Source organism: Aegilops tauschii, chromosome 2 (assembly GCF_002575655.3).
Source record: "Aegilops tauschii subsp. strangulata cultivar AL8/78 chromosome 2, Aet v6.0, whole genome shotgun sequence".
NCBI lineage: Eukaryota > Viridiplantae > Streptophyta > Magnoliopsida > Poales > Poaceae > Aegilops > Aegilops tauschii.
The window spans coordinates 61,618,753-61,673,715 of record NC_053036.3 but is presented as its reverse complement, the minus strand read 5'-3'; the positions used below and the strand labels follow the sequence as shown (position 1 = coordinate 61,673,715).

The window sequence follows — 54,963 nt, the reverse complement described above, 5'->3', positions numbered from 1 at the left end:
ACCTACCGGCAAGTTTTACCACTCTGGACTCCTAGATTAGTTGCATCATTCGATTCACATGCCTTTCACCCGCGGCGCTGGCCGCCAATTTTGACAGCGGCACGCCTCGCACGTGTACGAGACCATCACGTGCCTTTGTTGCCATCCGGTGAAGTGGTTAACTGCGTGAGGTCAACGTGCCCGGCCAGGGTTTCAAAAAAAAAAACGTGTCTGGCCAGTGCTAGATGACAAGTGTGGCTGCGACGACTCCAGCCTCTGAAAGTGAAATTCCCACAAGAAATTAAAGCTCTGAGAGTGAAATTGCTTAAAGGCCCGATCCTTCCACCGTTTGTCGCTGTCGCTTTTGGTTTGGCTTCCCTACGTGGGAAGATAACAAGTTGACGAAATTAAGCCGCGTCCATTCGGCGTGTCTGACGGGAGACGTCGGTTTTTGAATTTCATGTCGCCGTCATTGACTCATCATTGTGAATCGATGAAAACAAAATGTGGTGTCATGCATGCATCCCCCCTGAATCGACTTTTCACCGCGTGTTACCGTCTGCTTCTTCACCGAGAAGTTGAGCATTTTTTGTTAAGTTTAGCGCAGGAGAACTGTAAGAATCTGTAGCGCATCTTGGCAGCGGTGAGTGATTAAGAGCAGTTAATTGCTGCAAGTCGGGAACTGGAAGTTGGAACCAGCGATTCAACGCAGCAGTTGATACGCCGCTTGAGACGGAGATGTGATACGTTGGATGAGGAAATTCAGAGTTGCACATGCACCGGGGGCACCCGGCGTCGGCGTCGCTTGCACAGCGGAATCTTCTGCAGCCAGGCGTCCAATCAAGAGGGCCAATCGTATAATACTCAGATCGTTAGCTTTGTGTCTACGGTTGCCTTTCTAGGTTTTTTTTAATCCTTTCCTGGACCAGTCCGTGTGTGGGGTAGTATCAGCTACTGTATCAGGTCCGGATGACAAGATCATCTTGGACCTCTCTTCATTTTTACTTGTCCCAAGAATGAAACAGTGAAACAACACAATGCGACACACGATCATACACACAGTCCTCATCGATTAACAAATCCCTGTATCGTATCCGGATGGCCGTAACGCAGTCAACAGTAACACGACACAGGATCATGCCATGTAGTCCCCATTGATTAGCAGAGACTTGAGACGTGACCTCCGTCTTGACAGCCACTACTCGTCTCTAGAAAACGGAATATAATCTGCAATGTGTACGTACGCATGCTGCTTGTCATCTTGTACAGTCTGATACCACAGGTTAGTTATACAGTATTAATCGTCGTTTGGTTGGCCTGGGCTCGCCGGGAGGCTGTCCTTTGCGTCTGGAAGAAGAAACAGATTGGCTTGGGTGCCGGGCCTTGTGAGCCCTGCTGGAAAGGGTTATCAGTTTGCGGGGATCGAGCTGATTACAGACTACTCCTACAGTATAGGCGGTTGCGTAGGCTCTGCGTCCTGCACTGCATTTGTTGGGCAGTGGACACACTGTAGGCTGTACTACTACTGGAGTACGCTACGGTGGCAGCAGCGGCAGCGGGTGGACCTTCTTGGGCCGGCGACACCGTTTTAATGCCGCCGCCCTCCGCTAGTTGCTGCCTTGTCGCTGGAGTGTGCAGACAGACTTCAGCACAGTAGCAGCACTCGTACTATACGTTAATGCATTCGAGTTGGGTTTCCATCCTGAGATGATGCATGCACGATTCAAATCTGTGAGGTTCGTCATTTTTCTTCTAGGGGTAATTTTTTTTTCTGGACACTCTTCTAGGGTACGTAAATCTGAAGCTCGACGTTGGCCACGAGTGTAGTATGGGAGAGGTTTCAGGCCGACAGCACATACGTGGACAAATTCTGATGCCCCGAGCTTCACCCAAGAAGCAAGGGGCCGAAGGAGCTTTGACCTTCCGATCCACGCGCACCGACAATCCGGAGCGCCGGTGCGTGCGCGCAGGCGCGTGCAGACCGCCGCACCGCGCGCGGGTCGTGTGCTGTCTAGTGACGGAGCCAAAAATATTTGATTATGGGGGGCCAAATGAGGCTAAAACAGGTTGGGATGGCTGAACACAGAAAAATAAATGAGCTTTTAGCAGCAAATGGTCACTAAACATGTACTCTACAAAACACATTTGAAATATGTTGAGCAAGTATTAAAAAAATGTTATTCAACCATTCGGAAAAATATTGAATGTGTATATAAAAATTGTTGACCATGTATTAAAAAAATGATTCTCGCAAAAAATGTATTAAAAATCAAGAATTTTCAAAAGAAATGTTAATCAACTATTTTGAAATGTTTTTTTACCAACTACAGTAGCGAAAAATCCCTATTGTCATCTTTTTCATTTTAAATTAGGGGTTAGGCAGTGTACATGGGGGCATGATCATGCCAGTGGCAAACCAGTTAGGCTAGATCTATACATCCAATATAACTCTTACATACTGTCTAGCCATGACAACATCTCTTCTTTGATACTAGGCCTATCTCTGACCATAGTGTCTTGAAAATGCCTTTTGAAGCTAGTCTTGCAATTTATGATGGAGTATGGGATGTCTTCAAATATTTTGTCATTTCTATGTTTCCATATGGCCCAGCTTCCGGTGATTAAAATTTTCATGAAGAAATCCCATTTATATCTTTGTTTTGCATCCATGATCATCATGTGAATGTTTAGATCAGTGTTCCATTATATACCAATACTGCACCAGAAGCCTTGCCTAAATGGGCAGCTGAATGGTAAATGAGTTCTGTCTTCCAGAGTGTGGTCTCCGCATAATACACAAATAGTGCTCTCCAGTGTGAAGTTTTTTGTGGTGAGTAGATCACAGGTGTTTATTCTGTCATTGAGCATCAGCCAGCAGAAGAATACTATTTTGAAATGTTAATTAAACATTTGGCAAATGTCAAATGTTTATAGAGAAAATGTTGACCATGTACTAAAAAATCATGAATTTTTTGTATCATGTATATAAAAATGTTAATCAATCATTTGAAAAATGTTAATCAAGCATTTGGGAAACGTTAAATGTTTAGAAAAAAATATTTGACCATGTATAAAAAACGAAAACACTAACGCCCACACGTGTGGGTGTTAGACAACTCACCCACACGCCTCCATCGTCGTCCAGCGCCGTTTGCACGAATCTCGGCATGAAAAGGCTGATTTTGTGTGCCACGTAGGACAACTCGTGTGTAGGTGTGAGGGAGTTCGCCCGCACGCCGGTTTCTCTCCGCGGTCAACGTTTCGCCAGTCGGGGCGTGCGATGAAACTGCTGTCGCGCTCGCACGCCGCGCACCATCTCCTACGACTGCCCATTCTCCCACTCTCCCACACCCAAACTGTCATTTGCCATGTTTTGGAATGGTACATGACAACTGCCCTATTTGTGAGCATGAGCAGATGGCAACTCTCTTTTTACCCCGAACATGTTATTGTTGCCACGTCTGTTTTGTAGCGCTACATGGCAACCGTCTAGTGTTAGTAGGTGGCAGCTCCTAAAGATACCACCATCGCCCACATGCCCGTCTCCTCTCCCACATACCAAAAGCTATCAGTTGCCATGTGTTTTGCAGGGTACATGGCAACTGCCCTAGCGCGCTTGTAAGCAGATGGCAACTCTCTTTTTACCGAAACATATTTTTTGCCATGTTTTTTAGTGCTACATGGCAACTGTCCAGTGTTAGTAGGTGGCAACTCCTAAAGTTTTTCAAATCATGGTATCTGTAGTAGACCAGACCATACATGGCAACAGCTGCAGTTGCCCAAAAATGGCATCCGACACTTTGACCTAAGATGGCAACTGCAGTTCAGCAACATGGCAACTGCAGTTCAGCAACATGGCAACATGGCAACCGAAGAGGTCCGGACCATGGCAATCGCGGCAGGACGTGTGGCTCGCAGGCGGGGAGGGGCGACGGCCGAGACGGGTCGTGCGGGAATTCGGGAACTGGAAGTTGGCAGCAGTGAGTGATTAAGAGCTGTTAATTGCTGCAATTCGGGAACTGGAAGTTGGAACCAGCGATTCGACGCAGCAGTTGATACGCCGCTCGAGACGGAGATGTGATATGTTCGATGAGGAAATTCAGAGTTGCACATGCACCGGGGGCACCCGGCGTCGGCGTCGCTTGCACAGCGCGGAATCTTCTGCAGCCAGGCGTCCAATCAAGACGGCCAATCGTATAATACTCAGATCGTTAGCTTTGTGTCTACGGTTGCCTTTCTAGTTTGTTTATTATTATCTCCTCCTGGACCAGTGTGGGGTAGTACGTATCAGCTACTGTATCCGGTTCGGATCACAAGATCATCGTCGACCTCTCTCCATTTTTACGTGTCCCAAGAATGAAACCAGAGCACACAAGCTGCCGCTACAAACAAAGAAGCTGCAGCCATGGTACACTGGAACTTGAAAATGTGGTCAACAGTGAAACAACCCAATGCGACACAGGATCATACACATAGTCCTCATCGATTAACAAGTCCCCGTATCGTATCCGGACGACCGTAATGCAGTCAACAGTAACATGACACAGGATCATGCCATGTAGTCCCCGTTGATTAGCGAGGCTTGGCCTGTCGTGTTCGGCTGACGGGAATGCGGCCAAAGGCATGCTTGCAAGGAACCGCATAGCCGAGAGACCTGACGACCACCTTGAAATTGAAAGCCACTCGTCTCTAGAAAAGGGAATATAATCTGCAAGTGCTGCTGCATGTGTCATCTTGTACAGTCTGATGCTAGCATTGTACTATAGAATGCAGTATCTGCTCTGGTCCTGGCCTAGCTAGCTAGCAGCAGCAGCATGGGTCACTGACATGTGGCATCCTCGAGATACTGTTTGTGCAGGCAAGAGAGCAGTATAGCACCATTAACGGTGCATTTGTTTGGTCTGTGTGTATCCGGTTATACAGTATTAATCGTCGTTTGGTTGGCCTGGGCTCGCCGGGAGGCTGTCCTTTGCGTCTGGAAGAAGAAACAGATTGGCTTGGGTGCCGGGCCTTGTGAGCCCTGCTGGAAAGGGTTATCAGTTTCCGGGGATCGAGCCGTGTAGGCAGTTGAGAGAGTTGACCACCCGGGGTTGCGTAGGCTCTGCGTTCTGCACTGCATTTGTTGGGCAGTGGGCAGTGGACACACTGTAGGCTGTACTGGAGTACACTACGGTGCCAGCACCAGCGGCTGGTGGACCTTGGGCCGGGCCGGCGACACCATTTTAATGCCGCCGCCCTCTGCTAGCTGCCTTGCCGTTGGAGTGTGCAGACAGACTTCAGCACAGTAGCAGCACTCGTACTATATTCGTTTTCATCTTGAGATTATGCATGCACGAGTTGAATCTGAAGTTCGACGCATTTTTTCTAGGGCAAATCTGAAGCTCGATGATGGCCACGACTGCAGTATGGTATAGCATAGGATCGGCCACGTGTTGTGGCGTGCTGATTTTTACATACACGGGAAAAAACAGGAAAAGGGGCGAGGTTTCAGGCCGCCCGCACACACATGGAGAAATTCTGATGCCCCGAGCTTCACTGAACAAGCTTTGACCTTCCGATCCGACGCGCACCGACACTCCGGGGCGCCGTTGAGTGCGCGCAGGCGCGTGGAGACCGCCGCACCGTCGGCCCGGCGCGCGGGTCGTGTGGCGTCGCCGGGAATCCTATTCCCCGCGTGCGGCAGGGATACTGACGTACTCGCGTTTTCCTTTTTTTGGGGGGATTCTCACCGACATATGGGCACCCCTATATCTCGCCTTCAAGCACGCCACAACCACTTTTTCTGTTTTCCCTATTTTTTTCGCTTTTGCTTTATTTTTGGACTTTTGGTTATACTTTAAAACACACTACAAAACACATTTGAAAAATATAAGTATTTGAAAAAAATGTTAATCAAGCATTCGGACAAATATTGAATGTGTATAGAAAAATTATTGATCATGTATTAAAAAAATGATGAAATTTTCATATCATGTATATAAAAAGTTAATAAAGAATTTTGAAAAAAAAAATGTTGAACAAGCATTTGAAAATGTTAATCAAACATTTGGCATTTGGCATTTGAAAAATGTTGACCATGTGTTCGAAAGATCTTAATCTGTTTAGTTCAAAATTGTTAACCAGGCATTTCAAAAATATAGTTTTGCTAAAGCACATTTAGATGTGCCCCAGTTATTGCACATCTAAGTTATGTACCATTGATTTTACTTGAAGATTCACGCTGACGATGTGCCCTAGATACACCATAAAAATATTTAAAATGTATAAAAATACATACTAAGTATTAAAAATGTAAATATATTAAAAAAAATGTTAATCAAGCATTTGAAAAATGTTCAAAATGTGTATAGAAAAGATCTTGACCATGTATTAAAAAAATGTTTAATTTGTATTGAAAACATGTTAGACGTGTATTAGAAAAATGTTGTTGACATACACAGAAAATGTAGAATAATAAGCAAAAGAACAAACAAAATCGACAAAAGCAACAAAAGAAAAGAAAATGAAAAAAAGAAGAAAATGCAAAAAGAAAGAAAAAATGGAGAAGAAACAAAAGAAAAAAAAAAGAAACTGGCTTGAATCGCCTCAAGTAGGAAGGGCCCCTACTACTTACCATGAATGGGACCTAGGCGGAATGGCTAGCAGCGCCCTGCTTCTCTCCTCCCCTTTTCTTTGAGCGAATCCCATTTCCTCTCCTTTTTTGCTTGTTATGCGCGCGCGAATGGACCATCAAATACGAGGCAGGGGGAGGGAAAACCTTCGGCGAGAGCTGCTACCATCTTGCTTAATGTGAGACATAGCGCTCGCGCCGACATACTCGCGTTGCTGCCGCTACATCGGTTGAGCTGGTCGAACTAGCTCCGCTTTTCTGGTTGATAGGTGGACCTTCAATGGGTTGCTAGGTGGACCGGTTGATCGGTAATCAGTTGACTGTTGATTTCTCAATCTTCAAATTTATAAAAAAAATCATGGGCTCGAAAAAAATTCATAAATTTGAAAAAAGTTTGAGTATATAAATAAATTCAATTTTTTTAAAAAATATATGAATTTGAAAGGGACTAGCTAGAAACCAGTCGACTAAAATAGCATTTTGGTTCAGTCGATCATTTTCGGCCATCCGATGCACATCCAACGGGCTTGACGCCTTCTTCTACCTCAAGCATTTTCGTATTCACCGTATACCTCCAGTTGCGAAATACCACCAGCCAAACCGCCTACCACCGGCTCCCGCGGCCAGCGGTGCTCCCGCACCAGCCTCGCAGCCTCCCCCAATCACTGCCTACCGCTATGCTACGACCATCCCTCTAACCCCGGCGGGGAGCATATGTTTTCGGTGAGCCTACACTGTTGGAAATATGCCCTAGAGGCAATAATAAAATGGTTATTATTGTATTTCCTTGTTCATGATAATTGTCTGTTGTTCATGCTATAATTGTATTAACTGGAAACCGTAATACATGTGTGAATACATAGACCACAACATGTCCCTAGTAAGCCTCTAGTTGACTAGCTCGTTGATCAATAGATGGTTATGGTTTCCTAACCATGGACATTGGATGTCATTGATAACGGGATCACATCATTAGGAGAATGATGTGATGGACAAGACCCAATCCTAAGCATAGCACAAGATCGTGTAGTTCGTTTGCTAGAGCTTTTCTAATGTCAAGTATCATTTCCTTAGACCATGAGATTGTGCAACTCCCAGATACCGTAGGAATGCTTTGGGTGTACCAAACGTCACAACGTAACTGGGTGGCTATAAAGGTGCACTACAGGTATCTCCGAAAGTGTCTGTTGGGTTGGCACGAATCGAGACTGGGATTTGTCACTCCGTATGACGGAGAGGTATCTCTGGGCCCACTCGGTAATGCATCATCATAATGAGCTCAATGTGACTAAGGAGTTAGCCACGGGATCATGCATTACGGTACGAGTGAAGTGACTTGCCGGTAACGAGATTGAACAAGGTATTGGGATACCGACGATCGAATCTCGGGCAAGTAACGTACCGATTGACAAAGGGAATTGTATACGGGATTGATTGAATCCTCGACATCGTGGTTCATCCGATGAGATCATCGTGGAACATGTGGGAGCCAACATGGGTATCCAGATCCCGCTGTTGGTTATTGACCGGAGAGTCGTCTCGGTCATGTCTGCATGTCTCCCGAACCCGTAGGGTCTACACACTTAAGGTTCGGTGACGCTAGAGTTGTAGAGATATTAGTATGCGGTTAACCGAAAGTTGTTCGGAGTCCCGGATGAGATCCCGGACGTCACGAGGAGTTCCGGAATGGTCCGGAGGTAAAGATTTATATATGGGAAGTCCTATTTTGGCCACCGGAAAATGTTCGAGATTTTTCGGTATTGTACCGGGAAGGTTCTAGAAGGTTCCGAAGTGGGGCCCACCTGCATGGGGGGACCCACATGAACGTGGGTAGTGGGGGCAAGGCCCCACACCCCTAGTCAAGGCGCACCAAGATCCCACCTTAGAAGGAATAAGATCATATCCCGAAGGGATAAGATCAAGATCCCTAAAAAAGGGGGATAACAATCGGTGGGGAAGGGAAATGATGGGATTTCTTTTCCCCCCCTTTGCCAACGCCCCAATGGACTTGGAGGGCAAGAAACCAGCCCCCTCCACCCATATATATAGTGGGGAGGCGCATGGGAGCAGCACCCCAAGCCCTGGCGCCTCCCTCCCTCCCGTGACACCTCTTCCTCCCCGCTTGCGCTTGGCGAAGCCCTGCCGGGATCCCGCTACTTTCACCACCACGCCGTCGTGATGCTGGATCTCCATCAACTTCTCCTCCCCCCTTGCTGGATCAAGAAGGAGGAGACGTCCCCGCTCCGTACGTGTGTTGAACGCGGAGGTGCCGTCCGTTCGGCGCTAGGATCATCGGTGATTTGGATCACGACGAGTACGACTCCATCAACCCCGTTCTCTAGAACGCTTCCGCTCGCGATCTACAAGGGTATGTAGATGCACTCCTCCCCTCTCGTTGCTAGCATCTCCTAGATTGATCTTGGTGACACGTAGGAAAATTTTGAATTTCTGCTACGTTCCCCAACAGTGGCATCATGAGCCAGGTCTATGCGTAGATTCTATGCACGAGTAGAACACAAAGTAGTTGTGGGCGATGATTTGTTCAATTTACTTGCCGTTACTAGTCTTATCTTGATTCGGCGGCATTGTGGGATGAAGCGGTCCGGACCGACCTTACACGTACTCTTACGTGAGACAGGTTCCACCGACTGACATGCACTTGATGCATAAGGTGGCTAGCGGGTGTCTGTCTCTCCCACTTTAGTTGGATCAGATTCGATGAAAAGGGTCCTTATGAAAGGTAAATAGCAATTGGCATATCACCGTTGTGGCTTTTGCGTAGGTAAGAAACGTTCTTGCTAGAAACCCTTAGCAGCCACGTAAAACATGCAACAACAATTAGAAGACGTCTAACTTGTTTTTGCAGGGTATGCTATGTGATGTGATATGGCCAAAAGGATGTGATGAATTATATATGTGATGTATGAGATTGATCATGTTCTTGTAATAGGAATCACGACTTGCATGTCGATGAGTATGACAACCGGCAGGAGCCATAGGAGTTGTCTTAATTTATTGTATGACCTGCGTGTCAATGAAAACGCCATGTAATTACTTTACTTTATTGCTAACCGTTAGCCATAGTAGTAGAAGTAATAGTTGGCGAGACAACTTCATGAAGACACAATGATGGAGATCATGGTGTCATGCCGGTGACGAAGGTGATCATGCCGCGCCTCGAAGATGGAGATCAAAGGCGCAAGATGATATTGGCCATATCATGTCACTTTATGATTTGCATGTGATGTTTGTCATGTTTACATCTTATTTGCTTAGAACGACGGTAGCATAAATAAGACGATCCCTCACTAAAATTTCAAGAGATGTGTTCCCCCTAACTGTGCACCGTTGCGAAGGTTCGTTGTTTCGAAGCACCACGTGATGATCGGGTGTGATAGATTCTAACGTTCGCATACAACGGGTGTTGACGAGCCTAGGATGTACAGACATGGCCTCGGAACACAAGCAAAACACTTAGATTGACTTGACGAGCCTAGCATGTACATACATGGCCTCGGAACACAAGAGACCGAAAGGTCGAACATGAGTCGTATAGTAGATACGATCAACATGGAGATGTTCACCGATGATGACTAGTCCGTCTCACGTGATGATCGGACACGGCCTAGTCGATTCGGATCATGTATCACTTAGATGGATGTCTATCTAAGTGGGAGTTCATTAAATAATCAGATGAACTTAATTATCATGAACATAGTCAAAAGGTCTTTGCAAATAATGTCGTAGCTTACGCTTTAGATCTACTAAGATATGTTCCTAGAGAAAATTTAGTAGAAAGTTGATAGTAGCAATTATGCGGACTGGGTCCGTAAACTGAGGATTGTCCTCATTGCTGCACAGAAGGCTTATGTCCTTAATGCACCGCTCGGTGTGCTGAACCTCGAGCGTCGTCTGTAGATGTTACGAAACATCTGACATACACGTTTTGATGACTACGTGATAGTTCAGTGTGTGATGCTAACGGTTTAAAATTGTGGCACCAAAGACGGTTTTGAAACGTCACAAAACATATGAGATGTTCCAAAGACTGAAATTGAGATTTCAGACTAATGCCCACGTTAAGAGGTATGAGACCTCTGACAAGTTTCTTAAGCCTGCAAACTAAGGGAGAAAAGCTCAATCGTTGAGCATGTGCTCAGATTGTCTGAGTACTACAATCACTTGAATCGAGTGGGAGTTAATCTTCCAGATGAGATAGTGATGGTTCTCCATAGTCACTGCCACCAAGCTATTAGAGCTTCGTGATGAACTATAACATATCAGGGATAGACATGATGATCCTTGAGCAACTCGCGATGTTTGACACCGCGAAAATAGAAATCAAGAAGGAGCATCAATTGTTGATGGTTAGTAAAACCACTAGTTTCTAGAAGGGCAAGGGCAAGAAGGGATACTTCATGAAATGGCAAATCAGTTGCTGCTCTAGTGAAGAAACCCAAGGTTGAACCCAAACCCGAGACTAAGTGCTTCTGAAATGAGGGGAACGGTCACTGAAGCAGAACTACCCTAGATACTTCGTAGATGAGAAGGCTGGCAAGGTCGACAGAAGTATATTGGATATACATTATATTAATGTGTACTTTACTAGTACTCCTAGTAGCACCAGGGTATTAGATACTGGTTCGGTTGCTAAGTGTTAGTAACTCGAAATAAAAGCTGCGGAATAAACGGAGACTAGCTAAAGGTGAGATGACGATATGTGTTGGAAGTGTTTCCAAGGTTGATGTGATCAAGCATCGCATCCTCCCTCTACCATCGAGATTGGGGTTAAACCTGAATAATTATTATTTGGTGTTTGCGTTGAGCATAGACATGATTGTATTATGTTTATCGCAATACGGTTATTCATTAAAGGAGAATAATGGTTACTCTGTCTATTTGAATAATACCTTCAATGGTCTTGCACCTAAAATGAATGGTTTTTTGAATCTCGATCGTAGCGATACACATGTTCATGCCAAAAGATATAAGATAGTAATGATAGTACCACATACTTGTGGCACTGCCACTTGAGTCATATTGGTATAAAACGCATGAAGAAGCTCCATGTTGATGGATCTTTGGACTCACTCGTTTTTGAAAAGATTGAGACATGCGAACCATGTCTATTAGTATATATGCATGAAGAAAGTCCATACAGATGGATCATTTGGACTCACTTGATTTTGAATCACTTGAGACATGCAAATCATACCACATGGGCAAGATGACTGAAAGGCCTCGTTCTCAGTAAGTTGGAACAAGAGAGCAACTTGTTGGAAGTAATACATTTGATGTGTGCAGTCCAATGAGTGCTGATGCACGCAGTGGATATCGTTATGTTCTTACTTCACAGATGATTTGAGTAGATGCTGAGAATATTTACTTGATGAAACACAAGTCTGAATTATTGAAAGGTTCAAGTAATTTCAGAGTGAAGTTGAAGATCGTCGTGACAAGAGGATAAAATGTCTGTGATATGATCATAGATATGAATATCTGAGTTACGAGTTTGGCACACAATTAAGAAATTGTGGAAATTGTTTCACGACTAATACCGCCTGGAACACCATATTGTGATGGTGTGTCCGAACATCATAACTGCACCCTATTGGATATGGTGCATACCATGATGTCTCTTATCGAATTACAACTATCGTTTATGGGTTAGGCATTAGAGACAACCGCATTCACTTTAAATAGGGCACCACACAATTCCGTTGAGACGACACCGTATGAACTATGGTTTAGAGAAACCTAAGCTGTCGTTTCTTAAAAGTTTGGGGCTGCGACGCTTATGTGAAAAAGTTTCAGGCTGATAAGCTCGAACCCAAAGCGGATAAATGCATCTTCATAGAATACCCAAAACAGTTGGGTATACCTCCTATTTCAGATCTGGAAGCAAAAGTGAGTGTTTCTAGAAACGGGTCCTTTCTCGAGGAAAAGTTTTTCTCGAAAGAATTGAGTGGAGGATGGTGGAGACTTGATGAGGTCACTGAACCGTCACTTCAACTAATGTGTAGCTAGGCACAGGAAGTTGTTCCTGTGGCACCTACACCAATTGAAGTGGAAGCTTATGATAGTGATCATGAAACTTCAGATCAAGTCACTACCAAACCTCATAGGACGACAAGGATGCGTACTACTTCAGAGTGGTACGTAATCCTGTCTTGGAAGTCATGTTGCTAGACAACAATGAACCTACGAGCTATGGAGAAGCGATGGTGGGCCCGGATTCCGACGAATGGCTCGAGGCCATAAAATCCGAGAGGATCTATGTATGAAAACAAAGTATAGACTTTGAAAGAACTACTTGATGGTCGTAAGGCTGTTGGGTATAGATGGATTTTAAAGGGAAGACATACAATGATGGTAAGTGTCACCATTAAGAAAGCTCGACTTGTCGTTAAGATGTTTTCCGGCAAGTTCAAGGAGTTGACTGCGATGAGGCTTTCTCACTCGTAGCGATGCTAAGAGTCTGTTAGAATTATATTAGCAGTTACTGCATTATTTATGAAATCTTGCAGATAGGATGTCAAAACATTGTTTCCTCGACGATTTTCTTGAGGAAAGGTTGTATGTGATACAACCAGAAGGTTTTGTCAATCCTGAAAGATGCTAACAAGTATGCAAAGCTCCAGCAATCCTTCTAAGGATTGGAGTAAGCATCTCGGAGTTGGAATGAACGCTTTGATAAGATGATCAAAGATTTTGGGTTTATACAAAGTCCATGAGAAACTTGTATTTCCAAAGAAGTGAGTGGGAGCACTATAGAATTTTTGATGAGTATATGTTGTTAACATATTGTTGATCAGAATTGATGTAGAATTTCTGGAAAGCATCCAGGGTTATTTGAAAAGTGTTTTTAATGGAAAACCTGGATTAAGCTACTTGAACATTGAGCATCAAGATCTATAAGGATAGATCAAAAAACGCTTAATAGTACTTTCAAATGAATACATACCGTGACAAGATTTTGAAGGAGTTCAAAATAGATCAGCAAAGAAGGAGTTCTTGGCTGTGTTACAAGGTGTGAGTATTGAGTAAGACTCAAGACCTGACCACGGCAGAAGAAAGAGAAAGGACGAAGGTCGTCCCCTATGCTTTAGACGTAGGCTCTACAATATGCTATGCTGTGTACCGCACCTGAAGTGTGCCTTGCCATGAGTTAGTCATGGGGTACAATAGTGATCCAGGAAGGGATCACATGACAGCGGTCGAACTTATCCTTAGTATCTAGTGGACTAAGGAATTTTCTCGATTATGGAGGTGGAAAGGGGGTTTGTCGTAAAGGGTTACGTCGATGCAAACTTTGACACTAATTCGGATGACTCCGAGTAGTGAACCGGATTCGTATAGTAGAGCAGTTATTTGGAATAGCTCCAAGTAGTGCGTGGTAGCTGCATCTACAAGATGACATAGAGATTTGTAAAGCACACACGGATCTGAATGTTGCAGACCTGTTGACTAAAACCTCTCTCTAAGCATAACATGATCAAACCCTAGAACTCATTGAGTGTTAATCACATGGTGATGTGAACTAGATTATTGACTCTAGTAAACTCTTGGGTATTAGTCACATGGCGATGTGAACTTTGAGTGTTAATCACATGGTGATGTGAACTAGATTATTGACTCTAGTGCAAGTGGGATATTGTTGGAAATATGCCCTAGAGGCAATAATAAAATGGTTATTATTGTATTTCCTTGTTCATGATAATTGTCTGTTGTTCATGCTATAATTGTATTAACTGGAAACCGTAATACATGTGTGAATACATAGACCACAACATGTCCCTAGTAAGCCTCTAGTTGACTAGCTCGTTGATCAATAGATGGTTATGGTTTCCTGACCATGGACATTGGATGTCATTGATAACGGGATCACATCATTAGGAGAATGATGTGATGGACAAGACCCAATCCTAAGCATAGCACAAGATCGTGTAGTTCGTTTGCTAGAGCTTTTCTAGTGTCAAGTATCATTTCCTTAGACCATGAGATTGTGCAACTCCCGGATACCGTAGGAATGCTTTGGGTGTACCAAACGTCACAACGTAACTGGGTGGCTATAAAGGTGCACTACAGGTATCTCCGAAAGTGTCTGTTGGGTTGGCACGAATCGAGACTGGGATTTGTCACTCCGTATGACGGAGAGGTATCTCTGGGCCCACTCGGTAATGCATCATCATAATGAGCTCAATGTGACTAAGGAGTTAGCCACGGGATCATGCGTTACGATACGAGTGAAGTGACTTGCCGGTAACGAGATTGAACAAGGTATGGGGATACCGACGGTCGAATCTCGGGCAAGTAACGTACCGATTGACAAAGGGAATTGTATACGGGATTGATTGAATCCTCGACATCGTGGTTCATCCGATGAGATCATCGTGGAACATGTGGGAGACAACATGGGTATCCAGATCCCGCTGTTGGTTATTGACCGGAGAGTCGTCTCGGTCATGTCTGCATGTCTCCCGAACCCGTAGGGTCTACACACTTAAGTTTCGGTGACGCTAGAGTTGTAGAGATATTAGTATGCGGTTAACCGAAAGTTGTTCGGAGTCCCGGATGAGATCCCGGACGTCACGAGGAGTTTCGGAATGGTCCGGAGGTAAAGATTTATATATGGGAAGTCCTATTTTGGCCACTGGAAAATGTTCGAGATTTTTCGGTATTGTACCGGGAAGGTTCTAGAAGGTTTCGAAGTGGGGCCCACCTGCATGGGGGGACCCACATGAACGTGGGTAGTGGGGGCAAGGCCTCACACCCCTAGTCAAGGCGCACCAAGATCCCACCTTAGAAGGAATAAGATCATATCCCGAAGGGATAAGATCAAGATCCCTAAAAAAGGGGGATAACAATCGGTGGGGAAGGGAAATGATGGGATTTCTTTTCCCCCCCTTTGCCAACGCCCCAATGGACTTGGAGGGCAAGAAACCAGCCCCCTCCACCCATATATATAGTGGGGAGGCGCATGGGAGCAGCACCCCAAGCCCTGGCGCCTCCCTCCCTCCCGTGACACCTCTTCCTCCCCGCTTGCGCTTGGCGAAGCCCTGCCGGGATCCCGCTACTTCCACCACCACGCCGTCGTGCTGCTGGATCTCCATCAACTTCTCCTCCCCCCTTGCTGGATCAATAAGGAGGAGACGTCCCCGCTCCGTATGTGTGTTGAACGCGGAGGTGCCGTCCGTTCGGCGCTAGGATCATCAGTGATTTGGATCACGACGAGTACGACTCCATCAACCCCGTTCTCTAGAACGCTTCCGCTCGCGATCTACAAGGGTATGTAGATGCACTCCTCCCCTCTCGTTGCTAGCATCTCCTAGATTGATCTTGGTGACACGTAGGAAAATTTTGAATTTCTGCTACGTTCCCCAACATACACCACCTCCACACCCCTAAGATAGATCGCCGGCGAGCCTGCCACCCTAAGATAGAAGGCGAGCCTACCACCCTAAGATAGATGGTCGGCGACTGCTTCTTCCATCCTTACATCCAGCGAGCCTGCTTCTTCTTCCAAAAATCAACTGACCCAAATTGCAAATTCAGCCAACTTACATATAGCTATTGTAAATTTTTTAAAAGTTCATGGACTTCGAAAAAAAAGTTCAAAAAATTGTAGAAGAAAATCACAGATATGGAAATGTTCATGGATTTCAAGAAAGTTCACGGATTTTAAAAACAAATTCCTGGGTTTAAAAAATATTCATAATTTGAAAAAAAAGTTGAAAATTGGTTTTAAAACAAATCACAAAAAATTGAAAGCAACATCATACATTTTGAATTGCTGTGAATTTGAGAAAAGCTGATGAAACTGAAATAAAAATAACACATTTTTTTAAAAGAAAAAAAAGATAAACGAACTAAAAAATTTCAAAAGGTTTGAAAATGCTTACAAATTTGATTTTTTTGCCAATTTAAGAAAAGGTAATGATTTTGAAATAAATTTTGTGAGTATTGAAAAAGAATGAAAAAGAAAAAGAAAAGAACTTGCAAAACTTGTTTGGGAAAAAACCAGGGAGAACCGCTCCTGAAAAACCGATGGAACATTTTAGAAGGTACCTAAAACTGGTGAGAAAAAACGGATTTCCTATTTGCCGCATTTCGCGGTAAACAGTGAGACCAAGGTATTTGTTACCGGTCGAAATTTTGAGATTTCCGATAGTTACCGCGTATTTTTTTGCCCCTCGGTATATCCCCATACCGAGCAAATTATATAATTTTTTGAATTTAAACGCTCGATTTATAGTAAAGTATGTAGAATCTAATTAATGCAATGAAAGTTGGTTCTGACGTGTATTGGCCGCCCCATCCAAGCGTTTGACCCACCCGTTGGTATCTGCTCTGTTACGGTTTGGGAACCTTCCAGAAGGCTCCTAACATTTTTTTTTCTATTTTCTCGGTTATGGTTTTTATTTTCTATTTTTCTTGTTTCATTTTTCTTTCTTTATTTTCTTTTCTTGTTTCTTTTCCTTTCCTTTTTGTTTTGAAAAATTGCAAATTTCAAAAAATCTTCAACATAATCAACAAATGTTTGAAAATAAGAAAGTTTGTTGACGTTCTTAAAATTTATTCGCGCTTTTGCAAAGTGTTCAGAATTTTGAATTTTCTTCAATTTTTTTACTGGTTGTTAAAAATTCATAGAATTTTCAGAATTTTAATTTATTGTTCATGTTTTCCAAATTTGTTCACATTTTTCAAAGAAATATCGAGAATTTCAAATTTTGCTCATAATTTTCGGAATCTGTTCAGGTTTTCAAGTTTTGTTCCCATTTAAATAATTGTTCATGTCTGAAAATGTTTTGCGTTCTATAAAGTTATTCGTGTTTTTCATTTTTTTTTCTTTTAAAATAAATGTATGCTTTTTATGAAAAAAATCAGAAATTTTTAGAATTTGTTTGACTTTTCCATAATATGTTCCCATTTTTCAAATTTTGTTCTCAAATTTATAAAATTATTGTGTTTTCAGAAAATCTTCTAAAATTTATAAAATGTTTATGTTTTATAAAAAGTGCAAAGTTCAAAAAATGCCCTTGTTTTCATTTTCCGTTCACAGTTTCAAAATATGTTCACATTTTCCAATTTTTCTTCACAGTTTTGAAAAAATTATTCATACATTTCAATGTTTCTACGTTTTTTTAAAAATGACATGTTTCGATAATTGTTGAAAAATTCAGAAATTGTTTAATATTTTAAAATTCTATTCATGATTTCAAACATTGCTAAAATTATTAAAAACTTTGTTCACATTTTCCAGGAGAATGATGAAAAAACTTTGAAAAAATCAGATCTCCGTCTCTACATTCTTTAGGAGTTCGCACTATGTGAATGTCAGTAGCACTCGCCAGGCCGACTGGCTAGCGAGAATGCCTCCCCAGCTGGAGGTAAGGAGATAGATTCCCACCTCGAGCCGTCACATAGGAGGTCCCGATAAAAACTACATGCATGGGTCGAACAGAAGCTAGCGCATGCGACATATGTGGCAAACGAGAAAGAAATGTGTTAAATGGCCGAGCCGGGGTGGGGGTGGGGGGATGGGGAGGGTGCGACTGTTTGCCCAAATATCTATAACTTACCTTATGGCGCTCAATAGGGTTTGGGCCGGTAACAGGTATGGCCTGCTCAAATAAACAACGTCTCCTTGTGGTCTCAGCCTCATACCATGTGGCTTGGTTGCTTCCTGCACCCAAGGTACCACAGTATTCTACTCCCTCCATTTTTAAACATAAAACCTTTTAGAGTGTAGATTCACTCATTTTGCTCCGCCACTAGTCTATATTGGAATCTCTAAAAAGTCTTATAATTAGGAACGAAGGGAGTAGTCGTCATGGAAACATTAGTTCCGCGGCTATTCTGCCCCGAGGCAGCAATATTTTTGTGCTGGGACATTTTCCACACCCGCCCCCGCATCCGCATCGCTCCCGCGGGTGGACGGGGCGGGCCAACCCTAACCGCCGACAGGGGCCCCCTCCTCTCCATTCAATCTCCTTGCCGTCGCCGGGGCGTGCCGCCGGGCAAAGCTCGGTCGGCGTCAGCGGCGGTGGGAGATCCTCTTCCCATGACTGGCAGGCCCATCGCGGGCGGGCAACTCCAGCAAGTGGCGGTGCGCTGGCGGCGGGTGTGGCGGCGTGGCCATGGGCGTCAGCGGCAGGGTCACGTGCGTGCAGCGCGCCTGCAACATCTCCTGGTGGCGGCGTGGGGGGTCGTCCGTTGCGTGCCCTTGGTGGCTATCGTGGCTCAATCTGGTGCGGCCAGGTCTTGCCGCCGGCACCTCGGGTGGCGCTGGGCTCCCCACCGGCGGAGGTGGCGGCCCCTGGCTGAGGCTTGCCTCCAGTGGCAGGTGCTTGCTCCGGCTAGGTCTTCCCTTGCTTCGGGTCAGCGCAGTGGTGGTAGCTCGTGGGGGGTTGCACGGGTCGTCGGCAGGGACGCGACACGACGTTTGGTGCTGGACGATGGGGTGCGGGTGGCGGTTGCGACCTCCCTTCTCCTTGGTATGGGTTGGTGGCACGCGTCTCGCACTCGTCAAGGTGCCTACAATCTAGGGTTTGTGCTCGGGCGGACCAAATCTAGGCCCGAGGCAGATCGAACCTAGTGCTGCTCCGGGTAGGTGAGGTTGGGTGCGGTTTGGATGGTGCTCGCGGGCGGTTCTCGTGCTCTTCTCGTGGGTGTGGTGGTTGTGATTCTGTAACATCGTTGCGCAGATCGGTGTCGTGGCCACGGACATGCCGTCGTGGGAGCTCGCCTCGTCCAGGACTTGAGGCTTGCTCCCCGACGGCCGTCGGCAGTCTCGGAGTCGTGTCCCCCCTAGTCCACCGGGTCTCGCTAGGGAAGCAGATGTGGGCGCCTCCTACGGTGGAGGCGCTTACCCAGACTCGGTGGCTGATGCCAGGCTAGGAGTACGTGTGGTGCGTACATAGCGTGCCTCTACTCTTCCTAGCGTGGTTGAGTGTGTTGTGAAGTGCGCGGTGTACGGTGTCTTGTGATGGGATGCCGGGTCGGTGGCCCCAGATGGCGGTCCGCATGTCTTGCTCTCCGGCGGGCAACATCGCGACGGCGGCGGCTCTCCTTCTGGGTCGTGCAGGCGACGGGAGGTGTAGCGGTGGGTGGCTCCGGTGCGCCCTCTGTCCCGCAGGGGTAATGTCCTGATCCGGATCTGGGGTTCTGTCCTCGTCGCGCTTGTCCTGAAGACCTCGTGGTGGCACGGGTGATTTGTCGAGCGAAAGCTATGTGCCTTGGCGCCTATGACGGCGACGCTCATGGGCGCCTCTCTCTTTTTGAAGATGTCGTCGTGGTTCTTCTCTCCGTGTCAAGGCTCCAGGTGAAGACCTTTGTCCGTGGTGGACTCGGCAGGGGTGACACTTTGCGACGTTCTCCCTCCCGAGGGCGTTGTCGTGGAGTTTAGGTGCACTAGGGCATAGCGTGGCGTTGTGTTTAGTTCTTCATGTGTTCTCTTTGGGTAGCGTAGTCGCGTGTGTTCTGCGTGAGCCGATTATTCTGGGATCGGCTTTGTAAGAGGGCTACCTCACCATCTTGTATAATTTAGCCGTGTATTTTCTTCAGTTGTTACTTTATATGTAAAGCGGGACGAAAACCTATTTCAAGAGAAAGAAAGTCTTGTGGATTTAGCTTCCTAGCTGCTAAGCTATCCACTGGTGGTTAAGTCTGGCATCACAACCTCCCTCCCTCTGTGCATATGCCTCCGCCTCAAGGCACCAACAGTCTTATTCCTTTTCAACATCGACGCATCGCTCCAACTTGCATTGCAAGCGCGCGCTGATAACTGACTCCTCGTCCTCGACCATATCCAGTGTCGTTGCATCCACGCGAAACTTCGCGCACATTCCGCTTCTGACATATACTCCAATCTAGCCTAGATGCATGTCCCAGTTCGACGTAGCCACCAGGATCTGCAAGATATGGCCGTGTCCGACTGTCCTGTGGCTAGGAGTACTACCATAGGCGTATGTAGTCGTAGACAATTGATTAATTAGCAGCTACATGCCACTAATCGATCGATGCTGCGTGGGGAGTGATCACTAGCGACCCAGCGTGTGGCCACCGCTGTTCATGCGTAGAGCATCAAATTACTGTTCCCCGATCTCGCTTTGCTGAGTGGTAACACGTCCAGTAACCACCGAATCTTTCTTCTTCCCCGTGCGGAGCTAGTTGGTGGAAGACCGATCGACGTACTCACTGAGCTCCGGTACGTCGTGCTGACTCGTGCGCTCTTTGTGCAGACAAACGTTTCCCGCCTGTGCCCGCCGGCGCAGCCAAGATCGGACAATATCGTGTGCATTGTCGCCGTGTGCTTACGCGGATCACATATACTACTATGTTCAAATGCATGCACCATGCATGCATGAACCACAAAAGTGGCGCCCATTCAAAAAATTAACCAGAAAAGTACACGAGTAGATGCTTTCACTAGCTCAATGTTTGTGCTGCCAAGAAGCACCGAGGTTAATTCCTTTGATTTGTCATCCCAATTGTCAACTTGATTGCCTGCGGTCTTACCGGGAGTTTCGATTGGGTCCACGTGTTGCGCGGCCGGAGCGGCGGCGGTGCGTGCGAATGGCGCTGAGGTGGATTCACTGCACCCGATCCAAAGCCACCGGCGTATCTCCCCGCTAAGGCTCCGTTCGGAGTGCAGGTATAGAAAACATCGAAAAGAAAAACTGCGTAGGAATCGGACTGAATGAATAGTTGAAAACTTTGGAACGAGAAAAGAAGGGAAAGTAGAGCGGAACTCACGTTCGGATGGCCTAGAGAGAATGCATGAAGACCAAGTAATGAACAGTGGCTAATACAACGATCTCTTCTTGCACCTCATGACCGGACACATGATTGAATACTTTATTCTATCAACTGTGCAATTCCTCTGCCCTTTCTCGGTACTCTGCCCAAAAATGAGGCCGGAGTGGATTTGTTCAATCCTGTAAAATCTACATGCTTAACGATCCTTTCCGATGAAATGTTGAGTACTTTTCCTTTGAACCGAACAGCTAAAAGGAAAAAAAACCTACGAAAGCAAACTTTCCTTTGGAATGGCAGCAAATCCCATGAACCGAACAGGGCCTAATTCGTCGCGGTGACCGCGCTTTAGCCCACCGCGGCTGCCTTTTCCACCGGGCATTGTCCACCAAAAGCAAAAGGTGGCATTGCACGCACGCACGGGAATAATCCCAGTGCGTTTGCGTGCGTGCGTGCGCCCATAAAAATCCATGCACGCGCGCTCATTGACGAAACGGTGTGGTCGACCAGCTAGCCGCTGCTTTCCTTGACGCGAGCGCTCACACACACCCATGAGCTAGAGACTAGAGAGTAGCCGTGGCTCCAACAATGGCCGCTCTCGACCTGCGGCGGTGGCTGATGGTCCTCCTCGTAGGTCTCCTCGCCGCGTTCCAAGTGGCCGACGGGGCGCCGTGGTTCTGGCCGCCGGGCGGCGACGACCCCGACGGCTGCCTGAGCTGGCGGGTGATGGTGGAGGCGAACAACGCCAAGTTCTGGCGCGCGGTGCCGGCGCCCTGCATCGGGTACGTCTGGGCCTACATGTCCTGGGGGCAGTACGGCCGGGACGTGAGCAGCGCGGCGGACCAGATCGCCGCCTACGCCAGCCAGGCCCCCGCCGCCGGCGACGGCCTCGACGCCTGGGTCCTCGACATCGACGACACCTGCCTCTCCAACCTGCCCTACTATCAGGCCAAGCAGTTCGGGTGCGTGACGTGTGCAACGCTTCCCGGCAGACCATGCATGCACTGAACTACTGACTGGATGTTCTGTGGTGCTTGGTTGCGCATGCATGCAGGGCGTACGACCCGGCGGCGTTCAAGGCGTGGGCGAGCAGAGGGGCGTGCCCGGGGATACCGGCGATGGTGAGGCTGTTCTGGGCGCTCAAAGGCGGAGGCTTCAGGGTTTTTCTTCTCTCCGGGAGAGACGAGGAGGCTCTCGGCGCGTCCACCGCCGCCAACCTCGCCGCTGCCGGGTTCGCCGGGTACGACCGGCTCATCTTGAGGTACGATATGACACGAGTTATGTACGACTACTTTTTTTTAGTCCAGTTATGTACTACGACTAGCTTTTTTTTAGGGATACTACGACTAGATAGGCTAATCCAATCAACCCAGCCCAACATTTCCACCCAGCCGGCTGAGTTTACAGAATGGTCCAGACTACTCGCCCACGGCGCAGAACATAAAACACTAGTGCTTTTTCAGTCTTATTAAATCCTAGTCGATTGAGACTTATTATGTCTCAGCCGATGTTATATTCGCAAGATGTTACATTGAGATCCGTTTAATTTTAGGTCTATTTAGGGGACGTGAATTTTTGGGACATGCGGCTACGCGCTGCCGTTATCCCGGTCGTCTGGCAACGCGCTGCGATTGCTACTTTTATTAGCACTTTTGCAATACGCGCCGCGTGAATTCACACATCGCACGAATACACGCGTTATACATCCCGACGGTGGGCCAGCAGCACAACACACGTTCAACGAATCAGACGAGAAAAACAAAAAAAAGCCCGGTCCGGGAGATGGATTAACTCCCCGTCCTTCGGTGGACGCGCATAATTGAACCGTCGTCAATGCTCTGGACGTGGGGCAACCACCATAAGTACCTCGTGGTGTGCACTGTAGCTCATTTTCGATTTGCGTCCTGTGGAGAGCAGAAGAACAGGGGAAATGTCTTCGGTAGAAACAGAGATACACAGGTTAGCATATGGACACTCGACTTGATCCTGCGTTTTACTTGGGTATACGCACAAACGTGCTAATGTATATCCAACCTGTTCGTCCCCTTGCATTGCAGACTTTTCTTATGGCAATTCTTATTAGGTGGCCAAGTCTATGTATTAATGTGTCACCCATCAATTGGCAGATGCATCAATGGAATAATGCTTCTACAAGAAGCTTTATCATAGCATCTGTTTCATGACAAACTGGATGGTTTAGTGTATGGTAATACTCATATGCTAATTAGCCCAAGATATTACATGGCTAATAACTGGCACACTGATTAAACACACTTGTATGATGGTTAGTCCTAATTTACCGATTAACATATTACTAATACATCGACTAAGCACACGAATTTAGCTGCAACCATGACAAACTTTCTCCCATATATATTAAGGTAATTAAATGCATCTCGTAGATATTTTCATATTGTAAGTTCAATTAGAAATCTGTGGAGTTGGTTTTGATGTCTCTAATTTGTTCAAAAATGGGAACCGTAATTTTTGGTTAACATGTATGCTTGTGAAGCTGAGATCAAAACCGAAGCCGTAAAAAAACCATTCTCTCATATTGGTGATGTCTCAAATATCCTATTAGTTATGTAAATGTATTTTAACCTTTTCTGTAGAATTTTGCCTGATCTTTTAATTGACATTTTGGTTTTGTATCAACGTTGCATTACAAATCAGATTATATTTTTTGTGATTCAAGTTAACTATGAAGAATGGAGTTAAGTGATTTTTAAGTCAAAAAATTGATGCATGTAAGAGTTTTAAATCAGTAGTCCGAAACTAAAATACCTCATTTTCCAAATTGAACAATGTTGGATGGAGAGAGTTAGTGAGATTATGGACAGGCTGCATACTTTCAATGTAGTTAACGCTTCAAACGACATGCTCCGTGGCCATCTTCTAATCAAGTACCATGGATCAGTGTAGTTATTGTGGTGCAGCCGGCCATTTGAACTGACATGTTAATCAACACACGTCTTCAATGCGCGAGTCTGCATTCTGGGCCATCTCCTGGCAAGGTCAGAAGTATATTATACAGGCTCGACGTATTAGAGCTGCACGAATCACGCGGAAACGGTCGGTCTTGATAACGACCTCGCGTGGCTGCATGTCCACTCATGATTTATCGCTATTTAGGACACATCTAAATGTGACATAGTTATATCACATTTAAGCTGATGTCCACTTTTTTTACGGTCTATTTCTTTTGTCCTATTTTTTTGTTTTTTTATTGCATTATATATTTGTGGAAGCTTAGATGTGACATCCTTAAAAAACATCTAGATGTGAATTAGTCAAGCTGTTCAATTTTTACTTTTCATCTTTTTTCCTTTTTTTTCTTACACGTTTTGTCAGTTGACTTAGGGGGTGTTTGGTTCAGGGACTTTTTAGTCCCAGAGACTAGAAAAAGTTCCTAGGAACCAAACGGGAGGGACTTTTTCTACAGGGACTAGAAAAAAGACTCTACTAGAGAGTCTTTTTTGATTAGTCTCTGGGACTAGAAAAAGCACACTATATTAAGGCACGTTCGGTCGTATGTCACACCCACGTACGTACTGACACGGACCGTGCTGTTGGCTCCTTCCTCTCATGGCCATGGACTTGGTACATCGTACTGGTACGAGAAAATTCGCGTGCGCGCGAGTGACGGCATGCACACAAACAAAAAATATCAGGAAGGATATATTCTTCCGGTAGCAACTAGAACTGAGCTAACTTCCAACCGGACAGTATATATTCTCCGTTCCACTGAATCTTGGACAGCGAGCTGACGTGAACTTGGTGAGCCGCGACAGATACTTCGCCGTCCACATGTATCATTGCTCGGTATAGACATGCACGTACGGACTGATCGGCACCGTGTGTTTTGTCCCGTGGACGGATGTTGACGGCGCGGTGTGTGTGCATGCAGGAGCGCCGGGTACCGCGGGCAGAGCTCGGTGGTGTTCAAGTCGGCGGAGCGGCGGCGGCTGGCGGCGGAGGGGTACCGGATCCGCGGCAACGTCGGCGACCAGTGGAGCGACCTGCAGGGCGACTGCGCCGGCGACCGCGTCTTCAAAGTGCCCAACCCAATGTACTTCGTCCCCTGACCGACCGAACAATGTGTAGCAAGATGTAAATAACGTGACGGGGACCGGTGCCGCACCGCTATATATATTTGTACAAAATGTTCAAGAATTTTAAAAAATATTCATGATTTCATAATATGCTCAAGATTTTTTTAAAACTTTGTGAATTCAAAAATGTTCAGAATTTTATAATAATTGATGGTGAATTTAAAAATCTACATGATTCAGAAAATGTTGACGAATTCAAAAATTTGTTTATGATTTCAAAAAATGTTCATCTTTAAGAGAATGTTCACGAATTTGTAAAAACAAATTCATGATTTTAAAAAATATTCATGAATCTTAAAGATTATTGCAAATTGAAACAAATTATCAAAATAAAAAATAATAAAAAACAAGAGATAAAGAAAAAAGAAAGAAAACAGAAAAAGGAACATAAAGAAAAGAAAAAAAGAAAAGACTGAAGGAAAAAAAAAGAAAAGCCGAACAAACGCTTCATAGAGCCTATCCCAAAATCTATTTTAGGGTGTGGGATGCAGGCGGCAGCATGGCGGCGGTGGGGGCGGCAGTATGGAGGTGGTACAGGTTTGCTGAGGAAAATCTCCGACGACGCCGGGACTAGAGGGATGGTCGGAGGGTGGCGGCATCACAACAGTGGGAGGAGGTTCCGGGGAAGACGGAGTGGCGAGGCTGCACGGGAGCGCCGCCCACGGGCTATGGTGGCCGGCGGTTCGGCTGGTGGTCCGTGGGACCAGGTTGAAGAAGATGCGCCAGGACGAAGAAAACGGTTGAAGATGGGAAATGACTTGACGGCCGTTAGATAGAGATCGCAACGTTTGGCTGACCCGACTGACCCAAATTGCGATTTCGGTCGACTGGCATATGGCCAGCCAGTCCCTTTCTTCTATACGCTTATTTGAGAGCATCTCCAACAGGCGCCCAAAAAGAACTCCGTGCACTAAAAAATCATATTTTTGGCGCCCAACAGCTCCAGCAGATGCTGTAGCGCTAAAAAGTTTTGGGCACGCACTGAAAAACGCTATCGCGCGCAGCATATTTTGGGCTTCGGATTGCGCGCGCTTCACAATATGCAGCTTTTTAGGCGCGCGTCTTTGGGCGTCTGCTAAAATAATGTTACTCCCGGCGCATCAAAAGTGCTATGACGTGCTATAACTTTTACTGGGCCTCAAATTTTTGTGCGGCCGTTGGAGATGCTGTGAGAAAGGTTGCAACCTCCTCCATAGAGGAAGCACCGCAATCGCAAACAATAACATCCACGGCTACAACTTCCGGCCCACCTAAGACTCGCCGTTGGGGCGGACGCTCCTCAGCACGAGCCGCACGCCGTGCTCCGGCTCCACGGTGAGCCTGAGCACCGGCGAGTGTAGGTAGTCTGACGACAGAGCCGCCTCGAACCTGAAGAGCAGGAACGAGAGCAGCACCTTGAGCTCGGCCATGGCGAAGCCCTGGCCGAGACAGGTGCGCGCCCCAGCGCCGAACGGCAGGTACGAGTGCAGCTGCGGCCGCGCCGCGAACCGCTCCGGATCGAACTCCCGCGCGTGGGAGCCCCAGAGCTCCGCGTCCAGGTGCACCGTGGACACCGGCACGTAGATGTTGACGCCCTTGGGCACGCGGACGCCGCCGAGGGTGAGCTCCCGCAGCGCCTGCCGCGACACCACCGAGCCCGCCGGGTACAGCCGCAGCGTCTCCTGGATCACCATCGTCAGCTGCTTCATTCTCTGGAGCGACGAGAGGTCCAGCGCGCCGCCGCCGGCGAGGGCCTCCCGTGCCTCGTCCCTCACCCGGCGCTGCCACTCCGGGTGGAGCGCCAGGAGCATCATGCACCAGGCCGCCGTCACGGCCGTGGTCTCGTACCCGGCGAAGTATATGTTCTTGCAGTTGTCGACCACGAAGTCCTCGGCCGCCGCGACGCCGACGCCCGCCTCGGCCTGGCCGCTGCGGAGCATGGCGTTGAGCAGGTTGTTCCCGCCGTCCGCCTCGCCGCTCTCCCTCACGACGTCCAGTATGAGCCGCCGCACGCGCCGGTTGAGCCGCCACGCCTCCCTGTTGCTCCTCGTGGGCAGGAACCTGAGCCCGGTCATCTCGGCGAGCAGGTTCGGCCTGGACACCGTCTTCTGCAGCTCCCTGATCATGGCGAAGATCCTCTTGCCCTTGACGTAGCTGCTCCCGAAGCAGGTCCGGGAGATGACGTCCCCGGAGTAGGTCCTGAAGTCGTCGTCGACCGTAAGCTCCATGGCGCCGCCGTCGGTCCTGGCCACCCTGGCTTCCCATGAACACACCAGCGCCCGCGCCGAGTCCACCATCAGATCCACCATACCCTAGGAAACGGAAGTCGATCAGATGATATTCAAGATTTACAGTGTCCGCAGAATGTGAGATGATGATGTCGGGGTGGGCACCTTGACCTTGTCGGGGAAGAACTCGGGGGCGATGAGCTTGCGCTGGCGTGCCCAGGCGTCGCCGTTGGACTTGAGGATGCCGTCGCCGAAGAGCGGGTGGTGCGTGACCTTCATGTAGGAGCTCTTGCCGAGCTCGTCGGGCGAGACGGAGAGGCACACGTCGCGGACCACGGCCGGGTCGCTGGCGTGCAGGAACACCATGTTGCCCACGGAGTAGGTGAACACCGGGCCTAGCGAAAACAAACAGCAGAGCAACAAAATCAGCAATAACCAGATCAAAACCTTGGGCCTAACTTGTTCGCCGGTGCACGCACGCATGCATGGCTCGGCTCCGGGCTCTGGCACAGGACACGTGATCGACCAGGCCGGGCATCCTCGGTCGTGCAGCGCCGGCCGGGCCGAATCTTTCGGCATCGGGACAAAGGAGCCACCACTCCTACCTCAATTATTGTTTCTTCTCTAGAACGTATTGCCATTTTTGGCTGGCAGAAAGCGCACGCAATGCCCAATTGTACACATAGTTTTTGTTGCGATTCGATCGTCTCCATTATTGCCTTTATAGCTAGCTAGCTACTGTAGTGTAGTGGTTAATCAACAAAGCACCAAGCACATATTACATCACTGATCGATGCCCATCGATCAACTGGAGATGATATATACGTTACGCATGCATTTTTCTTCTTCGATTGAAGACATGAGATATATATCCATATCCTGCTAGCATTTTTCTTCTTCGATTAAAGACACGAGATATCCTGCTAGGTATCTCTCTCTCTCTCTCTCATGATGCAAGGAAGGGGAAAACTAGAGCGTCTAGAATGGAACGGAAGGTCGGTCTATATATCCAAGTATCCGTTCGTCACCTAGCTGCCTGCCTGCGTTCATTTCTCTACATTTTTGCGTCAGCTTGCACGCCTTCGAAAGACGGTGCCAAACCAACAAGGGATTATATATCCACTCACGCGGAAAAGGGAAATGGAAAGAAGAAGAAGCTGGCCACACATCGCTGCAGTGGATACCTAACCGTAGCACTGTTCGATCGAATCAAACTTTCAATCAGCAACGAACAAGCGAGCTAATCGTAATCCATGGCTGCGCATATACGAGAGAGAGAGAGAGAGAGAGAGAGAGAGAGAGAGAGAGAGAGAGAGAGAGAGAGAGAGAGAGAGAGAGAGAGAGAGAGAGATGTCTATGCACCACGCACGCACGTACCGTACTCGTTCCTCCACTTCTCGTAGAAGGGAAACACGGCGGAGCGGTAGTCGTGCACGACGTCGCCGGCGCCGCGCGTCCGTTTGGCTGCAGCCGCGGCCTGCCTCATGTCGGCGAGGTTGCCGTAGGGGAAGGACGGCGGCGGCCCGCGGACCCCCTGCCTCCTCAGCGCGCGGCGGACCGTCTCCGGCGCCAGCCAGAGGATGCGGTAGAGGTAGAGCGCCAGGGCGCAGGCCCCCACGCAGCACAGGCTCGCCACCACGCCCACCGCCGGCGCCACCCCCATCCTCGCCCTCTAGACTCTAGCAAAGCTCTAGCTCTCTCTCTCTCTCTCTCTCTCTCTCTCTCTCTCTCTCTCTCTCTCTCTCTCTCTCTCTCTCTGTGCTGTGAGCGGGAGGGAATGGGAATCGTTGGGAAGATGATATGATTGTATACGCCGGTGCGGTACTCGGCGGCAGCTAGTGTCCAAACCCCACCTTTATCTTGGACGGGAATACATATATAGCGGTGCGGCGCCGGTCGTCGTCACGTTATTTACATGTTACTACATTGTTCGGTCGGTCAGGGGACGAAGTACATGGGGTTGGGCACTTTGAAGTGAAAGCTGAATAAAACTATTGCTTATCGATGATTTGGTGCAGCATACAAGAATATATATGAGGGTACAAACCGACTTGGGGTAGGGGTACAAAACTGACTTGGACTAGAAGTCGTATACCATAATGACTACTCTAACATCCCCCGCAGTATCAACGGCAGGCTCAACGACGTTGATACTGAAACAGATATCTTGAAACGGCTTAGTAGGCAGTGCCTTGGTGAAAATGTCAGCAAACTGAGCCGTAGAGGGAACATGAAGCACCCGAACCTGACCAAGAGCAACCTTTTCACGAACAAAATGAATATCAATCTCAATATGCTTTGTGCGTCGGTGTTGAACTGGATTGCTGGTCATGTAGACTGCTGATATGTTGTCACAGTAGACAATAGTGGCCTGCTCAATAGGCCTGTGTAGCTCGGAGAGTAACTGCCGAATCCAGATTATATCTGCAACGGCATGTGCCACAGCGCGATACTCAGCCTCGGCCGACGAACGTGAGACTGTAACCTGTCTTTTCGAAGACCAAGAAATCAAATTGTTACCAAGAAAAACTCAAAAACCGGAAGTGGACCTTCGAGTGTCAGGACAACCAGCCCAGTCTGCATCAGAGTATGCGGTAAGCGAGTTTGGAGAAGAATTATTGAGGTGGAGACCATGATTGAGAGTTCCTTTTAAATACCGAAGAATGCGTTTAACATGATTATAGTGAGGAACCCGGGGATCATGCATATAGAGACATGCTTGTTGAACAGCAAAAGAGATTTCAGGACGAGTAATGGTGAGATATTGGAGAGCACCTGTTACGCTACGATAGAGAGTATGATCGGAAAAGGGTTCACTGGTAGCCGAAAGTTTAAAACTAGTATCGACAGGAGTGCGAGATGATTGACAGTCAAGCATACCAGCACGATTAAGAAGATCAAGAATATACTGACGTTGGGAAAGAAAAAGGCTGGAGGAATCTCGAACAACAGCAATGCCTAAGAAATGATGAAGGAGTCCTAGGTCAGTCATAGAAAATTCAGATCTAAGAAGAGAGACAATATGATCTAAGAACTTCTGAGAGGAGGCGGTAAGAATGATATCATCTACATAGAGAAGTAAATAGGCAGTGTCAGAAGTTTGATGATACACAAAAAGAGAGGTGTCGGAGAGAGATGGAGTGAAGCCTATTGTTTGAATGAAGAAGGAGAAGCGTTGAAACCAAGCTCGTGGGGCCTGTTTAAGACCGTAGAGAGATTTCTGAAGAAGACATACATGAGTTGGAAAGGATGGATTTTCAAAACCCAGAGGTTGCTGGCAGTAGACAGTTTCTTGAAGGGAACCATGGAGGAAAGCATTTTTAACATCAAGTTGGTGAATGGGCCATGAAGAGGAGACAACAACACTAAGAACGGCGCGAATGGTGCTAGGTTTAACAACAGGAGAGAAGGTTTCTTCGTAATCAATTCCTTGTTGCTGAGAAAAGCCACGACAAACCCACCTGGCTTTATATCGTGAGAGGCTCCCATCGGAGTGGAACTTTTGGCGAAAAATCCATTTGCCAGAAACAATATTTGTATTGGGAGGACGAGGAACAAGTTGCCAGGTGTTGTTTTGAAGTAAAGCATTATATTCTTCTTGCATGGCAGCGGCCCAATTGGGATCAAGTAGAGCAGTTTTGTAATTCTTTGGAAGAGAAGTGAGAGATACGGAGGTATGAAGGTTTAGGCGGTCTTGGGGTTGATGAAATCCTGATTTGGCCCTAGTACGCATGCGATGATCATTAATCGGGGCTGCTGTAGGAATAGCACGAGGGGGTAAGGTGGGTACTGGTGAGTCCGGCGCAGCGGAAGAGTCGGACGAAGGAGTAGGGCTGGGTGGTGGAGTGGGAGTAGGGGCCGGGGGTGTTGGGGCGGGAGCAGGGGTCGGGGGTGTTGGGGACGTCTCGGGTGGGGTGAGTGTATGGTTGGGATTGGCTATGGCGGGTGTTAATGGTGGTGGTGATAAGTTGTGTTCGGCAGGAAGGGGAGTATATAGTTGGAAAGGACGGGGAGAGGGGGTGTTTGCGGAGCTAGGGGTGTTGGATGGTGTAGTAGTGCGTTGTGAGAAAGGAAAAATGTGCTCAGCAAACGTGACATGATGAGAGACATGAACGTGTCCGGTGTGAAGGTCGAGACAGCGATAGCCTTTGTGCTCGTCAGAGAAGCCGAGAAAAGCACATGGGATAGAGCGTGGTGACAATTTATTTGCAGAAGTGGCGTAGGCATTGGGAAAACAGAGACAGCCGAAAACACGAACCGCGGAGTAGTCGGGGTGAGAAAGAAAGAGGGAATAATAGGGAGTAGTGTTGGGTTTAGTTTTAGAAGGTCGAATATTTAGAAGGAAGGTGGCCATGTGTAGGGCTTCAGCCAAAACTTGGGAGGCATAGATGATTGAATGAGGAGAGTGCGAACTATATCATTGAGGGTGCGAAGAGAGCGTTCTGCTTTACCATTTTGAGGGGAGGTGTAGGGACATGAGAACCTAAGCACGATGCCATGTTGTAAGAAGAAAGTACGATTTTTAATGTTATCAAACTCGCGACCATTGTCACATTGGATAAAGCGAATTCGGAGGAAGAAGTGAACAGACACATAGCGTTGAAAATTAAGGAAAAGAGAATGGACCTCGGATTTGTTGCGTAGAGGAAAAGTCCAGACAAAGTGGGTGAAATCATCTAGGATAACAAGGTAGTATTTAAAACCCGAAACACTTGCAATGGGAGAGTTCCATAAATCACAATGTATTAATTCAAAGGGATAAGTGCTACAAGAACTAGAGGAACTAAAGGGAAGACGCACATGTTTGCCTAATTGACAAGACTCGCAAAACACAGAATTATGAGAGTCCCTATTACATGGTATGGTAAATTCACTAAGCATAGAAGCTAAGACGGCGGGGTTGGGATGGCCCAAGCGACGATGCCAGAGATCGACGGAGGCCAGCATGGATGTTGGAGGGGTGGCGGCAGGAACTCCATTAAGAGAATAAAGATCACCGGAGCTATTGAAGCGAGCGATCTCGGCCTTGGTCAGGTAATCCTTCACAGATAAACCAAAAGGGTCAAATTCAGCCGAAACTAGATTGTCGCAAGTAAATTGGCGAACAGAGATAAGATTTTTAATGAGGGCGGGTGCAACTAGAACATCGCGAAGTAAAAGAGGTTTGGTGGAAGAGGGAAGTTGAGCCTGACCAACACAATATATAGGAATAGATGATCCATCTCCAAGGATAATGGAAGGGAAAGGAGATTTAGTGCAAGAAGATAACCAATTACTAGATGCAGACATATGACTAGAGGCCCCTGAATCAAAGATCCAATCCGTACCTGAGTTTCCTTGTGCAGCAAAGTTATTCATGGCCTGGAGAAAGGCAGCTTGATCCCAGCTCGGCGTCGCAGGTGAGGGTGGCGTCGGAAGCAGGGCCGGCGGATACGATGGTGAAGGCAGTAGGGCCGGCTGGGGAGTGTAGTAGGCATTGGCCGGCTGTGGTGGGGGTGGCGTCGGGAGCACGGCCGGCTGAGGTGTGTAGTAGGCGCCGCCTTCGGTGCTGTAATGACCATAAGGAGCATACGTCGGGGCGGCGTGATAGGCATTGGCCGGCTGTCGGGGGTTGAGAACCCCGGGAGCACCAGTAGGCGGCCGAAGGCCGGGTTGCCAGGCACCTGAGTATGCTGGCGGAGCACCGAGGGTGGACGGAGCGGACCATGGCATGGGCCATGCTTGAACAAGCCCCGTCCAAGGATCATGAGGAGGCCACCATGCAACCGCAGATGGAGCACTGGTGGGTGGTGCAGGACTCGGTGCTGGTGATGTCGTAGGCGGAACCGAACGAGTCGATGGCGGCCTGTAGATAGAGTTTTTGCCGCGGTAGTTCGGACTAGGACGCCAGCCTGGGGGCGGTTGAACAGATGACGATGCGGACGGCCCGGCGGCAGGAGCCGGCCTGGAAGGCGGCGCTGGTGTAGACGGCAGAGGAGGATGAGCCGCAGCATGAAAGACCTTGGGGCGAGAGTCCTTGCGAGCTTGTGTTTCCGCCGCGAGTTGTAGCAAGGAACGAACTTCAGCGAAGGTAGGAGGGGGCCGTATCATCGGTATGAACGAGGCTTGCTTGTCAAAGTCTTCGCTGAGGCCGACGACGACGATATTGATTAGCTGTGTGTCGCTAACTGTATCGCCGAGTTCGCGGAGCTCATCACCAATGGTCTTAACGCGCTGGCAGAACAGGTTCACCGGGGCGTCTCCTTGCACCATATTGCGAAGCTCGGTGTGGAGAGCGTTTTTCCGAGCGTCGGTGTTGCTTTGGAAGAGCTGACGGAGGGAGTGCCAGATGTTGGCAGCGGTGGCGCCGTCGTGATCGAGCATGTTGAAGATCTCGGTGGTGATGCGGGTGTAGAACCACTGGACGATCGCGAGATCGTCTTTCAACCATTGCGGATCGTCGGGGCGGGGAGGACAGTTGGCGGCGACATGCGAGCGCAGGTTGCAGCGGCCGAGGTGGAGATCGAAGAGATGTCTCCAATGGTAGTAGTTGTGGGCGGCGAGATCAAGAACTATGGGGATGTAGGGGCTGACGTCGGAGATTGTGTCAGCAAGAGATATTGGTGCGGCGAGGATGGGTGCAGGATAGTTTTGTGGAGCTATGGTGAGGGCCGAGAGAGAAGCGGCCGCGGCGTTGGCAGCCTTGGCGATGAGTGCGGCCCGGCGCTCGAAGTAGCCGGGCGGCGGCGGCGTTGGCGTTGGCGGAGCCATACCCTAAACCCTGGGACCGGTATCTGATACCATGAAAGCTGAATAAAACTGTTGCTTATTGATGATTTGGTGCGGCATACAAGAGTATATATGAGGGTACAAACCGACTTGGGGTAGGGGTACAAAACTGACTTGGACTAGAAGTCGTATACCATAATGACTACTCTAACATGAAGACGCGGTCGCCGGCGCTTTCGCCTTGGAGGTCGCTCCACCGGTCGCCGACGTTGCCGAGGATCCGGTACCCCTCCTCCGCCAGCCGCCGCCGCTCCGCCGACATGAACACCACCGAGCTCTGCCCCCGGTACGCCGCGCTCCTGCGTGCACACACACCGCCATCGGCTTACTCTCATTCAGGACCAAAATGTTAGGATTAAGGGATTAATCCCTGCTTTATCTAACCGCAGGTAGTTGCTTTGGCAACTGTCGCGTCGGTTCGCCCGACAGGCGTCTCTCCGTACATACACCTCTTTAATGGCATCCCCTCAAATTGTATGTACAACTGTTCATTTACATCTCTGTGTCTGGGTGAATAGGAAAGAAACCTAGTCCCCTCCGCCTAGTGCCCTCCGCCGGCCGCCACTCCGGTCCCGGCGTCCACCGCCCCTCGCCGGCGGCCACTCCGGCCCCGGCGTCCACCTCTCCTGGTTCCTCTCCCCCTCCCTCTCTCCCGCCCCCTCCCGCCCCTCCCATGGCGTCGGGATCTAGAAGCCCGCCTTCGGTCTCGTCCTCTTTCCAGCGGGAGAGACCGGTGGTCTCCGGGCTTGGTCTGTCCGGCTCGCCTAGTTCGGCGCGCTCCTCGTCAGCGGGCGCGGCCCAAGCGGTGGATGGGGCGCCGGTGCCGGAGCCGGGGTGCCGCAGGCCGGGTCCTTCCCGCAAAGCTCGCTGGCGGCGTCGTCGGGCGCTGAGGCGCCAGCAGGGAGCTGGCGGTCAGGGTAGCCGCGCTTCTTCTTGCTCCTCTGAAAGGCGTCAGATTCCTCTAGATTTGTTTGGCCTCTGCTTCAGGTGCTTCCAAGAGGGCCACCGGCGTCAGGACTACACTAATGACCTGCTCTGCATCCGCTGCGGCTTCTCGGGCCACGTCTCTTCCCAGTGCACGGTGCCGCGCAGTCCAATCTCGGCTGAGGAGCTGCGTCGGGCCGTGATTGGCAAGGTGTCTAAAGCTCGTCGGACAGAGCCGGCGCCGGAGGCAGCGACGGCCATGGGGCGGATGCTGTTGGAGCCTAGGCAGGACGCGCCCGGGGCGCCGTCCTCGCCAGTTGCACCCGACTTCCCCCCCATGATGGCCGTCGACTTGTCCCCGCTAGCACGTGCCGAGGTGTGCATTGTGCCGCGGTCGGAGGGGATGGAGGACCTGGAGCGTCGGCTTCAGCTGGCGGTGGTGGTATATGTGGGCGGCGCAAGGCCGCCGGTCTCTTGTGTGGACGCTGCCATCGCCATCTCCGAGCAGCTCAACATCCCAAGGCATCGTTTTTCGGTGCACAAATTCCATCCTGAAGACTTCTTGATTGTCTTTGCGTCGCACGAGCTCAGGAACAGAGTGTTGGGTGTGCCTTTGGTTGAGCATCAGGGTGTCAAGCTTTACATCAAGCCTTGGCTGAGATAGGCGCAAGCTAAATCCAGGTTGATGCGCATTTAGGTCGACCTCATGATCGAGGGTGTGCCGTCGCATGCGTGGTCGAGGGAGACGGCCACGGAGCTGCTGGGCAATTCCTGTCTGATCGAGAGTTTAGCACCGGAGACCGCGAGCAGAGAGGATCTCTCTGTGTTCAAGCTGGGTGCGTGGTGTGTTGACCCGGAGGAAATCCCGGCGTGTCATCGACTCTGGGTGCCGGAGCCGCAGGAGCGTGTGGTGAATCCGGCCGTGCGGCATCCGTCCTTTCGTCAACTACTGAAGTACCCTACACTCATTCACACTAGGAGGCTGAGAGATCATACTCCATCGGAGCTCTGGCGTCGCTCGCCTAGTTCGGACGGTGGCATCGGTCAAAGTGGCCTGCCGGACAGCTCCAATGGATCCCTTCCCGGCGGGGATTGGACGGTGTTGCCTTGGACTCACGGAGTCTGCGACAACAGGGGCGTTGGTCGCCGTTCTCCTGGCCCCGCCGGCGGCAGTGGACATGGCAGATCTTACCGGCAGGCTCTCGAGGGCAGGATCGGTCCATCGAATTGGCGCATCCCGCCAATAGGGAACGGAGGGTTGGCTGTCACGGACGTCACTAGGGTGGCCCACGAGAATGAGGCCTTGACTGGTCTGGCACGTTCAAACCCCAACCAGACTGTGGAGAGGCTGTTGGCAAATGAGGTGGTGCTAGCTGGCGCGCTGGCCACACCGGTTCTGACCGACAAGACTTCAGAGGAGATAAGGATCCCTGTCAAAGTGACTAATGAGCAAATCAGCATCCAGGCCGAAGTAGCCAATGTGGAAGATCAGGCTTCGCTTCCTCCTATCGTAATGCAGAGGGAGCCGGTGGCAAGGGCAGACGACGCGGATGGAGCAGCTTCTCCTGCGGCGACTGGGGTGGGCACGTTGGTCGGGCCGCCCACCTCGGATCCGATGCGGGCGACTCCACCGGCTTGCATGCACAAGGAGGGACAATGCTTCGGTGCCTTAAGGCACCTGCCTTTGTGTCTTTGACATGTGGGCCCAACAGGTGGCCGGCCCACATGTTAGTGACCCAAAGGCAGGTGCCGCACCGAAGCTGCGTCCCACAAGGAGAGTACTGTGGGGACTCCCGAGGCACACCTGCCCCCAGGGATAGACGGGCCCATGGTCACTGTAGGCCGGGCCCCGGTGCAGGAACTGCTGGCACCCACTCCGGACTCGGAGGCTGCCTTGGTGGACCCAGCGTTGGACAAGTCTGGTGAGGTGACTACGCTGCATGCGGGTACACTAGATGCAGCTACGTTGCATGGAGATGTGGAGATGCAGCAAAGCTTGCCTTCTGAGCAGGCTATTGAGGAGACTCGCTTATCATCCAAAGAGCAAGTGGCACTGGGGAACATCAAGACGTTCTGTGCTAGTTTGCTAAAGAAATTGGCGCCTCCCTTGCTGAAGGAAATTGAAGTGGCGAATGGAGTACGCCCAGGTCAAGACCCATTCACGCCGCGCCGCAACACGCGATCGTTAAGCTCCAACGCATCCAGGAGCTCCAAGGCCTCCGCAGCTGAAACAGTGCTACTCAAAGCTTTGGACATTGTACCTGATGAGCTCGCGATCTCGGAGGGTGCCCTCGTGCAGCTACGCGAGATGTTCGACTCACCGCTGCAAGATAAGCACCTACGCGCTATTGCCGCGATCTTCGGGAAGTCTCTACCCATGGATCTAGGCATGGAGAACCTCGTGGTGACTGCAAGCTAGCAGTAGAGGACCGTGGTTGGAGTTGCTGACATGCCTTTATGTCGCGCGTAAAAATGGAGTTGATTAGCTGGAATGTACGTGGCTTGAACAGTCCAGCTAGGAGAAAAGCTTTGAGGGAGTTTATTGATTCTACTAGGCCGGGTATTTGTTGTATTCAGGAGTCTAAGCTAGACTATGTAGACCAGTTCATGATTTTGCAATGCTTTGGCCCATCTTATGATGGTTTCTCGTACCTGCCGGCCGTTGGGACAAGAGGTGGCATTATCTTGGTTTGGGACTCATCGGTAGCTAGTATCTCCAACCATGTATGTGACACTAATTTCATCACTGCCTATGTGGTGCCGGTGGAGGGCTCGCCTTGGTGGCTTTCGGTAGTCTATGGGCCGCAAGAGGACCACGAGAAGATTTTGTTCATGGAGGAACTATCCGCACAACGCCTGCTCTGTCCGGGGCCATGGCTAGTCATCGGAGACTTTAACCTCATTTTGCAGGCGACGGACAAGAACAATGCAAACCTCGACAGGAGAATGATGAGCAAGTTTAGGAGATTCGTTGACTCCAATGGCCTCAAGGAGCTGTATTTGTATGGGCGTGCTTTCACCTGGAGCAATGAGCGAGAGGTTCCCACGCTCACGAAGATCGACAGAGCTTTTGTCTCGGTAGACTGGGAACTAGATCATCCAGACTGCATGCTGCAGGCCCTGTCCATGGCCACGTCGGACCACTGCCCCCTGCACCTTGCTTTGGAAGCTCCCTTGCAGCCGCATAGGCAGTTCCGTTTCAAACTATTCTGGACTAAACTCGAAGGTTTTGAGGAAGCAGTGGAGGAGGCTTGGACTTGCGACTCTAGCATCACGGATCCCTTCCTCAGGTTGGACGTTTTACTACGGAAAACTGCGCATGATCTCACGGTTTGGGGACAGAGAAAGGCGGGTAACATCAAACTGCAGATTGCTATGGCCAACTGGATCATTTTGCACCTGGATCGGGCTATGGATCATAGGATGCTCTCTGCGGGTGAACGTTGGCTGCGCAACACACTCAAGCTGACATCCCTGGGACTGGCGTCACTTGAGTGCATGATCACCAGACAACGGCCGCGGATTCGCTGGCTTGCTGAAGGAGACGCCAACACAAAATTGTTTCACCTAGTGGCCAATGGCAGGAAACTGCGGAACTTCATACCGGCACTACACCATGGAGATGTGGTCATCACAGAGCAAAGTGCCAAGGAAGAGGCCTTCTATGCTGCTTACAAAGAGCTTCTTGGCACGTGCCATGCTAGAGAACATTCCATCGACTTGGATTTTCTTGAAATTACCCCACTGGACCTTCCCGAGCTGGACGCGATATACACCAAAGAGGAGGTGTTTGCTGTGGTCAAGACCATGCCGGCGGACCGCGCGCCCGGGCCAGACGAGTTTATTGGATTGTTCTTCCATAAAGCATGGAATATCATCAAAGGACACGTGATGGCTGCTATTCACAAATTATAGCTTGGAAATGGACGTGGCTTTGGTAGACTGAATCAGGCTATTATCACCCTTATTCCAAAGAAGCAGGACGCTTGCCGTATCGGAGACTTTCGGCCGAACAGCCTACTCCATAGTATCCCCAAGATCAATCCCAAGCTAATGGCCTCGAAACTTTGTCCACGTATGGGAGATCTTGTCAGCATCAATCAATCGGCTTACATCCGTGGAAGGAACATTCATGACAATTTCATGCTAGTGCGACAAGTGGCCAGAAACTTACATAGAAGGAAAGCTAAAGGAGTGATGGTGAAGCTAGATATTTCCCGAGCATTTGACTCACTGTCTTGGCCTTTCCTGCTTGAGGTTTTGCGGGCAAAAGGATTCTCGGAGCTACTGTGCGCTAGACTGGCGACCTTTCTGTCCACGGCAAGCTCCCGCGTACTTGTGAATGGCTGTCCGGGAAGGAAATTTAGACATGTGAAAGGCTTGCGCCAGGGTGATCCGGTTTCCCCCTTGCTGTTCGTCATCGCTATGGATGTGCTCACAGCCCTGATGACCAAGGCGCAAGCGTATGGAGCGATCAGCGCCATGCCGGGATGCTCGCCATTCCAACGGCTGTCGATCTATGCTGACGATGTCATTCTTTTCATCCGGCCGACCATTGCGGACTTGAACTTCACCAGAGAAGCCTTGCAGATGTTTGGCACAGCCTCAGGACTACACGTCAACTTCGCCAAATCTTCGGCGATCATGATTAGATCAAACGAGGCTGACACGGCGAGGGTCTCCAATGCTCTGGCGTGGCATATGGAAATTTTCCCATGCAAGTACCTTGGCATGCAACTTTCTATCAAGCAGCTCACGCGCTCGGAGTGGCAACCGGTGGTGGATGATGTTCTCAACTTCTTGCCGGGATGGCAACGTGGATTGGTGACGAGGCCTGGTAGATTAATCCTTGTGAACAGCGTGATCAGAGCTAGACCCACACATCACCTATTGGTTGCCGGCGCGCCAAAGTGGGCCCTGGAACGTGTCGACAAGAGTTGTCGTGCATTCTTTTGGGCGGGCTCGGAGCACATTCTTGGTGGCAAGTGCCTAGTCTCTTGGCAAAGAGTTTGTCGTCCTAAGCAGCTTGGTGGTCTGGGTGTGTTGGACCTAAATAAGCATGGGTTGGCCTTAAGATTGAGGTGGGAATGGCTTAAGCGCACCGACGAGACTCGACCCTGGCAGGGCCTACCGCTTCTTATGGACACTCAGGTACAAGCTGCGTTCAATAGTCTCGTGCAATGGAAAGTGGGAAATGGTCGGCGCACATTATTTTGGAAGGACAGATGGATCGAGGGACAGTCTGTGGCTGATGTTGCACCCTTGGTTCTCGTGCTAGTACGCACACAAATCATCAACAGGCGAACGGTCAGTGAAGCTCTATCTTCTCATCGTTGGGCTGACGACATATCTGGAAGCCCTTCTGCGGATGCCATGATCCAGATCATTCACCTCTGGGAAATCATGATTGAGATTATCCTGGTGCCGACACAAACTGATGTCCCCATCTGGAGATGGAATACTGGAGGCTCATACACCTCAAAATCAGCCTATGAGATGATGTGGCAGGGAAGCATCCGTTTTGCACCAGCTATGGTGATTTGGAAATGTTGGGCCCCTTTGTCGTGCAAGCTATTCATGTGGCTGGCCACTCATTACATACTATGGACATCAGATCGGCGCCTGCGTCACGGACTGCAAGACCAAATCTCACCTTGCTACATTTGTGATCAGGAGGAAGACTCAGTGGACCACATCTTGCTCCGATGTGTCTTCGCTGGCAAGTCTGGCACTGCTGCTTCTTGAGAGCCAGCATCAACATCATGGTCGTTCCTACAACCAATGACTCCATTATATCTTGGTGGATGGAGACCCGCAAGAGGATGCCGAAGGAGAACAGAAAGGGGTTTGACTCACTTATCATGATTGTTTATTGGCACCTTTGGAAGCATCGCAACGGAATGGTCTTCGGCCCTAGGAGATAAGTGTCTACTGTAGCAACTTTCACCTCTCAAGTGTTCGATGAGCTTACTTGGGTTAGGGCGGTAGGTACCGGAGTCAATGTATTTTGCGAGCAGTCGAGTTTAGTGCTAGGAGTGGAGTCTTCGGGCCGGAGGGTTGCCTAGTGTGTGGCGCCTGGGCTCTTTGTATCACATTCTTGTACATATTTCTGCCTTCTATAAAGCTAAGGTAAGCGATTGTGTACTCTAAAAAAATACATCTCTGTGTCTATTCTCTTGTTCTCTAATCAAAACACGTTATCAGCACGAACATACACCTTGTAACTTGTCTCTATGCGTTCAGAAGATTTGCAACACATTGCAAATAACCTATCAGATTCATTTACTGACTAAAGGTGTCACACAATTCTACAATCCTGCAAAAGTATGCCTGAAAGAGTGGATGTACCAACAAAATCCACTCCACTCCCGTTCAAAGCAACAAGAAGGGGAGATGTATGGCAAAAGTACATCAGGATTCAGCTTATCGCAAGCAATGATATCAAGGTCTGTGAATCAGTAAATGCAAGTCAACTTCACATTGACAGACACCTAATGGGTAGTATACAGTGGACGGGAAACCTCCACCAACCTAGGTCATAGTGCACACAATGACCGGGACATCAGAATACCCGACTCAATCGCATTGGGAAATCGCAAGAAGTCACTATGGGTAACGATATTTTCATCAACTATATATTGATATATAGATTCTAGAGAATCATATAACCGGAAGTCTACAATTGTCGACATACATTTCTCAACTAGATTGTAAAAACCTTTCAAACGATTCAGATCCAAAGACCATGGCCATGGCAAAGTGTGAACAACACTCGGACTGAACTGAAGCAAAGGGTATAATCTACGTAGAAATGATCTTGCTAGATAATGGGAAGGTATTCATAAGCAATACCTACACCAGTTTTCTTCTGGAAACAAAATTGAGAACAACGAGGTGGTCAAACAAAGAGCAAGTATTGTAGCACAAGGGTCCACACATATACCCAACTATTCTCCAGAGGTGGAATCTCATTTCGATAACTTATATCATTGGTAGTTCAAAATCATCTATCTCTACAGTTGACAGATGTAGTGATTACATATCCATGTGGATCACTAGATTCAGACATATATGATTGATTCCCAGTGGAATCTCAATTCTGAATCGAAATATAAAATGCAACATACATTGTGTAAAATAAGTAAGTCATCATACGACTTATTGTTGTCGGTACATATGGTACAACTAACGTAGTGAGATCCTTATACACAAGGATTACTCCTACAACGATGATTATCCATGTTTGTGTGTCTGCAATGACGACACATGTAATCCTCTAAATGACGGAGTTTAAAATGAAGGATTTGGGTAAACCAAAATACCGCTCGTTACTACAAATTGAGCACCTTCATTCATACATTATGGTATACTATGTTGTCTATATCCATAATATATTGGAGAAATTCATTGTGGACAAATCTTATCAATCCATAACTCTCATGGTAGTTCATTATCTAGACGTAGAGAAAGATCTATTTAGACCAAGAGATGATGGAAATGAGATATTGGGACTCAACGTTCCATAATGCCATTGGATCCACCAAACACAATTGGTTGGTACTCAAGAATATCTTTCGATATCTCCAAGGCATCAAAAATCTTGTCTTGGTTTCCAGTTTCATAGAAATGTGAACACTGATATCATTGGATACATCGATCAGATCCCCACTATGTCAGATCGTAGACAAGCTTAGTGTTCCTACTAGGTGTGGTAGCCCCCTCATGAAGAGTCTTCGAAACTGACCTCATGGCTACATCCACCAACCATTATCTCAACGATAATATTTCTTGTGTTGCCTGCTACCTGATGTCTACTACACAAACTTCTTCTTGTAGACGTTGTTGGGCCTCCAAGTGCAGAGGTTTGTAGGACAGTAGAAAATTTCCCTCAAGTGGATGACCTAAGGTTTATCAATCCGTGGGAGGCGTAGGATGAAGATGGTCTCTCTCAAACAACCCTGCAACCAAATAACAAAGAGTCTCTTGTGTCCCCAACACACCCAATACAATGGTAAATTGTATAGGTGCACTAGTTCGGCGAAGAGATGGTGATACAAGTGCAATATGGATGGTAGATATAGGTTTTTGTAATCTGAAAATATAGGTAACAAGTGGTAGAAGTGGGCGTAAACGGTATTGCAATGCTAGGAAACAAAGCCTAGGGTTCATACTTTCACTAGTGCAAGTTCTCTCAACAATAATAACATAATTGGATCACATAACTATCCCTCAACATGCAACAAAGAGTCACTCCAAAGTCACTAATAGCGGAGAACAAACGAAGAGATTATGGTAGGGTACGAAACCACCTCAAAGTTATTCTTTCTGATCGATCTATTCAAGAGTCCGTAGTAAAATAACACGAAGCTATTCTTTCCATTCGATCTATCATAGAGTTCGTACTAGAATAACACCTTAAGACACAAATCAACCAAAACCCTAATGTCACCTAGATACTCCAATGTCACCTCAAGTATCCGTGGGTATGATTATACGATATGCATCACACAATCTCAGATTCATCTATTCAAACCAACACAAAGTACTTCAAAGAGTGCCCCAAAGTTTCTACCGGAGAGTCAAGACGAAAACGTGTGCCAACCCCTATGCATAGGTTCATGGGCGGAACCCGCAAGTTGATCACCAAAACATACATCAAGTGGATCACGTGATATCCCATTGTCACCACAGATAAGCAGGGCAAGACATACATCAAGTGTTCTCAAATCCTTAAAGACTCAATCCGATAAGATAACTTCAAAGGGAAAACTCAATCCATTACAAGAGAGTAGAGGGGGAGAAACATCATAAGATCCAACTATAATAGCAAAGCTTGCGATACATCAAGCATCACCTCAAGAACACGAGAGAGAGAGAGAGATCAAACACATAGCTACTGGTACATACCCTCAGCCCCGAGGGTGAACTACTCCCTCCTCATCATGGAGAGCGCCGGGATGATGAAGATGGCCACCGGTGGGGGTTCCCCCCTCCGGCAGGGTGCCGGAACGGGGTCCCGATTGGTTTTTGGTGGCTACAGAGGCTTGCGGCGGCGTAACTCCCGATCTATTCTGTTCCCCATGGTTTTAGGGTATATGGGTATATATAGGAGGAAGAAATACGTCAGGGGAGCCACGAGGGGCCCACGAGGGTGGAGGGCGCGCCCAGGGGGGTGGGCGCACCCCCTGCGCCTCCCTCGTTGCTTTCCTGACGTGCACTCCAAGTCTCCCGGGTTGCTTTCTTTCCAAAAATAACTTCTCCAGAAGGTTTCATTCCGTTTCGACTCCGTTTGATATTCCTTTTCTTCGAAACACTGAAACAAGGGAAAAAAACAGGAACTAGCACTGGGCTCTGGGTCAATAGGTTAGTCCCAAAAATAATATAAAAGTGTTTAATAAAGCCCATAAACATCCAAAACAGATAATATAATAGCATGAATACTTCATAAATTATAGATACGTTGGAGACGTATCAGCATCCTCAAGCTTAATTCCTGCTCGTCCTCGAGTAGGTAAATGATAAAAGAAAGAATTTATGAAGTGTGAATGCTAGCAGGTGCACAAGTTTGATCAATGATAATTTCAATCACCTTTTCTAGCATCATTATATGTCATAACAGTAGCTCATATCATAAAACTTTGCATGATCAAGTAACAAACTATTCACATGTTAAAGTATAGATCATAAACTTTCTTGAAAACTAACAAACTATGTTCTCAGTCATCAAACAATTGCAATTCATCTTATTTTCAGGAAGAGTCTATGTTAGAGCTTTGATTCAGCAAACTTCACATACTCAACTATCATTTAGTCTTCCATGATTGCTACCACTCAAAGCCTATTTTTAGAACAAATAGCATCCATCGAACACAGAGAAAGATAGGGGCTTAATGTTTCGCCTCCCAACTTATTTATCATATAGTTAATTGTCAACAATAATAATTCATGATCAAATATATTTGAATGGCCATATATGCTTAGATCTTTCCATCACATGATGCTTGCCAACTAAAGAGTAGGTTGGAATGAGAAGGAATACTACTGAATCTTGCATAAAAGTAAAAGATAGGCCCTTCGCAAAGGGAAGCAGGGATTTGCAGAGGTGCCAGAGCTCGAAGCAAAAAAAGAGATGAAAATAATTTTGAGAGGTATGCTTTCATTGTCAACATAATGACCAAGAGTTCCCAATATCTTCCATACTACATACATTATAGGCGGTTCCCAAATAGAAAGGTAAAGATTTTTACTCCCCCTCCACCAACAATCATCAATCCATGGCTTGCCCGAAACAACGGGTGCCTCCAACTAACATCAATCCTGGGGGAGTTTTGTTTGGAATTATTTTTGATTTGATTTCGAACTTTTGATCATGGGACTGGGCATCCCAGTTACCAGCCATTTTCTCGTGAATGATGAGCGGAGTCCACTCATCGTGAGAATAACCCACCTAGCATGGAAGATACTGCTAGCCCCTAGTTGCTACATGAGCGATTCGGGCATACAAAACAGATTATTATTTGAAAGTTTAGAGTTTGACACATGCAAATTTACTTGGAACGGCAGGTAAATACCGCATATAGGTAGATATGGTGGACACGCATGGAGGAAACTTGGTTCAAGGAGTTTGGATGCACAAGCAGTATTCCCGCTTAGTACAGATATTTTGGCTAGCAAAGGATTCTAAATAGCAAGCACCACATGCTATAGGATCCATAACAATATAACTTCTATACAAATATACCCAAGCATAACTCATTACGTTGTCTTCCTTGTCCAACTTCAACTAATTTGCTCAGGTTTGAAAATAATCAATGGGGCTCACAATCATAGAAGATGTCCAAGATAGCATATTTATATGTGAAATCTCTCTTCCTTCAATATTCTTTCATGAATTGTTCAAGTGACCAATACAACGTTTGCTAACCTACAAAAAATTTACCACCTCTACTTCTTATATGTGAAGGTATTACTCCCCATGGGAAAGGCATATGAAACATATATAATTTCAGATTTATGACATTCAAATCATTCAACCATTTACTCATAGGATATAAGTGAAGCACATGAGCAAACAACAAACTACTTCGAAAGATATAAGTAAAGATCAATGAGTAGTCGAATAATTATGTAACTATGTGAAGACTCTCTAACATTTAAGACTTTCAGATCTTGGTATTTTATTCAAACAGCAAGCAAAGCTAAAGAAAATAAAATGACGCTCCAAGCAAAACACATATATTGTGGTGAATAAAAATATAGCTCCAAGTAAGTTACTGATGGAAGTAGACGAAAGAGGGGATGCCTTCCGGGGCATCCCCAAGCTTTGGCTTTTTGGTGTCCTTAGATTATCTCGGGGTGCCTTGGGCATCCCCAAGCTTAGTCTCTTGCCACTCCTTGTTCCATAATCCATCAAATCTTTTACCCAAAACTTGAAAACTTCACAACACAAAACTTAACAGAAAATCTCGTGAGCTCCGTTAGCGAAAGAAAACAAAACACCACTTCAAGGTACTGTAATGAACTCATTCTTTTTTTATATTGGTGTTAAACCTACTGTATTCCAACTTCTCTATGGTTTATAAACTATTTTACTAGCCATAGGTTCATCAAAATAAGCAAGCAACACAATGAAAACAGAATCTGTCAAAAACAGAATAGTCTGTAGTAATCTGTATCAAACGTATACTTCTGGAACTCCAAAAATTATAAAATAAATTGTGTGACCTGAGGAATTTTTCTAGTAATCATCTGCAAAAAGAATCAACTAAATAGCACTCTCCAGTAAATTTTTTTAGCTAATCTCGTGAGCGCTAAAGTTTCTGTTTTTTACAGCATGATCATAAAGACTTCACCCAAGTCTTCCCAAAAGTTCTACTTGGCACAAACACTAACTAAAACACAAAACCACATCTAAACAGAATCTAGATAGATTATTTATTACTAAACAGAACCAAAAAGCAATAAACTAAAATAAAATTGGGTTGCCTCCCAACAAGCGCTATCGTTTACCGCCCCTAGCTAGGCATGATGATTTCAATGATGCTCACAAAAAGATAAGAATTGAAACATAAAGAGAGCATCATGAAGAATATGACTAGCACATTTAAGTCTAACCCACTTCCTATGCATAGGGATTTTGTGGGCAAACAACTTATGGGAACAATAATCAACTAGCATAGGAAGGCAAAACAAGCATAACTTCAAAACTTTAAGCACATAGAGAGGAAACTTGATATTATTGCAATTCCTACAAGCATATATTCCTCCCTCATAATAATTTTCAGTAGCATAATGAATGAATTCAACAATATAACCAGCACCTAAAGCATTCTTTTCATGATCTACTTGCATAGAAATTTTATTACTCTCCACATAAGCAAAATTATTCTCATTCGGAATAGTGGGAGTATCATAAGAGACTTGAATACTATAAATTGTTTCCACATTAAAAGAGTAATGTTCAGAAAAAGGGTAATCATAATCATGACAAGTTTTATAAATATAATTATCACTACTTTTTATAGCATAAGTTTCATCACAATAATCATCATAAGTAGCAATTTTGTTCTCATCATAATCGATTGAAACCTCTTCCAAGATAGTGGACTCATCACTAAATAAAGTCATGACCTCTCCAAATCCACTTTTATAAATATTATAAGATTCAACATCCTCCAAAATAGTGGGATCTTTACTTCCTAAAGTTGACACTCTTCCAAACCCACTTTCATCACTATAATCATCATAGGTAGAAGGCATGCTATCATCATAACAGCTTTGCATATCAAAACGTGGGAGGCTAAAAATATCATCTTCATTAAACGTAGCATCCCCAAGCTTGGGACAAACATTAATTTCAGTAAATATATTCTCAAATATGTCATCCTCATCAAACATAGCTTCCCCAAGCTTGGGCCTTTTCATATCATAAGCATAATCATTCTCATCATTAATAGTATGGATAGCACCAATAGTATAGCAATTATCATCATCACAATGAGTAATAGAAGCAACATCAATTGGGAGAGATACCTTTTTACCTTTGCTTCTCCGTCTTTTCTTGTTCTTCTTCACGTCATGTGTGGGTTTAACCCTCTTTTTTGAGCTCTTTATTGATGAGATTGGTTGAATAGAAGGCTCCTCCTCGTTACCTGATTCATCATAAGAAATAATAGGAGGATATTGGGAAGCCTCTTCCCTTTCATTAGTATTCTCTTCATATTTAATTTTCTTTCTTTTCTTTATGTAATTGGCAATATAGGGATTTTCAATGCAATTCACCGCACAATACATATAAATTTCCTCTAGATCAAAATGAAGAACTCTATCAAGGGCAAATTCTGGAATAACCTTAGTTATACGTTTCATTTCTTCATAACCCAAGAGCAAACTAAGTTCATTATGATGTGCAAGGGAAATCAAGTCATCACAATTTTTGGACACGATACGATCATGAAACAATTTGCATTGGGTACTGAAATGATCATGTTCATTGCAAAGTTCACAAGTACGGCTAAGAAAATTTAAATTTTCAGCACAAACATCTAGCCTTTCTTGCAACAATTTAGTTTCTAAATGCTTATGCCTCTTGCAATATCTATCTTCCCTATTTGGTATGTACTTGCAAACCCAATGCACTCCACAAAAATTGACATGTTTATAGGAGACATTTTCATCATAACTAGTGCAATCATCATTAGTACTATGGATATTCAAGGAGTTCATACTAACAACATTGCAATCGTGCTCATCATTCAAAGATTTAGTGCCAAACATTTTAATGCATTCTTCTTCTAACACTTTGGCACAATTTTCCTTCCCATCATACTCACAAAAGATATTAAAAAGATGAAGCGTATGAGGTAAACTCAATTCCATTTTTTTGTAGTTTTCTTTTATAAACTAAACTAGTGCTAAAACAAGAAACAAAAAGATTCGATTGCAAGATCTAAAGATATACCTTCAAGCACTCACCTCCCCGGCAACGATGCCAGAAAAGAGCTTAGTTGATGGGTGTGAATGCCGCTTACCTAGCCTCCCCGGCAACGGCGCCAGAAAAGAGCTTGATGTCTACTACACAACCTTCTTCTTATAGACGTTGTTGGGCCTCCAAGTGCAGAGGTTTGTAGGACAGTAGCAAATTTCCCTCAAGTGGATGACCTAAGGTTTATCAATCCGTGGGAGGCGTAGGATAAAGATGGTCTCTCTCAAACAACCCTGCAACCAAATAACAAAGAGTCTCTTGTGTCCCCAACACACCCAATACAATGGTAAATTGTATAGGTGCACTAGTTCGGCGAAGAGATGGTGATACAAGTGCAATATGGATGGTAGATATAGGTTTTTGTAATCTGAAAATATAGGTAACAAGTGGTAGAAGTGGGCGTAAACGGTATTGCAATGCTAGGAAACAAAGCCTAGGGTTCATACTTTCACTAGTGCAAGTTCTCTCAACAATAATAACATAATTGGATCACATAACTATCCCTCAACATGCAACAAAGAGTCACTCCAAAGTCACTAATAGCGGAGAACAAACGAAGAGATTATGGTAGGGTACGAAACCACCTCAAAGTTATTCTTTCTGATCGATCTATTCAAGAGTCCGTAGTAAAATAACACGAAGCTATTCTTTCCATTCGATCTATCATAGAGTTCGTACTAGAATAACACCTTAAGACACAAATCAACCAAAACCCTAATGTCACCTAGATACTCCAATGTCACCTCAAGTATCCGTGGGTATGATTATACGATATGCATCACACAATCTCAGATTCATCTATTCAAACCAACACAAAGTACTTCAAAGAGTGCCCCAAAGTTTCTACCGGAGAGTCAAGACGAAAACGTGTGCCAACCCCTATGCATAGGTTCATGGGCGGAACCCGCAAGTTGATCACCAAAACATACATCAAGTGGATCACGTGATATCCCATTGTCACCACAGATAAGCAGGGCAAGACATACATCAAGTGTTCTCAAATCCTTAAAGACTCAATCCGATAAGATAACTTCAAAGGGAAAACTCAATCCATTACAAGAGAGTAGAGGGGGAGAAACATCATAAGATCCAACTATAATAGCAAAGCTTGCGATACATCAAGCATCACCTCAAGAACACGAGAGAGAGAGAGAGATCAAACACATAGCTACTGGTACATACCCTCAGCCCCGAGGGTGAACTACTCCCTCCTCATCATGGAGAGCGCCGGGATGATGAAGATGGCCACCGGTGGGGGTTCCCCCCTCCGGCAGGGTGCCGGAACGGGGTCCCGATTGGTTTTTGGTGGCTACAGAGGCTTGCGGCGGCGTAACTCCCGATCTATTCTGTTCCCCATGGTTTTAGGGTATATGGGTATATATAGGAGGAAGAAATACGTCAGGGGAGCCACGAGGGGCCCACGAGGGTGGAGGGCGCGCCCAGGGGGGTGGGCGCACCCCCTGCGCCTCCCTCGTTGCTTTCCTGACGTGCACTCCAAGTCTCCCGGGTTGCTTTCTTTCCAAAAATAACTTCTCCAGAAGGTTTCATTCCGTTTCGACTCCGTTTGATATTCCTTTTCTTCGAAACACTGAAACAAGGGAAAAAAACAGGAACTAGCACTGGGCTCTGGGTCAATAGGTTAGTCCCAAAAATAATATAAAAGTGTTTAATAAAGCCCATAAACATCCAAAACAGATAATATAATAGCATGAATACTTCATAAATTATAGATACGTTGGAGACGTATCAGCATCCTCAAGCTTAATTCCTGCTCGTCCTCGAGTAGGTAAATGATAAAAGAAAGAATTTATGAAGTGTGAATGCTAGCAGGTGCACAAGTTTGATCAATGATAATTTCAATCACCTTTTCTAGCATCATTATATGTCATAACAGTAGCTCATATCATAAAACTTTGCATGATCAAGTAACAAACTATTCACATGTTAAAGTATAGATCATAAACTTTCTTGAAAACTAACAAACTATGTTCTCAGTCATCAAACAATTGCAATTCATCTTATTTTCAGGAAGAGTCTATGTTAGAGCTTTGATTCAGCAAACTTCACATACTCAACTATCATTTAGTCTTCCATGATTGCTACCACTCAAAGCCTATTTTTAGAACAAATAGCATCCATCGAACACAGAGAAAGATAGGGGCTTAATGTTTCGCCTCCCAACTTATTTATCATATAGTTAATTGTCAACAATAATAATTCATGATCAAATATATTTGAATGGCCATATATGCTTAGATCTTTCCATCACATGATGCTTGCCAACTAAAGAGTAGGTTGGAATGAGAAGGAATACTACTGAATCTTGCATAAAAGTAAAAGATAGGCCCTTCGCAAAGGGAAGCAGGGATTTGCAGAGGTGCCAGAGCTCGAAGCAAAAAAAGAGATGAAAATAATTTTGAGAGGTATGCTTTCATTGTCAACATAATGACCAAGAGTTCCCAATATCTTCCATACTACATACATTATAGGCGGTTCCCAAATAGAAAGGTAAAGATTTTTACTCCCCCTCCACCAACAATCATCAATCCATGGCTTGCCCGAAACAACGGGTGCCTCCAACTAACATCAATCCTGGGGGAGTTTTGTTTGGAATTATTTTTGATTTGATTTCGAACTTTTGATCATGGGACTGGGCATCCCAGTTACCAGCCATTTTCTCGTGAATGATGAGCGGAGTCCACTCATCGTGAGAATAACCCACCTAGCATGGAAGATACTGCTAGCCCCTAGTTGCTACATGAGCGATTCGGGCATACAAAACAGATTATTATTTGAAAGTTTAGAGTTTGACACATGCAAATTTACTTGGAACGGCAGGTAAATACCGCATATAGGTAGATATGGTGGACACGCATGGAGGAAACTTGGTTCAAGGAGTTTGGATGCACAAGCAGTATTCCCGCTTAGTACAGATATTTTGGCTAGCAAAGGATTCTAAATAGCAAGCACCACATGCTATAGGATCCATAACAATATAACTTCTATACAAATATACCCAAGCATAACTCATTACGTTGTCTTCCTTGTCCAACTTCAACTAATTTGCTCAGGTTTGAAAATAATCAATGGGGCTCACAATCATAGAAGATGTCCAAGATAGCATATTTATATGTGAAATCTCTCTTCCTTCAATATTCTTTCATGAATTGTTCAAGTGACCAATACAACGTTTGCTAACCTACAAAAAATTTACCACCTCTACTTCTTATATGTGAAGGTATTACTCCCCATGGGAAAGGCATATGAAACATATATAATTTCAGATTTATGACATTCAAATCATTCAACCATTTACTCATAGGATATAAGTGAAGCACATGAGCAAACAACAAACTACTTCGAAAGATATAAGTAAAGATCAATGAGTAGTCGAATAATTATGTAACTATGTGAAGACTCTCTAACATTTAAGACTTTCAGATCTTGGTATTTTATTCAAACAGCAAGCAAAGCTAAAGAAAATAAAATGACGCTCCAAGCAAAACACATATATTGTGGTGAATAAAAATATAGCTCCAAGTAAGTTACTGATGGAAGTAGACGAAAGAGGGGATGCCTTCCGGGGCATCCCCAAGCTTTGGCTTTTTGGTGTCCTTAGATTATCTCGGGGTGCCTTGGGCATCCCCAAGCTTAGTCTCTTGCCACTCCTTGTTCCATAATCCATCAAATCTTTTACCCAAAACTTGAAAACTTCACAACACAAAACTTAACAGAAAATCTCGTGAGCTCCGTTAGCGAAAGAAAACAAAACACCACTTCAAGGTACTGTAATGAACTCATTCTTTTTTTATATTGGTGTTAAACCTACTGTATTCCAACTTCTCTATGGTTTATAAACTATTTTACTAGCCATAGGTTCATCAAAATAAGCAAGCAACACAATGAAAACAGAATCTGTCAAAAACAGAATAGTCTGTAGTAATCTGTATCAAACGTATACTTCTGGAACTCCAAAAATTATAAAATAAATTGTGTGACCTGAGGAATTTTTCTAGTAATCATCTGCAAAAAGAATCAACTAAATAGCACTCTCCAGTAAATTTTTTTAGCTAATCTCGTGAGCGCTAAAGTTTCTGTTTTTTACAGCATGATCATAAAGACTTCACCCAAGTCTTCCCAAAAGTTCTACTTGGCACAAACACTAACTAAAACACAAAACCACATCTAAACAGAATCTAGATAGATTATTTATTACTAAACAGAACCAAAAAGCAATAAACTAAAATAAAATTGGGTTGCCTCCCAACAAGCGCTATCGTTTACCGCCCCTAGCTAGGCATGATGATTTCAATGATGCTCACAAAAAGATAAGAATTGAAACATAAAGAGAGCATCATGAAGAATATGACTAGCACATTTAAGTCTAACCCACTTCCTATGCATAGGGATTTTGTGGGCAAACAACTTATGGGAACAATAATCAACTAGCATAGGAAGGCAAAACAAGCATAACTTCAAAACTTTAAGCACATAGAGAGGAAACTTGATATTATTGCAATTCCTACAAGCATATATTCCTCCCTCATAATAATTTTCAGTAGCATAATGAATGAATTCAACAATATAACCAGCACCTAAAGCATTCTTTTCATGATCTACTTGCATAGAAATTTTATTACTCTCCACATAAGCAAAATTATTCTCATTCGGAATAGTGGGAGTATCATAAGAGACTTGAATACTATAAATTGTTTCCACATTAAAAGAGTAATGTTCAGAAAAAGGGTAATCATAATCATGACAAGTTTTATAAATATAATTATCACTACTTTTTATAGCATAAGTTTCATCACAATAATCATCATAAGTAGCAATTTTGTTCTCATCATAATCGATTGAAACCTCTTCCAAGATAGTGGACTCATCACTAAATAAAGTCATGACCTCTCCAAATCCACTTTTATAAATATTATAAGATTCAACATCCTCCAAAATAGTGGGATCTTTACTTCCTAAAGTTGACACTCTTCCAAACCCACTTTCATCACTATAATCATCATAGGTAGAAGGCATGCTATCATCATAACAGCTTTGCATATCAAAACGTGGGAGGCTAAAAATATCATCTTCATTAAACGTAGCATCCCCAAGCTTGGGACAAACATTAATTTCAGTAAATATATTCTCAAATATGTCATCCTCATCAAACATAGCTTCCCCAAGCTTGGGCCTTTTCATATCATAAGCATAATCATTCTCATCATTAATAGTATGGATAGCACCAATAGTATAGCAATTATCATCATCACAATGAGTAATAGAAGCAACATCAATTGGGAGAGATACCTTTTTACCTTTGCTTCTCCGTCTTTTCTTGTTCTTCTTCACGTCATGTGTGGGTTTAACCCTCTTTTTTGAGCTCTTTATTGATGAGATTGGTTGAATAGAAGGCTCCTCCTCGTTACCTGATTCATCATAAGAAATAATAGGAGGATATTGGGAAGCCTCTTCCCTTTCATTAGTATTCTCTTCATATTTAATTTTCTTTCTTTTCTTTATGTAATTGGCAATATAGGGATTTTCAATGCAATTCACCGCACAATACATATAAATTTCCTCTAGATCAAAATGAAGAACTCTATCAAGGGCAAATTCTGGAAT

The 54,963-nt window shown here is 46.2% G+C and overlaps 3 protein-coding genes across 4 annotated transcripts; 2 read left to right on the top strand and 1 right to left on the bottom strand.

Moving 5' to 3' along the window:
• The first annotated feature begins 21,852 nt into the window (after positions 1-21,852).
• Positions 21,853-25,973, top strand: LOC109771854 (acid phosphatase 1). Of its 2 annotated transcripts, XM_020330549.4 has the most exons (3): positions 21,853-22,308; positions 22,401-22,607; positions 25,254-25,973. In XM_020330549.4, the coding sequence occupies exons 1-3, from the start codon at positions 21,935-21,937 to the stop codon at positions 25,429-25,431; spliced, it is 759 nt and encodes a 252-aa protein (XP_020186138.1). In that variant the 5' UTR covers positions 21,853-21,934; the 3' UTR covers positions 25,432-25,973. The 2 variants fall into 2 exon arrangements, with proteins under 2 accessions (XP_020186138.1, XP_040257537.1); XM_040401603.3 differs by lacking the exon at positions 25,254-25,973 and having other exon boundaries at positions 22,401-24,178.
• A 253-nt stretch (positions 25,974-26,226) lies between these two features.
• Positions 26,227-29,469, bottom strand: LOC109771853 (cytochrome P450 714B1). Its single transcript, XM_020330548.4, has 3 exons — positions 29,043-29,469; positions 27,831-28,060; positions 26,227-27,749 (listed from the first exon to the last, which is right to left on the bottom strand). Exons 1-3 carry the CDS (start codon positions 29,326-29,328, stop codon positions 26,709-26,711), a joined length of 1,557 nt encoding a protein of 518 aa, XP_020186137.1. The 5' UTR covers positions 29,329-29,469; the 3' UTR covers positions 26,227-26,708.
• Positions 29,470-35,106: 5,637 nt separating this feature from the next.
• Positions 35,107-36,021, top strand: LOC123497324 (uncharacterized). Its single transcript, XM_045233745.1, has one exon. The coding sequence runs from the start codon at positions 35,107-35,109 to the stop codon at positions 36,019-36,021; it is 915 nt and encodes a 304-aa protein (XP_045089680.1).
• The last annotated feature ends 18,942 nt before the right edge of the window (positions 36,022-54,963 follow it).

What these genes read in the sequence shown, in the direction of transcription:
- LOC123497324 (XM_045233745.1), top strand. Translation starts at nt 35,107, where the DNA reads ATGGCGTCGGGATCTAGAAGCCCGCCTTCGGTCTCGTCCTCTTTCCAG.
- LOC109771853 (XM_020330548.4), bottom strand. Translation starts at nt 29,328, where the DNA reads ATGGGGGTGGCGCCGGCGGTGGGCGTGGTGGCGAGCCTGTGCTGCGTG. An exon ending in GAAGTGGAGGAACGAGTACG is followed by an intron (nt 28,061 to 29,042) that starts GTACGTGCGTGC and finishes TGTTTTCGCTAG; the next exon opens with GCCCGGTGTTCACCTACTCC. An exon ending in TCTTCCCCGACAAGGTCAAG is followed by an intron (nt 27,750 to 27,830) that starts GTGCCCACCCCG and finishes TCCGTTTCCTAG; the next exon opens with GGTATGGTGGATCTGATGGT.
- LOC109771854 (XM_040401603.3), top strand. Translation starts at nt 21,935, where the DNA reads ATGGCCGCTCTCGACCTGCGGCGGTGGCTGATGGTCCTCCTCGTAGGT. An exon ending in TATCAGGCCAAGCAGTTCGG is followed by an intron (nt 22,309 to 22,400) that starts GTGCGTGACGTG and finishes GCATGCATGCAG; the next exon opens with GGCGTACGACCCGGCGGCGT.